General features: G+C 40.1%; 1 long non-coding RNA gene across 1 annotated transcript; it reads right to left on the bottom strand.

Annotated features, from left to right (window-relative positions):
* Window positions 1-47156: 47156 nt before the first annotated feature.
* LOC137763879 (uncharacterized) lies at window positions 47157-62122 on the bottom strand. The gene is made up of 3 exons (XR_011073857.1): window positions 62026-62122; window positions 61645-61741; window positions 47157-47861 (listed from the first exon to the last, which is right to left on the bottom strand). It is a non-coding gene; the product is annotated as an uncharacterized lncRNA (long non-coding RNA).
* Window positions 62123-72089: the final 9967 nt, after the last annotated feature.

Raw genomic sequence — 72089 nt, 5'->3', positions numbered from 1 at the left:
TGGATAATAGACTTCCCTGGTGGCGCAGTGGTTGAGAATCTGCCTGCCAATGCAGGAGACACGGGTTCGAGCCCTGGTCTGGGAAGATCCCACATGCCGCGGAGCAGCTGGGCCCGTGCGCCACAACTACTGAGCCTGCGCGTCTGGAGCCTGTGCTCCGCAACAAGAGAGGCCGCTATAGTGAGAGGCCCGCGGACCGCGATGAAGAGTGGCCCCCGCTCGCCGCAACTGGAGAGGGCCCTCGCACAGAATCAAAGACCCAACACAGCCATAAATAAGTAAATAAACTTTAAAAGCCCAATTTCACATTAAAAAAAAAAATGTGGATAACAATCCCCACAATACAAAGATTTTTGTAGATTAAGTTTTTAAATCTACCTAGAAATCGCTAGCACAATGCCAGGCATACGATAAGTACTAACTAAACAATAATTTCCTTCTTCCTTCAGATATGTCCCCAAACTAGACTGCACTTTTTTTTCTAAAATTCTTGAGGACAACTGGATTCTTGGTGTTACAGTCCTAGCCTATCAAAAAAACAAACAAACAAAAAAAAAACCAAAGCCTGAGGAGCGCAATCTGGTATAACGCCGGCAGATCTCGCAAAAAGAAAGAACTCGTGGTTTTTCTTTAGTTTCAGTTTCTATAATGAGAAAAGGCATACTTTCATAGTGTATTTGAACAAATAGAAGTGACTTACATTTTAAATAGGTAAAGCTGATTTCTTGTATGATTGTGTATCATAACTTCTGATATTTTAGACTGTTACCATTGTTTTCCACTTGGACGTCAGGATGCTAAGTTTCAGCACATAAATGTCTAGGAAAGAGGTCTTGTAAAGTGTGGAGACGTGAGGCTGCTCTGACAATCTTCTCTAGGAATCTGTATTTCTATCTTAGTTAAGTATCTAAGTATCCATTAGTAGTGAAGCAATGGTCCCATCTATAAAATCAGTCCTGAGAGAAAAAAAAGAGAAAGCACGTGACAAGGAGATGAAAAGTAAAAATGTAAAAGGCATAGAGCAGGGAAGGAACAGAGGAAATTATGTGAATGAATAAGAAATAATTATGAAGAATAATTATTGGCAAAGTAGTTAATAATATAAGATATACAAGTCAACTTACTACTTGTAATTTCTAATCTCAAAATCAGTCTGCCAGGGTGGATGAATGGATGGGTGGTAGATAGACGGAGAGATAGGCATGGATATTAAAGATATAACCATTGATGAATAGCTGTTGAAATGAATTATTAAGGGGGAACATATTCCAAATTTCTAAACGGTTATGCACTACAGTTCCCAGATGGAGGCTTTATTTTTCCATGTGTCTTTGTCATTTTCCTTCTCTGTATGACCACCTGGCACCCTTTTGTTCCCCAGCCTGGCCCCATAAGAATGCAAGTTGCTTAGCAACTGATCCATCCACTCAAGTGTCTCAAGGAAATAACCCCTGCTCCTAGGATGGTGCATGATCCAAGTTATTATAGTAAGCTCTAGTGTTTACACCTAAGCCCGAAGAGATAATCCTTGTTCACAGTGTTTCCATTGCAGTCTATGAAAACCCATGTACAAGCCAAAAAAGGTAACTGAGAGCTACATAACCTGTTTTTTCTTTCAAGAACTATTAATTTGACAATATATGAATAGGTGCTGGTGCAAGTTGGTTGAATGCTGAAATATTCCATGGTCAAACATAACCAGGAAAATGTCTGAACATTTGTAGGCAACCAACATGACAATGATTAGGTGTTTCCAATACAGTCACTAACAGAAACCATTTAATCCATAAAATGTAATTGAAATGCTGTATTTTTGTTTGGAATCTTCAGCCTTTCCAACCTAAATCTTACAAACACAAATATATATACACATGTACACTTCTAGCTGAAGTTGCTGTTTTTCATACTTTTAGAAAACGCAGTAAAGCACACAGAGGAAAGTGGTATGTTAGCATTTGTTTCAAAGGTTGGAGGGCTCACGAGCTAGAGACAGAGGTGTTCTCTTCAAGAGCTACAGGCACGGAAAACGGAAAGCATCCATTTGTTTATATGGACATATTTATTAGCCAAAAGTACATAAATCTGCACAGCGAGACACAAGAGGATGGCTTAGAATGCTTCTGTCCCATTACAAAACAAATTATGTTTTACTCTCCTGGAAGGAAAGCTCCCACACACAGCACAAGGGCCAGTCTCACCCCATTATACACATTACAATTAAAACATTGTCTATAAACTTATTCTTTCCCTTAAGACGCATGTTACTGTGTGCAGGAACTCCTTGTAAGATAATTATTCTCTTTCACCACGATTTAAGCATTAAGACTCTCATATATGGAGCTTTCTTACAGCAAAGTACATATATCCTTATTATTTATTGTTGTTTTTTTTCAAGCACAAGGGATTGAGTGAATAAAGCTCTACAAAAGCTTGTCCAAAACTAATGGATGCACAGACGTATGGGGTCACTTGGAGGCAGTCTCCAGAAGTGATGTGATGAAGTTCTATTTTGGGAGGAGTAATTGTTTTATTTTTTGTTTTATTTTTAACTAATACGCAACAATGAAGTTTCCCTTATATTCCGCAGTGAGTAATATGATCCCGGTTCACCCAGAATCTAACAACAGAATCAGGACATTTCCGAGAAACCAGAAAGATTAGCATTTCCATGTACTATTAATAGAAGTGTAAATCGATGTAAACTTTTTGAAGGAAATTTGTCAATATACATCAACTTTTTCAATATGCACATATTTTAATCTAGTCATTCTCTTTCTAGGAGTTGACACCTAGCAAAATTGGGTACTAATAAAAAGCTGCAAAGACGTCCACACAAAGTAGTTTACAATAACAAAAGGGAACAAATTATAAGTTTAACAATAGGAGATTTGTTCAGGCATTCATTCAACAATTTTTTTTGCACATACACCATACTTCTGGGGATATAACAGTAAGTTAAAAAGTTATTTGCTTCCATGGAGCTTACATACAATGAGGGAAACACAATTAAAATAATATACAATTTATTAAAAAAACAGGAGCTGTTGATGCAATTGCTGAGGGGTATAAGAGAGGATTAGAGGATGAATTCGAAGATCGTGGCCTGAGTAAATGAGTGAACAGCACTGGTGAATCTTGAAGACAGAAAATATCACTTCATCCCACCCGATGCTGTGTCCCCAGGAGACAGGGGTAATGAAAACCCCAGACAAGTTTGAGGGGGATCTAAAGAAAGAGGAAGTGTGTGCGTAACTTCAGGGAAGCTGGCGGAAACAAGCTCCATAAGAAGGGTGATGAACAAAAGTGGAAAGGAGCGCAATAGAGGTCAGCGGGTGCCCACGGAGGACAGAGGAAGGCTGTGGACAGAAGTCTGCTCCCCACTAGTGTCCTTGCACAGCTGTAAGCCCACCCCTGCCCCTATACTCCACACAGGAATAAAGATAGAAAGGACACCTGGACCGTGCTTGCCCCTGGAATGCCTGAATATCATTGAACTGACAGTTTACTAGAAATAAAACAGATCTACCATTCAGAATAAAGGCCCCAAATAGACTAGTTTAAGTTACAGAAAATTAATATTCCTCCTTTTCCCTCCTTCCTTTCTTCCTTCCTTCTTTTCTTCCTTTCTTCCTTCCTTCCTTCTTTCCTTTTTTTTTTTTTTTCTTTCTTTTCTTTCTTTTTGCATGGCTGAGTTGGAGGCTGATAAATCACTACCAAAAATATAAAATCCAAATATCCTCTAGGTGCTCTAGCTTGTGGGTCCCAGGAGGGACCTGTTTAACAATTATCCCCTAAGACAAGAGTAAACAAATGTTGGCGAGGATGTGGAGAAAAGGGAACACGTGCACTGCTGGTGGGAATGTAAACTAATACAGGCACTAAGGAGAACAGTATGAAGGTTCCTCAAGAAATTAAAACTTGAACTACCATATGATCCAGTAATCCCACTTCTGAGTATTTAACCAAAGGAAACAAGACCATTATCTCAAAGAAATATCTGTACTTCCATGTTTATAACAGCATTATTCACAATAGCCAAGGTATGGAAGCAAGCTAAATGTCCATCAACAGATGAACTGATCAAGAAAATGTGAGATATATATCTCACATTATTCAGTCATTAAGAAGAAAATTCTGTCATTTTCAACAAAATGGTTGAAACTGGAGAACATTACGTTAAGTGAAATAAACCAGACAGATAAAGACAAATACTTCATGGTATCATTTCTATGTGGAGTCTTTAAAAAAACTCATAGAAACAGAGAGTAGAAAAGTGGTTGCCAGGGACTGGGGGGTCGGGGAAATAGGGATATGTTGGTAACCTGGAATAAACTTCCAGTTTTAAGGTAAGGTCTGAGGATCTAATGTATAATATGGTGCTACAGTTGATAACACCGTGTTGTATAACTAAAATTTGTTAAGACTGTAGAACTTAAATGTCCTCACCAGCAAAAACAGGGGGTAGGTAAATATGTGAGGTGACGGATGTGTTAATTAACTCAATATGGGGGAATTCCTTCAAAATGTGTACATATATCATCACATTATACACTTTATATATCTCACAATTTTATTTGTCAAGTATACCTTAATAAAGCTGGAAGTGGGGAGAGAAAGAAAGAAAGAAAGAGAGAGAGAAAGGAAGGAAGGAAGGAAGGAAGGAAGGAAGGAAGGAAGGAAGGAAGGAAGAAAGAAAGAAAGAAAGAAAGAAAGAAAGAAAGAAAGAAAGAAAGAAAGAAAGAAAGAAAGAAAGAAAGAAAGAAAGAAAGAAAGAGGGAGGGAGGGAAGAAGGAAAGAAGGAAAGAATCCCCTAACTCTCTAACTCTTCAGGATCAATAGTTGTACTTCCAAGTGGTAAAATTTGAGCCCATGCCCATCTGAGTCTTTGGGAATTCCCAAGGAGGTGGCACCATGACACCAATGTCTATGCAGCCCTCTGCCCTGGCTGCTGCCCTCACCACACTGCACCCCTGATCCCTTGCCCTTGACCCATCCAATCCAGTCTCAGTGGGGCGGTGTCAGTGCTCAATTGTCCATGTGCTTCTGATAAGGCAATGTTGGAATAGGAGGGAACTTTCATGACTCAATACCTGAAAAAAAAATAGACTGATTCATACTAGGAAAGTGTCAACATCCTCAACACAAACTAAAAGGTGCTTCTGCTTCTAGAGGATTTTCCCTACTTCTTCAGTATACAGAATGTCTATGGTGAGAGGGATAAATTTTAGGCTGTAATAGGTTAACAGAAATTCTCCCAAAATACACCCCAGTGTTTTGGCTCCAGCTCAATCCTCACCTAGTATGAGGCAAGACCTCGCCCCAAGGTCAGATGTGTCTCCACTTATACGTTAGAAAAGTGGGATTTTGAATTTTCAGTAAATCACTAGTAGAGTTAGCGACCATGAACAAATCCCTCAGAACTCCTGTTTCTGCAGAGCCAGAAACATCTGCAAAGATGAATACCAAAATGACCCACATCTGTCTTAGCAGTCAGGCTTCCTGGTACTTCACAACAGATCCTCAGAAGTTTTTGGAAAGGAAAGGAAAATGGAGCCTGATGGAACACCATCTTGAAAACAGCCTTTGAGCAATAAAAGCCCTGGAAGTTATGCCAATAACAGGCCTAAAGACTAAACACAATTAATTACAGTTTTGAAAGTCACAGACCCCAGTTCCCTCACCCAACTGTCAAAGACTTGGCTTTCCTAACCTTCTGAAAGAAAATATGAAAAGTTCTCAAAATCTTAGTTTTTATTTCTGAGTTGATTACTCTAAAATCTCATCATCAAAAATAGAAAAGCATGAATGCTAGAATAGTATAGGTGAGTTGTACATCTTCCAATAACTCCGTTTGCATTTTCACTCACCACGTATTTACAATTCGTAATTTTGTGCCAGATGATGCCTTTAGAAGGAAACAGACGATTATATAATCACTAAACCCTTTTTCCAACCTAGTATGAGATGTTCAACCACTTTAAGTTTATTTGGGGTGGGGTGGGGATATTTTTTTGGATTGATATTTGCTTCTGTGCATAGCGTAACGTTCTTTAAGCAGAACTTTCCACACGTTTGTTTCTGAGGTCCTGAAAAAGTAGAAAATAAGATTTGAAAAAGGTATCATAGGATACAGCTATCAGGAATCCAAAAATCACTTTGTACATATGTAGCACAATTTTTATAAGTATTCAGTCATATAGTCTGGTCGATGTTATAAGATTTTGTAAACAGTACAACCATTTGAAAGTTATGTGCTGTTGTGTGGCCTTCATCACAGCTGTAATAAGTTGCATGTAGGTATTTTTTGTTTGTTTGTTGATTTGTTCTTTTCTATCTCAGCTCTAACTTTTCATTTAAAGCCAAATAAGGACATCGAATTAAAACATTAACTTAAGAGACAGATCAGGCAGGAAATTCCAAAGTTAAGTTTCTCATTGTAATTTCAACTTTCCCATGATACACATTTTCCTCACTAGTTCGCATCTTGCATGTGCAGCTTTGTATAAAGAGCCAGATTCTGACCTCAGTCACACTCGTTTTATTTTTACTGAAAATGTAAGAGGGAGCAATGAAGAATCAAAGGAGGGCCAGAGGTCAGTAGACTGGAAAGCAAATGCTGAAGAAGAAGGTTATGGGAAGCAGGCAAATATGGGAGGCTGGAAAAGGAAATACAAGGTGCAGATGGAGTTGTGTTAGTGGCCGCACAACTGCATGTCAAGATTTCTTAATATGCATGTCTTCACATACTTCTTTTCAAATATCTGTTAAACAACAATTAAAACCACATTAATTTTTTTATTTTTTTATTTATATAGAACTTGAGCGTTTGGTTCTCTTTGATTTCACCTCTTGCTTTATAAATCTTCCAACCAGTCATTAACTGCTTGTAAAGCGCTGGCACCTCATATATTGTCACTTAATTATGTTATGCTACAGTGGGCTTCCTAGGAGGCAAAAATTCTACACAAAAACACTTATAAAGAAAGCCAGGGCAGACAGCCTGACTAAGCCAGTAAGAATAAAAAATTGTTGCTGACAAGGGAATAGAATCGACAACTAAAGCTTTCTGAACCAAAGGGGAAAATGAATAGCCAAGACATCTGAATTGTTGAAGGAAAGGATGTTTCAGATCTAGGCTAGGGGGAGGAACAGATCATAAAACTGGAAATAGAAGATTAACCACTAAGCCTGCTCAGAATGAATCATAAAGAGAGAAAAGGGAGTATTAGCCCAAAGGATCTAAGCAGGAAGGGCCCAAGGCAAAGTCTCCTGGTGCATCCTGCCTTCAAATCTAAGATGTTGAAAACTGTACCCTGTTGGAAGAAGGGCTTCATTGCTGTGAGCCTGCCCAAGACACGAGGGAATAAGAAGAACTGGAGAAAAGACGGATTCAAATCACAGGGCACTATTAAATTGAAAAAACTATGATCATTTCCGTGATAATACTCAATGCTGGTGAAGATGTGGTAAAAATAGCACCCACATATTACTGGGGGCGGCATCAGTTGGGACAATTCCTTTGAAAATTAATTAAATAGCCTATATCCAGAACCATAAAACTACTATTAGCTTTAATATAGAATTTCCTTTTTTGGTCATTTATCTTAAAGAAATACCTTAGGATACAGAAATATAGAAAAAATCTCTATTCATAGAAATAGTTAAGACAATACTATATATAAAGTTTAAAATGGAAACTAATTAAGTATGCAATAATAAAAGACAACTTAAGTATAATATTGTTGTACATACACTCAATGAAATAAAAAGTGACCATAAAATCATGATTATTGAAGTATACAGAAGTATGAGGTACTTATGAAGTAAGTATGAAGTATGAAATATTCCTGCTCCCCCAAAAACAAATTGTTGAACTTTAATCAAGCTTTTAGACAAAATTTCCTATTTACAGGAAATACCCGGTTGAGAGGAACAACTTAAACTGTCCATAAGTAGGCAATCCAGAATTATCAAAGACTGACCCAGTTTCTTCAATAATTCAGTGATCCTGGGGTAAGCAGGGTAGAGGTTAATCTTCTAGAGCCTGATGTCCAACAGAACTTTCTGCAATGATGGAAATGTTCTCATACGGCAATCACTAGACATGTGTAACTACTGAGCACTTGAAATGTGGCCAGTGTGACTTACGATCTGAATGTCTTAATGTCAGTTAATTTTAATTAATTTAAATTTTGAAAGCCACTTGTGGTCAGTGGCTACCATGTTGGATGACACGGTTTTAGATTAAAAACATTTAAGAGACACACAACCATATGCAATGTATGGATTTTGTTGGATCCTGAAGGCAACAAACCAATTTAGAATGACCTATCTGAGTCTTTGGGGGAAACTTGAATATGGCCTGAATTAGATGCTAGTTTTGTTCATTTTGATAAAGGTGTTGTGGTTACGGTGACGTGGAAAATTATTTTAGGACCCGTGTTGAAATGTTTATGGATGAAATGGCAAAATATCACCATGTCTGGGATTTGCTTTAAGATGCTTCCACCAGAGAGAGAGAAAAGAGAGAGATGAAGCAATTGTGACAAAATGTGGATAATTGTTTAATCTGGGTAAGAGGTGTGCAGGGTTAATTATATTTTCCTCTTCTGTGTGTGTGTGTGTGTGTGTGTGTGTGTGTGTGTGTGTATGCTTGAAATACTTTCAAAATAACAATTTCTAAAACTCATAATTACATGGAAAATTCTTATAAATAATATTAAACGAAAAGACAGAATACAAACTCGCCCATTCAGTTGATGTTGCAAGTAATCTATTAAGATATTCAGATTTACAAATGATTTTACTTCTATTTCAGTGAAGAGGTAGAATATAGTCAACATGTTAGGAAATGCTTATAGGAATATTTAGAACATGGTTAAGCAAACATCCATTAAGTATGGCAGGAAAAAGTAGTTTGAGAGTCACTGTTACTAACACATACACATACCCATACATGCCCATACACAAAAGAGGCTGGATGGAAATTCACCATATAGTTTATTCCGTAGTGGTGGTTTTGTTCATGTGATTGAACTGAGTAAAGAACAGACAAATTTTTGTACCATGGCTCTGTTACTTTTAAAATGAGATTAAAGCCACATTTAAAATAAACTTTTTAAAAAGTAAGATCTACGGTTTACTACATGGAATTATTCTTAGTAGCCCCAAAACCTTTTTCTGCCAAGACTCAAATCCATGCCTCCACACTTCACTGTCTTTTAAGTGTTTTCAGTGGCATGTAAATAGAATAAAATAAAGACATTCACAAACATTTGCAAATGTAACGTGAAGAGAAAATTTAATGTAATGTGAAGAGAAAGGGGCAATTTATTCTACCTTAGAAGTGGAATAAATTTCTCCCTTCTTCTGACTTCAACGATAATATTTAGTATTATTTAATAATTAACTAACAGTCATTTTTAATATTTGCATTTATATAGCATATAATATATTGCACATAGTGAGATGCTGTTTTAAGCACTTTATTTATAGTAACTCTCACGACAACCCTTTCCGTAATGGGATATTACTGGCCCCATTTTGAAGCCGATGACACACATCATTAAAGACACTGGGAAGTTAAGTAGCAAGTAAGTAGTGGAACCAAGATTTAAACCCAAGAATTCTGCTCCAGAGTCCATCCTTTTAAACACTGTACCACGTGAGCTCAGGAAATAGCTCTACTGCTTTTTTTCATTTACAAGGAGAATCAAATATCTTTGTCTCTCACTGCAACCCACCCTCCCCTTTGCAGGCCAGGGAGCTAAGGACCTTCTGGCATCTTATGGAAAGAAAAGGTAGTGGAGCCAAAGAGACATTAGCTTGCTATTATCCAACTTACATCTGAATCAAATTCCCTCTCAGCGCTTGTAACTAAACTTCCCCTTGGATCGTCCTCATATTCTTACCCTCAATGAGCCCAGGCTGTCCTTGACAGCAGGTCAGTCCAGGTGATGCAACAGCGCAGACCAGCTTCTTGAATATGCTGATTGCAGTGGTTTGTTTAGAAATAAAGTACGAATTTCAAACTTGGTCATGCAATAGATATTTCGCATGTGGTGATTTTATAAGAACACCTTAATTCAACCTCACTGAGAAGAAAGGTTTTTGGCTGAGTTAGTTTTCTCAATAGCTGAAGTTCAGTCCTTGAAGGAGACCCAATTTTTTTAGGTACATCTTTTTAAAGGAAAGTAAGCAGAACACTGCCTTGTTAGACAAAGTACGTGGACTATATTACAATCTTATCTTATTACTGAGGTCACTTTATAACAATATGTGCAGAATTGCAGCATATTACCAATTCTTGGATTAGAGAGACGCACGGGGTATTTCAGCCCTACCTTGCATGGTCTTGGGCAGTTGTGTTTTTGAGTTCCCATACCTGTCTCTTGTCAGTTTTCTGGTGTCCTCAATGGAGCTTATCAGTAGACATTCTTACTGTTCTTTCTCTAGCAGTCATCCCTCACCTTCTAACTTCCAGCTTCTAATTTGCTGTGGTTCTGAAAACCTTAAAACCACTGATGCCACAAGCATGAATCTGCAAATGTACTAATGTACTAATGAATTTATGAATGTGTGTATACATATCTCTTTCTACAAAGGATTTGTGACAGCTTTTTAAAATTATGCAATGAAAAATATAATGATTTTTGAGGGAATTTGAACAAAAGGAAAATAGGAATAGGCAAATAATAAAGCCAAGAGTCAGTAACATGCACAGATTGCCTTACTGGCAATTGCTGGCACTAAGTAGCAAGTAGAGCTCTAAGCTTCCTGGAAGCAAAAGCAAGGATGGAAAGGTGATCAATTAGTTACAGGTTCACAGCCATCAGAAAGTAAAAAGAAGCCAGCTATTTAAAAGAAATACTACCACTCTTTTCTTTTTTTCCACACACACACACTGTATTTTATTTTTACAAGAGATAACTAAACTGACACCAAGCATTGTAAATGGATGACCACAACAAAAGCAACAATGATTGCAATTACCAAACATGAAACCCACTCATACTACATTCAGCCCAGTAATCCTCCACTGTAACAGCTCCTTTACTTTGCAGTGAAAATTGATTTGTATATTTTTTGCCTCTGAGTCCTTGTGGGATTTAAAAAAAAAAAAAATGCTACCACTCTTGACATGAAGACCGAAGAGAATTTTTTTCATGGTGTTCATAATAAGGATGATGTAAGATAGAATAGATAACGTCTTCAATGGTATTCTGACAGTTGCTAGTATAATACATTTCAAATAGTGTTTCTTTTAAAAAGCCCTTAATATAAGCCAAAAACAAATACCCAAGCAAAAAACCATGTCAAGTAAGAGTGAAAGCAATTGGACTAAGCAACTATGAGATTCTTAGTAAGGAACATGCACTAATTTTAATATGTGAACTTTATGATAACTATTTTCCTTGGTCAAACATTGCTGGCACCTGCTTCCTAATTGATGGCCATGTTCCAGGTACACAGGTTTATAAACATTTATACATGTTTTATGGGGAAATCTATTTCTTTTAGGTACTATCTAGTTAGAAACCATTAAATACCCCTAGGCATTAGATTTAGTGAATTCTCAATTCCAGCCTTGCTGCTATCTTCATTCTATGAAAAGGGACAAACAAGTCTTATTTGAGCCCTCTTTATAATCGTCAGCTTCCAAACCTTCAGTAAAAAGATAAGATTGCCAGATTTTTAAAGAAAATTTCTAAACGTGTAAATTAGCAAGGTGAATTGAATAGACATACTCTCACACACTAACTAAAAGATATTCTTTCACTTTGAGTCCTTCTCTGAAGTGAATTTAATCAAAGTTTATTCAGTGAATTTCAAAGCAAATCCACCAGCCCACTTTACTTTCCATTTAGGTCCCTAACAACAGGATTTGAGGACTGTTCCTTACTTAATTCTTTACTTGTGCAGTGCCTACTGTATGTAGAGAATGTTTGCAAGTTTGGATTCTGAACAACACAATGAATTCCCTATACCATACCACAACACAATTGCTCGGCTATCAAGTAAAGCTTTTTTATCCTGCTGAGTTCAAAGTTCAAAATTTATTTCTTAGCTTAATGCAAGGCTAGTGCAAGTGTGTTTAATATATTCATTCTAAATGCCATCAGAGGACGGTGGTGTCAACATTTTGGCTTTGTTTGGACAGCTTTTGTGCAAGTGCAAACACTGAGTGTATGAAATCTAATGAGATTAGGCGCTTACTGCAAAATTAAAGGCAGGCGACTAGACTTCAAAGATATTACCGCAGCGCAAATTCCTTACTATATTTCTTAGGCCATTTCAGCAAACTAAAGATTGAGAATCACCTTTACCAAAAGATTTTCTTCATAGCAACCCTTTAATAGAACATTTGATATTAAATACCTCCTAAAGAGTACATGATTTTTTTTTTAGCTTTTTTTTTTTTTAACCATCATTAAAAAGCACTACAGTTAAGGAGGATGAAATTGAATCAAGACAAGTAAGAATTAACCAAAAGCTCTTTTACAGACCCAGAACTAAACATAACTCCTTTAAAAGCTGTGGATTTTGAGTGTGGTTTTGTTATGTTTTGTGTTTGCAAAAATATAGAAAACAGCAAAAGAAATTTGACCCCATTACATGATAATGAATCTCCTCATTTTTTTTCAGCATAATTTACATTTTAAAAGGACTTACTATGTCCCAGGCACTGTTCTAAGTGACTTGTATGTATTAAATTAATTCAGCCACTACCTTATGAGACTGTTAATATTATTAGTCTCAATTTACAGATTAGAAAACTGAAGCTTACTGAAATTTAACTGTGGTTTATTATACTAAAATAATAGACCCAGGGTAGAGTAGTAGACCTATGCTGAAAAATTGAGCAAGAAAGAACCTTGTATCTAATCACAAGTATTTTTAACTTCGAACAAGAGATACAAAGGACCCTCCAAAGAAGTGACAATAAACAAACCCACATTACCCGAGAATCAGCGCTCCTGGGCATAAATCAGGTTATACAAAGGGGTATGCAAACTTCCTTATGGCACTCCAGGCATAACGTGGTTAGGAAGAAGAAAAAAACCAGAGACTAGCCATAAGCCTTCTTGCTTGCAGGGGAAACGGAGGAGAAACAGAGAGACAGATGAAAGAGAATTCTGCTGCTACCCATGTCTCCAATGTAACAAACCTGGCAACCAAGCGTCCAGAACTGCAATGGGAATAAGAGGCTGGCTGGAGGAAATGAAGGCTGGGAGAAAGCCATAACTTCAGTTTCGGGACATAACTATTAGGTTGAATCATATAAAATAGCTCTTTGACCGTTTATTAGCTACTTTGGTTGCGTGGTGCAACCAAAGGTTTTGAGATATCCAAATGGCGAGGTTTCTGATAACGGTGTATTACTCTGGATATATGTCTGTTACAGGAAGAGCTGCATATATAGATTTATGAGTCACCTAGACATGGCAGATAACTTGAAGCCGTGTCAGACGTTGTATTTCCTAGGGTAGAAAACAAAGAGGATGGCCAGGGATACTCACAGTTTGAAGAGAGAAAGAAATCAGTAACATGTGAGGATAAATAAGAAACTCTGCCATCACCAATGTTAGGCCAGAAGTGAGTAACATTTCAAAAGGTAAAACCAGAAGCAAAAACTTTGGGCACAGACAAAAGATGACCATAGTATAAGGGATTTCTGTCAAATGGCAGATTGTAAGGGCTGGGGGTATGGAGGGTGGGTAGTAGGGAAATATGTAGGTATAAAATGTATACATGCATTCCATGAGCTTACTCTTAGGAGGGAGATAAATATGCTTTTTTCTTTCTTAATGAGATGACATTATAAATAAGAAAGTGTGGAGATTACTTGGTACTTTCTTGAAGACAAAAGAGACCCAGGTATTTTTAACAGAGAGAAAAAGAAAAATACAGGTTAACAGAACAGCAGATAGTACTCAAGACAAAAGGGTGAGAATTCAGTATGTATTTACACAAGACAGGATAACCTCCACCTAATGAGAAATCACAGCCCTAGAATGGGCGGAAATACTGGTGGATGACCGACGATTCCATAGAAGGAGGGATATTTCTGCTCTTTGTGACTTTGTGGTAGAGAAGCTTTGAGAAAAAAATTTGGTAAAAGTTTTCAGTAAGAAAAATCTCCCCTTATCCCCAGGCAATCATGTTCTCAGAAATATTACAAATGTTAACGTCCAATAGGTAATCTTGCTCTGACATGCCTGTAAAAACTGCAGACTGTTTAGGTGGGGATGGAGAGGGGGGCAGTTGATGGTCTTAGCAGTCTACCTGATTGTAGTGGGATTAGGCTCTGTTAGGGGGAGACCAAGAGTTTAAGAAGTCATTGGAAGTTGTAAAGATACAGTGAAGTTGCTGGGAGACAAGCTCATAAACAACAAATAGAAATGATATGCCAATATCAGGAAGGATAGACACAGAGCAAGATAATATATCATATCACCAAACTTAACTTCTACCATTTTTTACCCCCATTCCATGTTACTTACATTCTGCCATACACATACACACATACACACACATAACACACATACGTATACACACACATATGTACACATACACACACATAACACACATACATATACACACACATATGCACACATACACACATATACACACATATATACACACACATACACACATGCATACATACACACACGTACACATAGACACAAAGACCCTTATAGGGCAGAGATTATTTCTTATTTGTATTTCTGTTTTACAAAAGACCCAGCAGTGTCTTGCACATGGTAGACATTTAACAAGCATATTAGATGAAGGGGGTGAAAGTATAACAGCTTACTAGTTTTGATAGGTAGAATTTATAACACAATGGTTTAAAAATATTTTAAATGATTAAGGAAATTGAGCCTAATAATAATAACAACTCTCATTTATAGGGTACTTACTATGGGCTAAATTTTTACATAGAATATCTGATTTAATCTCCATAAGAGGTAGAGACTACTATTATCACCATTCTACAGATTAAAAAAATGAGGTTTAAGGAGGTTAGTGTTAGTACGAGGATTCAAGCTTGTACTCTCTCGAAGCCAGTATGTATATAAAACACCTGGCCAGGTGCCAGGCTTCTGTGAGACTGTATAGGAAGTGGTCACCAAGGTACAGTGTGGGTCCCAATATGACAGCTAGCCTGCAACCGGGCATTCATAAGGACCACGTGGCTTTATCTGAGGCACTTCATTTTCCTATTCCTTTATCTATATAACAAGAAATTGGACAAAACCTTTAAAGTAACATCCAGGCCTGAAGTTCTGCGACTTTAGATCTATCCCCAATGATGAAATTAATGGTAGTTAAAATTCTTGCATCATCTTATTCAGCTAATGCCCCAAAGCACTGATAATCATATTTGTAAAACTGAAAGAGGTCTGTAAAAGTGTGAGGCTTTGGAGAACTGGTTGCTGGTCTTAGAGTTTGTTGTCAATCTCAGACAACCATTAATGTCACCAATAGAAGTAAAAGAAGCAAAATTCCTATAAAATTTTCTTTTTCTTGTTTGTCTTAACAAGCAGCCTACAAAGAAGTAGCCAGAAAGAGAGTCTATAAAGTCATTCTTACCATACTCTGAGGAGTGATGCAATCACAAAGGAAATAAAACTGGGACCCTAATAGTCAGCATGAGTGCCCTGTCCCCAAACAATCATATGAATTCAGTGATGCAACTTTATAATTTCTCTTAGGAAAAACCAGACATTTTTAAAACATGAGGGACTCAAATGACAGTGGTATTTTAAGACATAATACCAGACGCCCATTAAACTACAACTCCCAGCCCCCAGAAGGCAGAGGCAACATATCCTGTCACCTCCATGTAAAACGATCGTGTTCCTACCTGGACAGGAAAACACCTTGTTCACCTCTAGGCCCAACAAAACATCAAATATTTAATTATTTCATAGCTCTCTACTGCAGCTTCTCAGGTGATGTTCAAATGCCTCATAAGACTACAGAAGCAGCTGGGAGACATAACTGAGGAAGCAATGGCCCTCCAGCCAGGAGATGAGAATAATCAAGCTCAAGCTGCCAGGCCCTATCGGTGCACATTTAGTTACAGAATCCAAGGTCATTGAAAAAGGACTGTTGCATTTTAACTTGAAAAAAAAATGGATAAGTGGATTCTGCCCAGTTTGCCTGCAAAGAAAGCGCCTGCCCCCAAATGAAGAAGTACACCACAAAGATAAAGTTCTCTTTTCTTCCAGTGAGAACAAAGAATTGTAACTCTATCATATTTTTGGTGTATCTTTATAGCAATGCTATATTTAAGTGTAACTGGATTACACCTAAAGAGTGTTAAAGGTTGACTGTCATCAGCCAGAAAACTATTATTATTCTTGTTGTTTCTCCACCTTCGGCCTCCCCAGATAGCTTAGGCTGGCTGACATGTCCAATACTGCAACAATTTCTTTCAAGAATTCCAAAGCCTTTTTAAAACCAGAGGTTACTTTTCCTTGTCATTAGTGGAAGGGAAATCCTGTCCTTTAGTCAAAGCCACAGAAAAGTATTTGGTGGATCACCATGAAACACAAGAAAAAAAAAAAGTAATGATTTCTCATCGTCAGAAATTACTTAGCATTTTGCTTACAGCTCAACTCAGAGAGAATTCTTTGCAGAAGAGAATAGGACAAGAGGTATATTTTCTCAGATTATCAGATGGAGGGGTGGGGGGGATGCATACCACTCGTGTGCGTGTGCGTGTGTGTGTGTGTGTGTGTGATTTAAAGGAAGTCTCACTTTCACAGGAAAACCACCCGTGGTACTAAAGATGATGACTCTGACCCACCAGGTTGGCAGCTGGGCGCCGATTCCTGGGAAACCGGTCTCTGCGGTTCACCTCACTGTCTGATAATGACAGGCCCTTGCCTTACCCTCAACCCTGAGAAAGAAAAAAGTCAACACTCTAAAAATAAGAAGAAAGAAAAGGGGAGTGAAGTTCTTGCCAATGCTAGTAACCAGGAGGCCTAGAAAGAGGCCACTGGATACCCTGCTATTTATTGCCCATTTCCACCCATAGGAAGCTGAGCTGAGAGCTTGCCAAAGGGAAAGAAAAAATGAAAATGTTCTCCATCCTTCCTGTTTACGTTAATAGAACAGAGTCACGTACAGCATTCCAGCTCTATTATTTTCCCCTTCTACACAGAGCAGCTTTTTTAGGTCAAAGTTTTTAAGAAAAAAAATTTTAAATAATATCTTCAAGGTTTAAACCCCTACCTTTCCTATATCTTATACTTTCTTCTATTACTCAATTGAATTTATAGAAATAAAAGGTTGCTTTCATCACCTTATCTAAGGGGCCATGTTTTCTTATTTTAATGAATATAAGTTAAACAATTAGAAGTTCCCTGAGTCCACTGTCCCAGAGTGAACCAGCTATTTAATGAAATTGAGTTTACACTTTTAAAGAAACTTCTTCCCAAAGGAAAAATAAGGTCAAATTCCTAGGATAAGAAACCATAATAAATGTAACTTTACTGCCCAAGCCAGGGGTTTGGGGAAAGCTCAACCCAATCCCCTAAATCATTATATCTCTAAAACAAAGAAAGTAAACACTGTTATTGATGCACAATTATTTGTGTACTTCTCTGAGTAGAAATTTTACCACATGGAAGGATTCCCCTAAAAACAAAAGAATCTGACTTATTATAGACTGTAAAGCCTACAAAGAGATGGAGTGCTATCATGGGGGGCTTCCCAAAACTTTTTGTATGTACAGCGTAATTTCCCCCGGAGTCTCAGGGCTCAGCCTTCCAGCCTTTTTCTCAGGTGCTGCACAGCACCTAGATCCTTGCTTCTAGAGGCTTTCACCACCCTGTTCCCTCAGCCTGGATAGACCTTTCCTTCCCCCTTACCACTCCCTTGGCTTCTCCAACCCCTCTTGTCACTTCCTCAGGAAATTCTCCTTTGCCTCTCAGACTATATTAAATCCCAGGCTGCCCTGCCCTCACCTCCACCCCCTGCCGTTCTTTGCTCTCATGCACTCTCACTTAGGGTCCAGAGCCCTTAAAACACTTGTGTTAAATTAGTTCTTTGTGTAATCATGTATTTAATGGCTAGGTAATTTTTATGTAACGCCTGCCTCCTGCGCTTAATAAGCTCCCACGCAGCAGGGGCTGTATCTTGCTTGGTTACTGCTTGTGCATAATGGAGACACTCAGCGAAGTGTTCTGAATGAGGGGCTGAAGTTTTGCGCAAAATATTCATCACGATTCTATCAGCTCCATATCCTTTTCGATTTTCCGCAAGCCCTAGAGAATAGGGTTGGGAATACTTCATCAGAAATCATCCTGTCTGAAGCAATAACATGAAAAAAGGAAAACAGTCCATGAATCTCTGACCTGTGGTAAAAAAAGGATGGCCAATAAAATAAACCTTACTGAACAGAGGGCCACTGATTGGGATGGGTGATAAAGCTACAAACGCAAGTTGGGGGTGGGAGGGTCAGACTATGGAGAGTTAAATTCAGGCTTGAATGTAAACAAGCAAAAGTGTCTGCATAATAAAGTGACATGATAAAGTTGTGAGGTTTTTCCAGAGGTCAAATACAATATTGACTCAAGGGGTAGAGATTAAAGGCAGCAACCCGTTAGGAAACGAAAATAGTCTAAGTTTGAGGCAAATAAGAACCTCAGTTATGGTGGCTGGTGTGGAAATGGGAAATAAAGACTGGATTATGAGAGATCACGAAAGAAAGACTGATAAGACCTGGTGAGGGAAGAGGGCTCAAAATTCCTAGAGACATCAAGCCTGGGAGCAAGGGAGTGGGGATCCAGCAGACAGAGGTCTTCCCTCTGTTCTCAGGTCCCTGGGTAACCTTGAACAAATCACTTAACCTCTTCAGCCTCATCTGCTTCATCTAATTAATGAAAAGATCGGACTAGATGATCAGCAACATTTCACATTCTCTGAAACCAGCTCTTCACGGAAACCAGGGGGACAGCAAGGGTCCTGGGCTGGGAAACAAAAGATTTGTGTTTCACGTTAGCTATGTTGAGCTCAAGGTAAAGTGAGACAGCCAGAAAAAAGATCTCCATCAGGCAGCTGGGAATACAGGACAGATGAGCCCGGAAGGAAAGCAGGCTGGAGACACCGATTTAAGAGTCAGGCGCCTCAAGTTTTAGTTGAGGTGATGGCAGTGAAGAAAGCCGCAGAGGAAGATTTTGAAGAGACAGGAGAAAGTGCCCAGCTCAGATCCTCTCTAGTCCTAGGAACCCCAAATCTCAGGTCACTTGTGGCCATGAGTCTCTCCCGAGGGTTAAAGGGTTCATTTCTGCTCCAGGAATGGAAAGATCAGGACAGGTCTTCTGATCCCACTGTGCACTTGGACCTGCTTTAATTCAGACTGGTAGTCAACTGTAACCCCTAAGCAAGGTGTGGGGGAAGAGTTAAGAGAGTGCATACCCTATTGGTCCTGTAGCAAGTGGAGAACCCCTGAAGTCGTGTTGCCAATGCAAAAGGGCTCTGTGGCCTTCAGTGCTCTCCACTAAAAAGCCAGTTAGCTATTGTGCCTTCCCGCTCCTGATGCCCCTGCCTGGGACCACTTCAGAGTGACCCAGCGGCATACCCGACCATGGGGGGACAGCGGTACGCACACAGCATTCACGCAATGCCGAAGTGGCAGTTCTGGGAAGAGAATCCTGGTCCTCTGCCTTTCAATCCAATTCTCTTTTCCAGTAATCATCCCGCCTATTAAAAGCATATGTGCTACACCTTTAAAATTCCCATTGCCCTTAGCTGTGAATAGTGTTTCATTGTCCTCTGCCATCCTACCAGAGAGGGAGCATTGTGCACTTTGACAAAACTTGCACCCTTGAGCAGCTGAGGGCTCAGTTTCCTCCACTGATCCGCAGGCAGGCGATCATTGCCAAGGGCATGCTTGTATATTGGTTCTCCTTGAATTGCATATAGGAATATTGTTGCTATGTGGCCTGAGCCAAACAGTCCAAGTCACCTGACATCCTCCATCCAACATTTAGGAGTCATCAAACTTAATTTCCCCTTTGTGCAATAAAACACCAAGAGGAAGTTTTAATAGATTGTATTATGTAACGGTTCTATAAAAATAGCAGGCCAGCACTGGAGCACTTCCTTCCTGGGGCCCAGTAACCTATGCTGAAAGGATACACACTGGTTGCCCAGGCAACCATGAGAGATGACACTAGGGAAAAAAACAGCAACAAAAGGACCATTTTTTGGCTCAGTCAAATGAGGTCTGGCTTCAAGCTTGTGATACAGTGAATACAGGCAGCCCAGCACAGAGAGAAGAAACCAGTTAACAATTCTACTCAGGCACCAGTAGCCTTGCAAAGCGGCCCCTGCTTTTATTTTTTCTTTTTTTTTTTTCCCCTCTTGTTTCTTTAAAGAGGAAAAAAAAAAAAAAAAAAGCCTTCCCCTAGTAATTTTATTTTTAACTTAAAAAAGCAAAATCTTTGAGTGGAGTCAAATTGCAGCAATCAGTAAACAATGATTATCCTATTTTTTCTTTCTCTTCCCAGGGGCTCAAAAAATAATTTCAGTGACATGCAATTGTCTTTTCTCCTAGATTCTTGGGGATTTGATCATGCAGGAAACAACTAGTTTAGTGGCAGTAACCCTTATAAACAACCTCTAAATAAAAAAATAAATCAAGGACACTCAAGGAATAATGCATGATAAAAGTGAGAACCGTTTCTGGGATCCCTCTTCACAGCAGACATCAAAGGACTGTTTTAACAGACTATAATCTCCTCTCTCCTGCTGTACTGAATTAGAACCCCTACATTTTATTAGCATCATTATCATCATCATCATTATTGCCTCGAAAAATGGACTGCCGTTTTAATTTCAGAAAATTGATTTTCCCAATATAATGAGAATAGCGGCAGAAGGTTGGTAAACCCCTGACATGCACCTAAACGTTCTTCCTCTTACACGGAGGAAATGGACCCTGAGGGATTTACAAACATGATTTGGAGCCTCTGGAAAATAAAACCAAGGATGAATCAAATGGGATTAAGTTCAGATTTCTAATACAAAGCAACATCAATAGTTCTTTCAAAATGATTCTTGAAATCAGTGCTCATAAATATGTAATGCACTTTTTATCCAAAAGACCTGTTTAAATCCTCATATAGTAAATGATTTATTTCAAGATTAGGCACTCAGCACAAAGCAGGCACCCTCTGATCAAGTGGGAATAAAAATCTGTGAAAGCAAGTGGTAAAGCATTATGTAAATGTAAACGGCTGTGATGATGATTATCCTGTGAACTGGTATGTTTGAAGGAAGAAAACCAAAAAAAAAAAAAAAACCCCAGCTATGTATTCTTCAGAAAAATATCCACTATCTGTCCTTTCTTTTCAGGCTCTGTTCCTACCTCTTGCTGCCTTTCATCCGTTAATGCAAATCCTTGCAGCACCTTTTAATCATCTGCCCATTGGCAATTAACTAATTTTAAGACTGTCTTTACAAGCCAAAGGGAAATGGAGATTTAGAAATTATTCACTTATTTTTATCAATGTATGCTGCCAAACTGGAGATTTTTGTCTCCGAAGGGTAGGATTTGAGGCAAAATTCCAATCCTTCCCCATAAAGTTGGTTGAATCATCTCTATTTACTACATCTGGGCTCTCCTCAGGATGGATTTAGAGACAGATTAATCTTTAAACATCAGATGCTGTTGAAACACAAAACAGCCTTTATTAACAAAGTTGCAAACTTCAGGCTTAAGTCTTTTAAGACCCGAGACCCTGTATCTTTGGAGAAAACATATGCAGAATGCATGTGCCTTAAGTTACTTAGCCTTATTTTCCTTTTGTGCTAAGGGTTTTGAAATCAACAGGATTAAGTTGCAGATAGTTGGGTTTTATCCAGATCTTTATTTTTGACTCTAAAAAAGGATTGAAGAAGGCTTTGATGAAATGGACATAGGGTTAAGCATTCAATAGGGGCTCAACTCCAGGGGAGAAGCCTGACTTCGAGGAAGCAGAACAGTATATGTTGCTTGATTTTCTGGTCCGTGATTTCAATTCACTGATGCTTAAGCACATGGCACAAAATAAAGTGTACAGGAGTTATAAATCTTGGTATATGCCATTAAATCCATAAATCCTTTTCAGTTATTGAAGAAATACTAAATAACATGAAGCTAGGATAAATATTTCCCAAGCTTCAGGTTTTCAATTTAGCGTCTCCTCTGAATGCTTCCTGAATGGACTACGTCAATATGAATAATGATGTTAATCATACGGCCATTCCTTTCAGAGATTACAGAATCTACAGTACTCTACGTATATTTATCTAGGAGGAAAAGTACATCATAAAGTATGAGATAAAGCACTAGTGTTCACTGAAGCTTGCTATACGCAAGGTTGTTCTACCTTGAAGGAGTTTACAGTGTAGATTTGGGTTTAGCACATAAACTTATACAAAGATAACTTTCACTACTAGGCATTCGGTAAGCCCTAAAGAAGTACTACAGCTAACAAATGCCAGAGGAGCTTTTCGGGGAGCAGAGATCTCTGTGGGCTGGACGGACCAGGGAAGGCTGAGAAAAAGATAGAATTTAAGCAAATAAAGAGTAGTGAGAATGGGAAAGGACAATATACTAACAAAGGGGCCCAGATACTAACACTCAGGGCATAGTCCCAGGACTATGGGGAGAGAGAAGGTGTGGAGGTGAAAATACAGGCCTGGAAGGAGAGAAAGGCAGGAAATAGCATTAGTTGAGTTTATAGGAATTAAAACGTAGACCATTCACCATGTAATACTGAGCTCCAAGGAAACTTAGAAATCATTTTCATGTAATTTGGGGCAAGAGTCTTAACCTCTGCTTGCCTCAATTTCCTTGTCTATAAGACGGAGTTAATAACAACAGTAATAATGACACTATCTTATAATGCCTTAAACAAATATTGGTTGTCATCTTACCCAGGCCCCTCAGCTTACATTTTCATTTCATTTAATATACCATTTCTGTGTTGATTTAATCAGCCTCAACGTGCGAGGTCTACGCAGTGAGGCTAGTACCCCCGAATCCAGCCCACAACGTGTCCTCTTTAAGAGGAACTGAAGGCAGTAAATTCTCCCCACTGGCCTGGAGGAGGGAAGAGGCCCTGAGAGAACAGGGAGCCAGTTTCCCAAAAAGATCACACCATTTACCCACTGACGTTCTGATCCAAGGGTGGCCATGGGAGAAGAGCATCATGGCGTCAGATCAGAGGGAATGCCCGCCAGCACCTCTTCTCCCCGCGGCCAGCCAGCTCTCTGACTTACAGTTTGAGGTTGCTGATCAAATAGACCAAAGGCAGTGGATGCCTGGAACACGGACTCCCGCGTCTCGGGCTCCTCCAATGGCTCTGACAGCAGTAAAGTTACTCATTTTCCAACCTTGGCACCCTGTCAAGGGCCCCAGCAAGAGAGGAGACGGCCCTTTGCCCATTTCTTTCAGAGCATCTTGATTTTTTAGTAATGCCTCTCTCATCCCTGGAGCACTTCAAGCCACAGACTCATGGAACCGCTTCCTTGCGACCCACTTCATTTTGTTTACTTAAAGATTGTTTTCGTGACTTTTAAAAAGCCGTGCTTGCATCTGGGATTTGTAATTCTAAGTCAGAGAAAGACAGTTGTTATGTATTGTTTAAAATTTGTTTAATAAAAAGGAATTTCTTTGAAAACATCAGGCCAAGCTTATGATGTAAATTTACTGTCTGTAAATTTACAGTGTAGTGACAGAAACTATAACACAGTATGTTAATTGATCAGTGTTGTCAGAAACATTCACTACAGCAATGAAAGAGTATATGGTGTTTTGTTTGAAAGATATTAACTCAAGATGAGAAATAAGATGTTTTTCTTTGGGGTAATTTTCCCTTTTATGGTGTTTTTTTTCTTTTTGTCCATCTATATTTGCTAACTTTTCCATAACAAATAGAAATGTCTTACATAATTAGAAAAGAAAACGCAAATAAGATGTTGATAATATGACTTCAGACTATCCAGCAGGTGATCTTCAACTGAAAATTTCAACTGAAAATTAGAAATTAATCCTGGCCTTTGGCAACGGTTCTTTAGAAAAGGAAGGTGAAGTTTTAAAGGAGCACTTCTCTTGATGCACCAAGTCCGCAGTCTAGATTTCCATGTGGCTCAAGCAAAAAGATAGCAGGAGACAGTAAGGTCTTTCAGAGACCTCACCCTGGTTTTGCATTACGTAAATGCTACCTAAGACTTTCCTTTTTTTAAAATTTATTTGCTTGTGCCGGGTCTTAGTTGCAGCATGCAGGCCCTTTAGTTGTGGCATGCGAACTCAGTTGCAGCATGCACTTGGGATCTAGTTCCCTGACCAGGGATCGAACCTGGGCCACCTGCATTGGGAACGTGGAGTCTTAACCACTGCGCCACCAGGGAAGTCGTTCTACCTAAGACTTTTCGTCATACAAAAGCAAATCCTGGGACTTAAAACCTAAACTGCTCCTTACCATTGGGGAAAAACCACTTGTAGTCCTCTATTCAGTGAAACATGTACTGAGGATCTATGCTGATCACTGTAGGGAAAGGAGGGCAGAAAACACGGCCCTCATTCTGAAACCAAGGAGCCTACGTCATAGAAGGGCGGATAAAACATGAGCTGTACCATGAGAAAATGGCCCCATGACACAAGGTAAGACCATGATTAGTGCCATTCCCAGATGACTCTGGGCCTCGTTCTTCTGAGCACTTGGTGGGATTGTTCTTCCCTGCCCCTTTGAAGTTAGCTGGGGCATGAGATTTGCTCTGGCTATTGAAATGCATATCACTTCTGAGCAGCAGCTCTAAGAACTAATGCACAGCTCACTCCATCCCCTTCCTCTTGCCACATTGACTGTGCTATTCCAGTTAGTGACGGTTCCAGCAATATGAACATTCAAGGTCCCTGAATACCAACACTGTAGAGCAGAGTCCCTGCCAGCCTGAGATGGACACGGAGCGTGAGCAAGAAATAAAATTTTGTGGTTTTAAAACACTAAGATTGGGCTTCCCTGGTGGCGCAGTGGTTGAGAATCTGCCTGCCAATGCAGGGGACATGGGTTCTAGCCCTGGTCCGGGAAGATCCCACATTCCGCGGAGCATCGAAGCCCATGCGCCACAACTACTGAGCCTGCGTTCTACAGCCTATGCTCTAGAGCCCGTGAGCCACAACTACTGAGCCCGCGTGCCACAACTACTGAAGCCCGCATGCCTAGAGCCTGGCTCCGCAACAAGAGAAGCCACCGCAATGAGAAACCTGTGCACCACAACGAAGAGTAACCCCCACTCACCGCAACTAGAGAAAGCCCGCACGTAGCAACAAAGACGCAACGCAGCCAAAAATAAATAAATTTAAAAAAAACAGACAAAAGACACTAAGATTTGGGTTTGTTTTTTCCGGTAAAATAACCTCACTCATCCTGGTTAATGCACAGTTAATTGTCACACAATTCTGTTAGTTACTCTTATTATCTCCATGTTACAACTTTAGGAACTGAGCCATAAAGAAAAGAAGCTTCCCCATGGGAGGTTAAATGGGGATAGGTCCAAACCATAACCCATTTTATATTTAAGGAAACTGAGTCTTATATATTAAATGGCCTGCCAAAGGTCACACAATAAGTAAAAGGGTCATAGTCAAACCGGTTCTCTTCTCAATGCCTTGCAGTAAGGGGTTATGGCCAAATGATTGGTTTAACAAGAGGTGGCCTAAGTAAGAAAGACCTCTAGACCTCAGAAATAGGGTAGCTTTAGAAAAGAACTAGGATCTGAACTGGAGTCAGAATGGTCAAGTTTATCAAGCAGTGAACAGGCAGGAGAAACAGCATGACGCCCAGGTAGAGATGTAGGGAGACCACTTGGCAACACTGCATCCAGGTCCCGATAGAGGGGTGGTGGTAGAGCATTCTGAAAAGGCAGTCTGGAGACAGATTATATAAATCCTTCAGTGCCATCCTTAGGAGTTTTGACCTATTTGCTGGCAACCGGGAGACACTGGATGACTTAAGGGAAGTGGTGGTTCAGTATATTAATTTACCAGTTAACCATTCAAGCGATACCTTTGAAGGGCCTGAATAGCATTTTAGCTTTTGCAACAGAGAGGAGAAGATCAATCTAATATATTTCATGAAGGAGGAATCCCAGGACCAGGCTAGTTGATTGATTAGAGGAGAGGCAGTTGGGAATGAGTATGTAAATATCTGTGTTGAGTGGAATGCCGCTTTATAATTGCACCCATAGGGAATTCGCTTAAATATCTAAGGCTATAGATTTACCAAATTCATCTATTTCACTAGCAGCTCAGACCTAGGAATTCTAGAAAAACAGACTGTAGGCATGGGTTTTCACGAAAGATTGGCTTGCCACTTACTACTTGTGTGACCTGGGAAACTTCGTTAAAGTTTTACAAATCTCAGCTACTGCATCTTTAAAATAGACCTAGTAAGACCACCTCAAGGGATTAAATACACAAGTACATATAAGGACCCTGCAAGGTTCCTGGTTCATAGCAGGCAACCAATAAACATCAGTTTCTTTCATTAGCATTCCAAATGAGACGGAGGTCCATACTATTATCCAACATTGTTTAATACTCCCTAAGAACCCACAATGTGGATTTTATAAATCTTGACTCAGCTAAACTACTTTGCAAAATTCTACTCATTTTCCTTAACCTATTTTTTTTCCTCAAATCTCTTACTATTAACTTAGTATGACTATTTATACTTTAAAAATTGAAAAGTTTAGACATCATGGTAAAGTTGCTCCTTGACAACTTGGTGACATAGAAAGAACTGAATTAAGAACTACAGCAGGTCATGAAGCCTTTCCCCGGTTTAGAGGATATTCCACAACAGACATTGACCATCACGAGCAGAAATGAGGATATAGGAGAAGAGGCTAGAGGTCCTACAGCTTTCTTCAGCTACTCATTCAAGACTCACAATACTTCATTGTGAAAGATGAATCTCTCTCTAATATTTATGATAACCTATTACTGCCACCTCTTTCCCCAACCCTGATGCACATTAAGTTGGGCAGAGAAATGTTTAAAAGAGTGGTGGTCACACCATATCAAATGCGACTAATACTCTGATCCACTGCCATGTTATCACCCACAAAACCTCTTTCCAAGGAAGTGGTGTCTGGGGAAGACAGCCTTTCAACAGGAGAGACATACCATCCTGGAACATACTAAAACTCCGGTGCTGGAGAGTGAGTTCAGGCTTACATGTACTGAATATTAAGTAAATATACATTGTAAATATCTTGTTTTCCTATGCAGTTTATTATTTCTCATAATAACATCAATAAATAGCTGCTATCCATGTTTTAGACACTATTTTTAGCACTTACAAAGTAAACATACTTTAAAATTCTTTGGTATTGAAGGAAGGATTTCCAGAAATTATGCTGACACTAGCACTGTCTGTTGCTCTGTTGTATCAAGTATAACTTTCTCAAAGCCTTGAGCAGTTCTCAGTTTCTAGGGCTACAGCATAAAAGAGCGCCAAGAAATATTACAAGCTTAATTCATTTCTGAGCGATCAGTTGACATGAAGGTAAGTAATTTTGCTAACACAATAATTTATAATAATTAAATAATTTTATAACACAAATTCCCCAGCCAAATAAAATAAAATAAATAAATACCTCAAATACATTCCCATGCCTGAAGTTAAAAAGGCAACCAACAGCTATGGTGCATGCACCCAGAGATTCACTCACTGTGTGCATCCTACATCTTAGAGCTGAGCTGCAATCTTGGTGCTGAGCTGCAATCTCATCTTTCCTCAGCACAACAACGTTTTCTTCCCTAGACCCCGACGTGTTCAAGAATAAAGAATCAGGTCACCATTTCCTCTGAATACCAAAATTTCACAGCCTAGCCACTCTTGTTCACTGTGGTTCAAAGCACAGTTAGAAATATGCAGCAAATTTTATCAGCATTTCACTCAGACATTAGTCTCCTCACTAATTAAAAGAATGAAACTGTCTTAACCTGGAATTCACATGACAGGAAAAACGAAACAGCTCTGAATAGCCAAGCAAGTTATCCAATAGCCTTATTTAAAAACAACAGCAACAACAGCAATAGTCAGGGAATCTAGTTAATGCGGGTAAGAGCATATTCTTTAAATTGTAAGATTCTTTTGCATAAACCAATTGAAGTTTAATGAGGTTTCCCTGTAGTTCATTTTCAGTGAGTTTATTATAAAAGAACATCTGCAATATTCCTACTTTTAAAGAATCCAATTGTTCTTATCTCTATCATGTTAGTTGTTTGTTATCATAAGTTTACCACTTTTTTATTAAAGATAATTGCAATAGAATTAGTTATTGAGAAAGGGAATAGGAAAAAATTAAATCCCAGGAGGAAAAAAGATTCCATCTGACTAACAGCATTATTATTAATAAAGCATGCAACAAGGAAACCAGAAAATACCTTGTTAATTAGAACTGCTCTCGAGTAAGAATTTTCCAAAGGATGTCATAGGCCTCAGTCATGACTGGTTCTTAAATTATATATGTTTACATGCACTGTGGTATTTTTTTAAAGTTTACCAATAACCCAAAAAGCTCTGGGCGCATATACAAAAAATAATTTTTAAAATACCACAATTAAATTAGATTCTGTGGTTAAAAAAAGAAAATCTAAACCTTAAACTACCCCATAAAAGAGGAGGAAAGAAAAAATAACCCCACTGGATAGTCATAGAATGCCAAACCAAAACTATATACTTTTGTCCCATGCCCCAAATGTCAAAAAACTTGGGATAAAAACAACCACAACCAACCCTCATGCCACCTTCTACACACAGCCACACTGCTGGCACACAAGCCCTGCATGTGATGTTCCAGTGATAACCATATGCATACATCTGGTCAACTGCTTTCCAAGCATAGGAATGACCTATAGACTTGATTCCATCTTTTCTGAGGAGAGAGGCAACATCCAGCTCCGAAACCACACCCTAGCCACTTCCTAGCCTCAAACCCGCTGGCCAGCAAAACCTTTGGGAAATGGGCCAAATGGCTATGGAAACCGTACAGCTTCAATTTTCTTCTCTTCTGGTGCAGTCATTTACCAGAACTGTCACCAAGTAGCAAAATGCGCTGGTTTGAGTCTCAGCTTTCTTTGCTTTCCCTCTCCCACCCTCTGGTAGAGACGCTAAACAGCAATAAAATCTCCGAGAGGCTGCGAGCCAGATAACAACACTGTCCCTTAGATAATCAAGAGGTAACTGGGGCTTCCGGAAACAGCGAAGAACATAAAACACACAGGATCCTACAAGAACAGGCTACAGCTACAGCAGGATGTGAAACATCTTAGGGAGGAGATCACACTGCGGTACTGGATATCGAAGGAATAAAATACGTGCATTCTAAATGCCTACAGTCCTTTCAAACATCAGGTCACGGTGTGACACGTCATCAGAGTACCCTGGGGCTGAGGATACATGAAAGCAGAGGGCGGGAGAAGCAGAGTGAAGAAATCTGGTAGTGGACGGCCTTCTTACACCTACCTTTCCAAAGTATAAGAAGAAAATTGCTACATGATTTGTACTTGATTCGTATCGTAAAAAATACAATCCTGTAAATAAAGCTCTGGCACAACCTCTGGCTTGGGTAGGTGGTCAACAAATGATATCAACTTGATTTATTCATTTCACAACTCTGACTGAGCACCTACTACCTAGCTGGCAGTCTGTTGATCACCATGATTACAGAGACTAAAAAACCTATTTCTTACCTTCAGGGATCTCCTCAGCTCTGTGATGTTAAAGGTCTTCCAGGGCTTCCCTGGTGGCGCAGTGGTTGAGAGTCTGCCTGCTAATGCAGGGGACACGGGTTCGAGCCCTGGTCTGGGAGGATCCCACATGCCGCGGAGCAACTAGGCCCGTGAGCCACAATTGCTGAGCCTGCGCGTCTGGAGCCTGTGCCCCACAACAAGAGAGGCCGTGATAATGAGAGGCCCGCGCACCGCCATGAAGAGTGGCCCCCGCTTGCCGCAACTAGAGAAAGCCCTCGCACAGCAACGAAGACCCAACACAACCATAAATAAATAAATAAATAAATAACAAAAGTGATTGTTTAAAAAAAAATAAAATAAAATAAAGGTCTTCCAGAGCAAAACGAGAAGTTGGAGAAGGGCTGTAGAATATGTAACTATTCTACCAACAGAGAGCTCACCATCCCACAACTTGACTCCTCAACAATTCCGAAGAGAGTATGAAAATGGCCAAACTCCAAGATTCCGTGAAATTCAGTATGAAGATGCTACTAAACAGAACAAAGGAGTAACCATCCCAGCGCCGTCTGACGGTGGCACATCTCAGCGTGCAAAAGCCATGTCTGTGTTGATTAACACTCCTGATAGTGGACGACAAATATTTCCTTTCGTACTTCATGGTGCTATACAACCTCAGAAGCAGGAGGGACCTAGAAATATTAAGTTCTCATTTTAGAAATGAGACTCAAAGAAGTAAACACCCAACCTCAAGTACATATTAAGCAAGTGCAAACTAAGGAGAGCAAGGGAGGGAGATAGGAAGGGAAACAAATAGTATTTGCTGAGGGCTGACTGTTTTGCCAGACCTTGTTATATTATAAATATACACTGCTCACAACCAAATACCGCAAAGTAGGTAGGTATTAGTATCTCTACTTTACAGATGAGGAAACTGAAGCTCAGATAGGTTAAGAAACATGCCCAAAGCCACACAGCCAACAAACAGGAAAGCGTGTTCATTCAAAAACTCATGGCGCTGTCACAGGCCCCCTTGATCAAGGCTGCTCTTTTTACAACTGCCTCTTTGGAGTAGAAATCAGCTGATCATCCTTGGTAAACTCCCAGCTGCAGCTGACCCTGAATCTTGAGGACTGGTGTGATGTAAAAAAAAGGAAAAACCATTCACTAAAGTTTAGTGATCTTTCCTCATCTAGAAAGCTTGATGTAACTGTCTCCCCTATAGGCTATCCTTCACAAGGTTTTCTATCTAGGTCTAATTTTCATCTTCACAGTCAACCTTGATATTCACCACGTGTAAGTATTTAGTTTCTAAGCCACAAAATTATCAACCTCTAGCACATTACTGTTCTTCAGCTGCCAGAAATCTCTTCAGAGGCCTTATCAGAAATGGTGGTAATCCTTCAAAATGCCACCTGGCGTCTTTTTCAAACTGTTCTGCAACATTGTATCAAGCTACAAACATCCTCCACGAAGACCTCCAGGAGGTAAGGTCAATACTTTACTGAAAGTCTTCACTACACATGTGGAACTAGCTACAGATGAGGGGCTGTAATATATTTAAGAGGTCACTGTAAATGCAGAAAGGAAATAGCTGCATATTCTACTCCCAAGACAAAGTCTGTTTATAGGGAGTATTGATTAAAAATATTAAAACAACTTGGGTATCACAGAGTACCTTCCTTTCAGTGATAACAGTCACCAATAAAATTGGCGGTTAAAAGCGATCTTAAAATACGTCCCATGTTTAGATTTGAAAACACTTTAAGCAGAGCAGGAAATGTTGAATCGTTCTGAGGGGCGTTGAAAAGAAAAACCAGTAAGAGGGTCGCATAGAGAGATTTCTTACCTTAACTGCCATAAATGAGACTGCATCTCAAAATCTTTTTTTTTTTTAATTTACCAAATTGCAGGGAGAATGGAGAAACTAGGACTCTGTTGTCCAGATTCTTAAATAACCTGTGCTGCAGTCATCAGTGAATTGTTTAAGCCTCCACTTCCTTTGGTCTGTGTGTTGTTGGGTTAGGAGGGGAAGGAAAAGAGAAAGGGAGCACATCGAAAACAGATGTGGAAATAAATATTTATCAACACAAAGTCTTGGCAAACCTTGATCTTTATGTTGCGCTTGAACTGTATCTTCCAAGTTCCCTAGTTCCCCCAATCCCCAAAGCATTCATAGCCAGAAGGGAAGGTCAAAACCTTTTATAGGCTTTCCACAGTGTGAGGGAAGCTTCTTTGGCGAATTCTGGATGCCTCTCCCTTAATCTAATATTAATAAATATTTTTGACCCAAGGAATTCCTGCCAGAGAATGGGAGGAATAAAAGGTTCATTTAGCTGGGTTGTCCTGTCCTTGGACTTCCAGGCAGAATAAACAGCACCTTGTGACAAAGGCGGACCACACGCTGGCGGAGCTCCAGGCAGACACTGGGGGATGCAGTCTGTTTATCAGGCTGCACATTGTCTTAACCAGGATGTGGTCGGCCTTTGTAACAAGAAGTATGCAAATGAGTTTCCCAGGGCCTCAGCACCCTACCCCCCCCCAACCCCCCCCCACCCCCCATCCACTTGTTCCTTCAGGAGACACAAGCCAACGGTGGCCGTCCTGAGAACAGAAGACAGAGCCACAGAAAGACAGGGGAAGAGGAAGCGGCCAGAATTAACCAGATTAGCCCAACGGCACTTTTCAAGAAACACACCGCAAAGAATGCAACTCCAAACCACCCTGCTTCCAAAAAAACAAAAACAAATTTTAAAACAGGATTGCGTGTTTTTTAAGGTTCAGGAACTAAAAGAATTCTGAAGCTGGCTAATTTATTCCCGGGGCAGGGGAATGCAATGAGACTTTAAAATGCTCCATTTTCTCGCAGGAAAATTGCATCACCAGACTCTTCGCAAAGCAGCTGCCAAGGGCATCCCTCTCACCTTCAGTGGCCTCGTATATAAAATGGTGCTGAGAAGAGTACCTGTGATACTTGGTTGCTGAGAGGATTAAAGGAGGTAATTAAAGGGAAACAACTTTTAGCACAATGCCCAGCACCTAATCTGGGCTCAGAAAATGTTGCCAGGTTTTATATTAGGCACATTGTTGAGCCGTGTATCATAAAAGCACAAAGAGTGAGAGAAAAGTACCAAAGGAGAACAGGGGTGGTGAAGGCAATTCTGGAAAGGGAAACAGTACTCCACCTTCTGGTTTAGAGAGTTTAATGAGTTACTAGTGGGGATAGACTTTGGATTCAGACAGGCCTGCTTTTACATACCCTTGGGAAAATTCCCTAACCCTATCTGAGTCTCAGTTTCTTGACCTGTAGTACAAGCACAACACTCCCTTCATGGGGTTAAACACATGAAAGTGCCTAGCACTGCACCAGGCCAATAGGAGCCACTCCACTGTGGTAATTATTTGCTTGTTTTAGTGACACAACCCTATGGTTGGGTTCAGATTCACACTCTGTAGCTGTGTGATATTCAGCAAATGGTTTAACCTCTCTGGGCCTCAACTTCCTCATCAGTAAGCCAGGGATAATAATAAATACCTACCTCACCAGGTTTGCAGTGAGGATTCAATAAACTGCAAGGCCCTTAGACTAGCTCCTGGCACGAAATGAAGGCTGGCCATTCTTGGTGGTAATCGTAGGCTAATTTATTACTTGACATGTACAGTTAATCTCATTTTACTGCTAAATTCAGTGAGGCATGGGATGGCTACTTGGCATACCTGTGATCAAGCTGTCATTTCTGGCCATTAGAATTGCACCAGGTATCTTGGCAAACTTTCACGTAATCCTAAACACTGACATTAATTATGCCTCATTATTTCAAAATGATTTCTTCAAAGCAGGCAAATAATGGTTTTCTCCTGATGGTTGGCCTCACCGTCTGTAAGTCCCCTAAAATCCCCTTTCATCTTCTAAAACATCTCTCTCTTAGCCAGGGTAAAGGAATAGGAAACCAATATCAAAATCATTTTGGAAAAAGAATCCAGTCTTACAGACTTCTGTTTTGCAGTACGTTTTATATTGGAAAGTGTTTCATCTTGCTACCTCCCCGTTTCTACAGTAACGATGCCGGGTACCTTTGTAAGCAAATGTAGATGACCCAACAAACATACTAATGAAGGTATTTCAGAATTTTCTAATGCATTTTAATGAAATAAGATGTCCCACGTATATGCTTTCCTAGCCCCCCTTTGATGCCTGGAATATAAACCTTATCAGGCTTTATTGTGATTTTTCTTTCACTTGCCTATCCTCCCAATCTCTCCTCTTGAATACTGAGTATTCAAGAGGAGTGTCTCTGCCTTATTCGGATCTTTTAATTCCTGAGACTACATAGCAGCGTAGCGTCTTTGCCGAGGTTCAAATCGCAACTTTATCATTTAATAGCCATGTGACCTTGGATAAGTCACTGAAATTCTCTCTGCCTCAGTTCTTTCAACTATAAAGAGAGGATAACAACAGTACCTCATGAGATTATAAGGATGATTAAAGACCTAATACTTGGAAAGGGCTCAGAACAGGACTAGACTGAAGGATCATAATAGATACTATATTATTTTGCTGATATTATTATTATTATTATTACTAGTGATAACTGACAGACATATTCCTACTCTCATGCAGCTCACATCTCACTGCTTGAGACCAATAAAGAGATATATCAAAAGAGTAATCAGGTAGTAAATGTACGGTGACGCACATTAAAAGGGGAGTGTGATAAAATATCTTTGGAAGACTACTTAGATTGGATGGTCAGAAGACACTCTAACGACGTGACAACTGAAAGCAAGACCAAGAAGGAGCCAGCCGTAAGAAGTCATGGAGGAAGAGCATTCCACAGATGGGGAAAACTAGCCCCAGAGCCACAGGCAGGAAGGAGCTTGTCTGGTTCCAGAGCAGAAGAATGTCAGTGTGGTTTGGCTGGAGTGCAATCAGCAAGGAGGAAAGGGGCAGGAGATGATCACAGAGGTAGGTGTTGGCTAGAGACCAGAGCCCGTGTAGACTCAGGGAGAGAACTGGAATTTTATTTCAAGTGTGAAGCGATGTCTTTGTTGAGTCTTGCAGACTCACATGATCTCATTCATATTTTTCAATAATCACTCTGGCTGCTATGTAGATTAGAATCAGGAAGATAAATTTGGAGGCTCTTGCTTCAGACCCAAACAAAACAAACCAAAAAGAAGATAGCTTATATTAGGATGGTAGTGGTGGAGACAGCGCAGATGGAGTTGGGATAGCTTTGGAAGATAAAATCAACAGGATGTGCTGATAGTTCAGCAACACAGGTCATTGAGGTGAAGATACTTATTAAAGGAAAAAGGTGTTCAGGTTACACTATACTTTTTTTTAAAAACCCTGCTTTAGATTTCTCTCTGACTTAAAGCACAGAGCAACTCAGAAGAGTCAAAATTTCTAAAATGGACATAAAAAGGGATAAGGCTATAAAAGCGTTCTAATAAGTACGAGGAAAGCTGTAAACACCAGGGCTAGCAGCCCTCTCCCCCCGCCATGACCTACAGAAGGCTGCAGGCCTCTAGGAAAACCCTCCTCACTGCCTAGTGCCATGCCAACATGACATGGGAAAATTGGCAACATGACTGATTGAGCGGGGGATGAGGGGCGGGGCTGGGCCCAGCAACCTAGGATGGTGGTGACTCCTCGAAGTCTGCATATAGCTTGCAAGGACCAAGATGTTCCTATGTCCCCCAGTAGGGGACCCAGAAGAGCTAGACAGGCCAGTGGAGCAACAGAGATGGAACAACAGAGATGCAGCATCAGAAAAAGTAGAGGCCACGGAATATGAAATTTCTCAACCCTGTGCCAGCACACCCAAAAGCCCAGAGAGGACCAGTCCTACCTCATCAGACCCTTGCAACACAGACTGATAAGGATCCAGAGAATGGTGACAGATCCTGCCACGTTCCATAAAACAGCCTCTTACACCAAGATGCCGCATTGAGGAGATGCAGGGAGAGGAGAGGGGCATCCAAAAAACCTGAGCATTTACCCAAAAGAGCATGAGTAACCAAGGGGGCTGGGATACCGTTAATTAACAAAGTTCTGGTTTCCCTCCTTTCTAGCAGGGTAAATGGCCTATGAAGAAAATTAGCTCAGATGGGGAAAATAAAGGAGCTATAGTTTTCTTTGCTCGTCTAATTTATAATTATTGCATTTGTAATACAAACATAAATGTTGGTCACAGTATCAAAACTAGGTAAGATTAAACTCAATCAAACATGTTAAGCAAAACAAAGAGAAAACTTTATGATAAAGAATACAATTGACAATGAGAGTATAGTTTAGATGCACAAAATAGTTATTTTAAATTCATAATACATAGACCATGAGAAATGCAAAGAAAAATAGACCAAAATATAAGATTAGGGGACTTTAAATCACAATTTTAGTCCACGGAAACTCAATTAGACAAAAAAAATAATTAAGCATGTTGGATGTCAATTAGATAACTGATGAACATGAACATAATAGATATATAGAAATTACTAACCTAATTTTTTAAAAATACATCTGCTTTACAAGAATTTATGGGACATTTATAAAATTCTGACCATAAATCAAACCAAAAAGAAATAGAAATAGCACAGAATACATAATCTGACTGTGACCTCCAGTGATATTAAACTATAAATAAAGAGGAGGAAGAGGAGAAAAAGGACAGGAAGAAGAAAAAAATTAATCTCATGAAAATTAAGAAATTTACTTTGACTCAACACTTGGGTCAAAGAAAAAAACAAAACTAAAATTTTGAAATATCTACAAAATAATAATGAAATACATTACACACTAAAAAATATGTAACAACCTAAAACTCTTAGGGTTTAAACCACAATCATAAACACATTGTTAAATAAGAAAGAATGAAAATAAATTGAGCGTTCAAGTCAATACACTAGAAAAAGAACAACAAAATAAAATTGAGGAAGTGTAAAAAGGATGAAAAGAGTGAATTAGGGAAATTAAATTGGTTAATTTTACAATACTAAAAAAATAAGAGTATTAGTGATAAATAAATCTAATAACTGATTCCTTGAAACAATTAATGAAATAACAAAACATTAGCTGGCCTAACCCAGAAAAAAAGAAAGTTAACAAAATGAGAAAGAAGAAGAAATAGCCACAAATATGGAGAAATTTAAAACAATCATAAGAGACACTCAGACGAACGAATATGTATTTATTCATACTTTTGGAGTTGGTCTAAGACACTTCTCATATACTGCATTTCTTTTTGGTGTTCCTATTATCCATGTCAAAAAATGTCATAGCAAAGCAAAAGAATTTTTACATTATCAAATCAAGAAAAACTTCAAGGTTGTTTAAATAAAACTTCTGTGGATTTTTGGTTTCTGCTGTTGTCAGTGGCAATTTTTTTTTTTTTCTCAGAGCATCTCTCCCTGACTGGACTGATTACTTCATGGTCATAACAATCATTGGGTTACATTTCTTAAGTGATTTTATCCTAAATATAGAATTCTCTGATGGGGCTAACTCTTAGCATCAGCAGGAAATGATATGCGAAGTATATTCTCAGCCTCCAACCATCCCCAAAACTACCGGTCAAATAAATTCCACCAATTTACTCTAATTAAAGCTAAAAAGTGTCGTGTGTGCTTTAAAGGTCAGTCAATTTTGAGGTAATTATACCTGAAGGCAGGAATCCATCAGGGTCTCTTTTTTTAGAATTAAATTCAGATGGGAAGTAAAGGAGTCAAGGGATGTTTGCACATAATTAGTTCCATTCCTATCTTCCTCGGCTGTTTATTGACAGTACAAGAATTGGTGCATTTTTGGAAAGATATATAAAGGGTTTTTTTCTCATCTCCATTCCATTTCCTTCAACTGGGTCAATTTCATCGTGAATTTATATGAAACTGAGATTTCAATTTGAGGGGAAAAATGCAACCTAAAATATGGGAATAAACCCTTACATTTGTAGAATGCATTACAGTTCTCAAAATGCTTTCAGAGTCACCACCTCATTCCATTCTCACAATAGTTCTTAAGGTAACATCATCTTTATTTCAGATAAAGAAATTAAAGAGGATCAGAATATGCCACCCCAAAACAGCCCACTTCGGCATAAGGATTATTTTGTGCTGAACACAATTAAGAAACAACAGACAAGGAGGAACCTCTCTGCCCTCCCCCTTATTTCCTAAAAGCAGAGCAGCAATTTGCCTTTGTGAAGTTGTTTAAGGTAACATCATCTTTATTTCAGATAAAGAAATTAAAGAGGATCAGAATATGCCACCCCAAAACAGCCCACTTCGGCATAAGGATTATTTTGTGCTGAACACAATTAAGAAACAACAGACAAGGAGGAACCTCTCTGCCCTCCCCCTTATTTCCTAAAAGCAGAGCAGCAATTTGCCTTTGTGAAGTTGTCCTACTTCCCCTCTCCCGTACCAGGAAGAGGAGAATGACTCAATCACTGAAGATAGCACCCTTGAGTCTGCATAACAAGCCTTATTAAAATAACCCTTATCTTCCATTAGTTTCCCCCATATATTTACCTTCTTACAATTTACCACCCCCTAGAAGCCCAAATCCCTTTTCCTTTGTCTTATTACTTCTCCACAATTTACTGCCCTTTGTTAAATGATGTTTAAGCTCTCAAGCCTAACCACTTCTACGGGTTTTCACTTCTTTTCCGTGAAGCTCCCATGTGCATGCAAAATAGACCATTTCTCCTGTTAACCTGTCTGCTGTCAGTTTAATTCACAGGCCCCAGTCACTAAACTTAAAAGGGTGGAGGGAAGAATTTTTTCCTCTTCTACAAGATCAAAAAACTTGCCACAAGACTGTACCTCAAGAAAACTTACTGTGTGCACAGTTACCTCCTCCTCACACACCTATAGCAGACATTACTAACTCATCAAGCTGCTCTTTCCCGCTGAGGCCAACATTCCCAGAATCCTCAACAGTTTCCATGAAACCCCTTTGCTATGCCTGCAGTACGACTTCCTAATAATGTTCACAGTGTATTGAACACGACAAGTTTTCTTCCTTGCTCCAGGGAGAGCCCTCTTTGACTACAGAAAAGCATCTCTGAATCTCCTTCCTTGAGAATCTTTATCCATATCACTTTGTTCTAAAGAATTTTCTGAAATTAAGAAGAAGTCATATTTCCTACAAACTTGGTGAGACTCCTAGAGTCTCTCACCCAGAATCTGTAATGCACCCTTTTCCACAGAATTGGCATGAGGCCAATTCTTGGGCTCTTTCTCTTTGAAGAAACGTCCTTTTGCCTGGTTGACCATTCTCAGTGTTAGCCAGGGGCCGTTCTCTTGACTTCTGGGGAAAGCTAATGTGGTCTGGCAAACACTCTTCACAGAGGGATTCTCCCTTGAGAACTTATCAATTTACACATGTCCCGAGGTTTGCCAGTACAACAATCTCAATTTCTTCCTCTCAGTTGTCACACCAATTTCCTCAGCACAGAAAAGCTTAAGAACTGAGGGGAAAAAAAGTGAATCAGACCTCAAAACTACTGACAGAGTCTCTTACTGTAAAATTGTTTTCTCTTTAGATGAGGTACATCAAAATGTCAAATAAAATTCATATAACCTTTCCAATCATTTCTACTTTTTGATATGTTCTGATCGGCCATCAGAAAAGAACTTTTATCCAATGAGTGCAGATAAAGTCAGCTGTTCTCATTACTGAAGTTTCTTCGGCATCAAGATTACACGGACTATAAACAAAATTTGAGAAAATGAAGCAGTTTATTATTTCTTTATTTTTTAATTGATCAGCATGTTCCAGAGATTATACATTGAATTTGTTGCAGATTCCAGAAAAGGACTGTATTTTCAGTGTTACTGAACTGGAGTGAGAAAATGATATAGTAAAAGAGAGAACAAATCACCACTCTCCTTCTTTTTAGAAGTATCTGTCTGGGGCTTAGGACTCTCTCTACACCGTGATATAAGCAAGTTTGTGATGAAACATTAATGGCCAATAATACCCTCTACCACATAAAATACATGTATTTGAATATGTCCGAAGGAAAAAAAAAATACGAGTTTTCAAACACTAAAGAAAAAAGATAATGTTGCACAATAGGTTCTTTCACCACCCCTAGAATCTTACCCTATGTGTAGGTCTATCACTCCTAAAATTAGAGCCTCAGTAGCAGCCAAAGTGTTGAAAATAATCACATCCATGAACCACAGTTTTGTTTAGACTTCTATTATGAAGGACAACTGGAGTCAAAAACAAAGATAAAAATAAGCAGTTATACTAGGACTACAGGTCCACCCATCTCCTGAATGGCCTGAAACAATGAGTTTTATTTCATCTGTGATCACCAGGAAAACTGGATGTTCAGGCTTGAAAGTAGAAACAGGGAAAATGGATCCAATAAAATTAATCTTACCTTATCTTGGGTTGGGTCAATCCTGCGATGCTAGAGAAGAAAGTTAATATACATACCCTTGTTTTTACAAACATTTGCTCATTTCAACACCAACCATAAGAAAGAGTCGTGGCTTAGCTTAGAATGCTTGTCACCTGACATCTCGAAATTTTTAAAACATTCTGTAGGACCAGCTGGATGTCTCCAAAAGAGACCTTGAATATTCAGAAGTACTCAGGAGTTTGATTTTAATTTCATAACTTGGAGGGGGATATAGAGTAATACAAAAGGGAAAGGTACACAATAATTTAAAAGGTATCAATCCCTGCAGATACTTTAAAAATTTTAGGTACAACTAAAGGTACACCTGCAGAATCAAAAGAGAATCTGTTTTGATCTTCATTACTATACATTAGTTTTCTCCTTTAAAAACTGGTCTTTTTCTTTTTTTTTTCTTTAAATTTTATTTATTTATTTATTTTTGGCTGTGTTGGGTCTTCGTTTCTGTGCGAGGGCTTTCTCTAGTTGCGGCGAGCGGGGGCCACTCTTCATCGCGGTGCGCGGGCCTCTCACTATCGCGGCCTCTCTTGTTGCGGAGCACAGGCTCCAGGCGCGCAGGCTCAGTAGTTGTGGCTCACGGGCCCAGTTGCTCCGCGGCATGTGGGATCTTCCCAGACCAGGGCTCGGACCCGTGTCTCCTGCATTGGCAGGCAGATTCTCAACCACTGCGCCACCAGGGAAGCCCCAAAACTGGTCTTTGTCTGATGGGTGAGTTGATACCGAGTTGTGGGCCACAGGTGCTTAGCCTTCCTTCTCAACTTCAACACTGACCCTAACTCTACCATGAATTGCATAATAGAGGTGCAAATGTTTGTTATTGATAACGATGTGGGTGATCCCAATAATTTAGATCAGGGTTCAGGAAACTATGGCTCCAAATCTAGCCCATGGCCTATTTTTCTAAATAAAATTTTATTGAAACACAGCACACCTATTCACTCACATATCATTTACGGCTACTTTCATGCTACAAAGGCAGAGCTGAGTAGTTGGGACAGAAGTCTCATGACCCACAAGGCATAACATACTTTCTATCTGGCCCTTTAGCAGAAAAAGTCCTACAACTCTCGACCTAAAAGATCCCTTAGGAGTCATTAAATAAGTGGTAACTGTCACAAAGTGTTTCCATATATGACAAGTCACAACATAAAAATGTTCTTTAGAATTTGGTGTCTTGTAAGTCCGTCAGTCTCATCTTCAACCTCCCCCTGTGTCCAAGGCCCTGATCTCCTTGTTTGCCTCTCTTCCATATCTGGGGTTATTCACAGAAGAACAGGACATAGGGCGCCATAGATTTTTCTTCCTTAGTAACCACAATATAATGAATATTGAGGGAGAGGCAATGCTAAAAAGGTTCCTAAAATGCATTAGAAGTAAACAGCAGGGATTATGAGTAAACTTTTATTCTCATTTTAGATGGGATACTTGACATAACCCATTAAGCATTCCTCTATGACATACATAAAGGCTGTTACTTTGAAAACTGAACTAGTAAAATCCAGGAAGAAATATGATATACAGTTCAGCCTATGATCAGAAAGGCTTGCACTTCTGCCTTAACTAACCTGTCCCAGTCAAATGAATGATAGCTGATAGCAGAACCAGAATAACACAAAACAAACAAAAATATATTGCTTAGAATATCAAAGTCAGATGCAACACAAAGCCAAGGATAATGTACATTCTCTCACAAGAAATCTTATCCCTGAGGTGTAGTAACTTTCCACGTGATATTCTGGAATTTAAAAAAAATCTAAATATTGATTTTACGGGGTGAATAGAAGGTTTTCTTCTTTCCTCTGCAGTTGTTCCATTTGACATTCAAAAAACTCTCGTCCTTCTCTCAGAAGAGTTGGGAAATATCAGAATTTTGAACCGGAAGAATCTTCGTCCCACCCTCTGAATTTGTCTGATGAGATTAAGGCCCAAACCACACAACTAGCTAGCCACGGAAAGTGAACTAAAATTCAGATCTCCTGTCTTTAGTCAAAAACTCTTTTCTCTACATCACACTGGTTAATTTATCTTCGCCTCTTGGATGGGGCAGTAGATAAGTTACTTGGTGAAGAAAGTCTAAGAGGAAGTGTTACACAACGCTTCCTCTGCGGTGACGTAAGTTAAATTCTGGGCCCCCAAGCAAAACTTTTAGAAAAGGTCCCATCACTCTTGATTAACTGCAAAATAAGTGAAGAGTAAACAGCTGTGTAATGCAAAGTCCTCCCCACACGGCTGACCTCACTAAGATGCAGGCATCGTTCAGGCAGTAGTTACCACCATCTGCCTTTGGAAAAACTTTTAGTTCTTTTTTTGGTTTCTGTCACGGCCCCTCCTGTTCCCTAGAGAGCACGGTAAAGACTAGATGCCTTCTGTATAATGACTGTGGTCAACTATAAATATAAGGAAAATGAATATGCACCATCTTGACGTCAAGCTAATTTTAGCTTAACAGTTTCATTTTAAGTATGCCCAACCTAGACTGGGCACATCATGGCTCAGCCAAAGAAGTTTTAAAAATGGAAATGACAAAACCACAGCGTGGAACCAAAATTGTTCAGATGGTAGTAACAGTGATTGAGACGCTCTTGGAGATGTTGCCAAGAGAAGGCCTCTCAGTGCGGTGGGCTCTTAAACCACACGGATAAATAGATTCGGTCATCGCCGTGAGGTGAACAATAGATCCTGTGTTGTGGCTTTGGCTTTGTTGTAATGAATGTAAATAGCTTCTCACCATTCAGATGTGTTCTAGAGCACATGCCGTGGGCAGGTGTGATCAAGGTTTCTTACCACGTTGTACGTACTGTCTTCTCAATATTTCACCTTAGCTTTAAGCGTCGGCAGTGTCTGACTACTGTTTTCAATCCACAGAACAGCTACGGAATACGTCTGAAGATTCCAGCCTGTTATTTTTCTTCAAATCTGGGTTTCAATCTTGGTTAATGTTTACCCAGAAATATGTAATTGCGGACTTCCTCCTCATAAACCCTTCCAGAGCGCTGGCTGCCCGCGTGCATACTATTATTATCTCTTTGCCTGGGGGCTAACGTAGGGTGTGTCCACATAGTCGCCGGATGGATAACCTGCTCTCTGCCAGGAAGCCTGTATGGTTAGCAGCTGCAGCTAAGAGAAAACACAGCTTGCATGTTTCCAATAGTATTTGTTTTTCTTCTCCTTTGGATAAACAAAATGTAACTGGTTTCTTTATTAAAAACTCACACTTGCCTTTCCCGATATTTTTTGGATCGCTCCTCAGTTACTCTGTTTCCATCAGTCACTGTGATTTGGATGTACCTGACCTGCTCCCTCTCCCTCATTCAACCGATCTTCCTGGGGAACTTTTTTTTCCCCATCCATCACATGTAGCTTCCTCTGCAAGGCCCTCCCCGCTTACAAACTCCCATCCTCGAAGATGAGCACACACACAGACACTATTAGAGTTTACTGCAATCTTCTGTGTGCTACCCGAGCACTCTTACACCTCTACTTAAAAAATCCTGCTCTAACTTGTATTTAACGGTGTCCATCCAATCTCCTTCTTCAGCCAGACGGATCTTACTGATCTCTTCATTCTCGGTGTTCAGCAGTTATCTCGGTCCTAGGATGAACCTATATAATTTTTCAGTTTTGAATTTAGGTACAATTGACATATGTAAACTTCACCCTTTTTAGTATATGGTTCTATCAGCTTTGGTAAATGCATACAGTCATGTCACCACCACAATCAAGGTATAGAGAAGCTCCATTGCCCCTAAAACTTTCCTGTTCCCCATGTAGTCAACTCCTCCCCTCATTCCCAGCCCCTGGAAACCACTTTTCTGTTTCTATACAGTTTCTGCACGCCCACAAATGAAACCACACGGTTGCAGCCTTTTGAGTACGGCTTCTCTCAGTGTAATGCATTTGAGATTCTTCCACATTATTACTGTGGCAATTCATTCCTCTTGATTGCTGAGGAGTATTCCATTGATGAATATACCACAGTTTTTTTACCCATTCACCAGCTGAGGGACATTGGGTTGCTTCTAGTTTGGGGCAGTTGTAAATACAGCAGCTACAAGCATTCACATTACGGTTTTTGTGTGAACATAGTTTTTATTTCATCTGGATAAATAATTAGAAATAGGATTGCTGGGTTGTATGGGAAGTGTCTGTTTTACTTTATAAGAAACTGCCTGGCTATTTGTCAAAGTGACTATTTCATTTCACAATCTCACCAGCTATATATGAATTCTAGTTTCTCCACATCCTCACCAACACTTGATATTGTCTGTTTCTTTCTATTTTCGCCATCTTAACAGGTGTGTGGTGGCATCTCATCGTAGTTTTAATTTGCATTCCCCTAGAGACTAATAATGTTGAACATCTTCTAATGTGTTTATGTGATATCCATACATCTTTGGTGAAATGTCTATTGAAATACTGTTCATTTTTGGAGGGTTGTTTGTTTTCTTATTATTGAGTTTTGAGAATTATTTTTATCGTCTGGATATTAGTCTTTTATCAGATATGTGAATTGCAAATATTTTCCCCCGAACTGTTTAATAAATATTTTTAAATAAATTGAAATCTCATATGGAAAAAATAGTTCTTTTGAAAAGGGCTAATGAGATTTAAAGCTACAAAAGATGCAGCTTTGTACCTTTACCTCCTCAGGTGAGTCAACAAGATGCTTAGAATATTGTAATAGAAAAGCTGGTAGTGGCAAATCTAAATTAATAAGTCTGCTTGGAAATTATTTAAGTGCAGCATACAGGGAGATTTTATCTAAGGGTTATGGACATCCCCCAAATCACTAAAAAAATGATTTATCATTTAAGGACTTTTTTTCTTTGAAAGAAAGTCATAATAGAAAATATACATTATGCACATTTTTCTGAGTAATTAGGTATTAGTTTTTTAAATAATTTCTATCACAGAAACCAATTCTTAGAATAGGTATATACCTCTACCAAGACAAGTCTGATGGGTAAGCCACTCAGTATTGAAAGCTTGCTCCTTACTCCCATTGAAATCAGTCTGCTGAAAAGTATATTAAAGGATTGTGCAGTCAACTTTTGTGCATAGACACATATAGGGTATTCTTGACTTTGAGGGCCATGGATTTAATGTTCCTAAGAGGATCTTCAGTCCTATAATAAAATATTCCACTGTCAATCCTTGCTTGAAGGGAAAATTTTACAGGAAGGGGAGGAAGTTTTATTACTATTTCTGGAAATGAGGTATTCTAACATCGAGTGAATACCTACTGGATGAAAGGACCCACATATGCCATGAAATGTTGCATTTTTCAGGCATATTTATTCCCAACCAATCAGTAAGCATACACTATTTGTTCCATATTATGGACATCACAGAAGAACTACTAGATATAGTTGCTACCTTCAGTGGGAATTCCTCCTAGTTAAGGAGACAAGAAAATAACACAAAATATTAGCAACAACACCAAACAGTGTTGATTATTAGGTAAAGACCAAAGATAAAGAGAACAAGGGGAGTAAGCTGAGTGGAAGGAGAGGAAGCTATCCATACAGACTAGATATTTCTCTACTAACGATTCAAAAGGGCCACCAAATACTATTCTACTTGCAACAGTTCATTGGGACAATGAGGTTCAGGTCTAATGATACGAAGTCAACTCTTAAATATTAGGTTTTCACCACTCATTCTGGCTGAAACTAATGTAGAGGTTCAGAAGAGGAATAAAACCAAAAACTAGAGGCATCAGAGAAAATTTCATAGAGGAAATGGGATAAAAGCTGAACCCTGAAGCATGGATAGATTCTGCTTAACAGAAGAGAAACAGGAGAGCAGTATGAAGGAACCAAAAGAACCAAAAGGGCAGCTGTGGAATTTGTCATTCTTGGGTCTCCCAGCATCTAATGTCCCTGATCATCAATAGAAGGTAAAAGTGCCAGGTATTTGCTTTCTGAGTCTCCCCGACTAGCACATCATGGCATAGGCTCTGCCAATTGAATCACCTGCCCCAGACTTGGAATCACCATCTAGTGCTGTGTCGGGAAGAAGTAGGTAGCATGCAGCATGCACGTGGACCATGTGTGGCTGGATCCTCATCCCAGAGGCAGCCAGAGCAGGGGCTCAAACAACAGGACCCATATCAGTGAGGCCAGAGGTGTGGTTAGCAGCAAAGAAGTGTCTTCATTGGGTCCAGCCCACAGTATGATTTGGGGCATTGTTCCTGGATACGTGGCCTCCAAGCCTAGGATTTTTCTGGAAGTCTGTGAGCCATTTAGTATCTTTTCAAGAATTTTCTTTTCTACTTCATTCAGCTAAAATCACTTTTTGATACTTAGAGTAGTAATGGGCATTATATTCTAAGAAGCTCTTTATCAATTTTCATGTCCCCATGTAAAGCATCCATTAGGAGTCCACCTTCATTTTTCTTAGCAGGCAGCGTAGCACAGGAGTCAAAGGCATGTCTCTGGAGTCTTGTGGCCCTGGGCCCAAACTCCAGCAACATGTGAAAACAAGTCTGTGGGAAATTCTGGGCCCCTCAGCAAGCTGTATGACCACATCATATACTTTCACACCTTCCTCACTCGTTCCCAATAAATATGTGTTTGTTGAATATGCATTCAAGGGTCCAAGATCCTTTCCATTCATAACTTTCATTAGAACCAATATAGATTTTCTGACCATGCATAACAGAATTAAAAGATAATAAGATCAAACTCAGTGACCCTTGGTATAACCCACCCTCCTAAGCTCATTAAAACATGGCCCAGGTTTAGCCCGCATTAGCACATTGCATTTCTTCTAGTGGTATTTAACTTCTTGTTTGCTATTTAACTTCTCACCAATTGCCTCACAAATAAGCTTGTTTCCTGGAGGACAAAGACTGTATCTTTGGATTTTACCGCTATACCCAACACAGGGCTGGGCATGCAGAAGTTACTCAATACCTATTTCCTGAATGAAATAAAATCTGTGGAAGCACCTCGGAACAACCATTTTATTGTTTCTCACAATTTTGTGGGTCTGTGATTTGGGCAGGGCTCAGCTGGGTGATTCTTCTGTTGCATGTGTATCGATGTAGGTAATTCTTTGGTATCCAAATAGCAGCTGGGCTTGCCTGAAAGGTCCACAACAGCTTAACTTCCATGTCTTGCATCTTGGCAGGGGCAGCTGGATGGCTGAACTCAGCAGTAACTGTCAACCAGAACACTTAGGAGAAGCCTCTCCAGGATGACAGCTGCAGAGTGGTCACCTCTTGCTTGGCAGTTCAGGGTTCCAGAGCAAGTGTTGCAGTCAACAAAGCCAAAACTGCCTGTTCTTACGTCACCTAGCCTTGGAAGTCTCACAGCGTCACTTCTTTCACACTCTGTTTTTCAAAGCAGTCTTAAGTCCGTCCAGATCCAAAGAGAGGGGACAAGACCCCTCCTCTCAGTGAATTTGCAGCCATGTTTTAAAACTGTCACAGTCCTCCCTCTGGCCACAAATGCCAACATACCTCCCACATTAAAAGCAGACTCAGCTCCCTCCCAAAACCCTCCATTATGGCACCAGATGCTGGCCTAGGCTCAGGATAGAAGTCCAGGATCTCATCATCAAAATCAAGTACTTATCAGGAGTTTCCTATAGGCGCCTCATTGATAAATCTTAAATCTTGTTTCTATGAACTCAGTTGAAAGTCAGGAATTAATCTGAAAAGTAAACTGAGAATTATATTTTGCGTAAAAAGATGGAAGAGACTAGAAAGAAGCATTTCAAGGAATGCTTTCAATTTACTTCAAATAATATATCAAATATTACCAACAATAAACCTCAAGGAGCTAAGGTCTCCCCTGGGCCTGGCCATAAATGAGGCACTTAGAAAAGCACAGTGAATGTGGAGCCACTAGGGGATCATTTAATGTTCCATTTAAGGCACATTCCTAAGCATCTTTCTTATTCCCAGGAACGTTGCTCATCAACTAACATTTATTCAGCGCTTAAAGGTTCTGACCTGTCGTTGGAAGTGCTATGAGGGTTCATTCAAATATGTTTAATCCAAACATGTCTACATTCTCTCCTTCACTCAGTGCCAAGGACCATGAACAAGTGACTCATGATGCAATTCTCACACTGCCCATAGAAGCTGAAGCAGAAAACAAAGAGGTCTGGGGGATTTTTAACATTATTTTGATTAAAATGATGAACAGCCCACATTCGAAAACAAATTCATTAAATTGCAAATTAACGGGTCCTCAAGGACTGCTGAGGCAGGAGAAAAAAATGGCGGGAAATGGACCTGGGCCCCAGAAGCATGGATTTAGTGTCTGATTTCTGCCACCTTTATACTCTGAGCAAGGCATCTATCCTCTTTATGCCTCAGTTTCTATAAAACGAAGACCCTAGAAGAAAAAACGAAGACCCTAGGAGTTACTTCACCAAACTCTTCTAAAGATGAAATGAGGTAAAAAAGGGAATAAATGTTAAAAACTGTGAAGTGCTGAAATAAAGTGTCATCGGGGTTTTTTTTTTAATTGGAGTATAGTTGATTAACAATGTTGTATTCGTTTCAGGTGCACAGCAAAGTGATTCAGTTATACATATACATGTATCTATTCTTTTTCAAATTCTTTCCCCAATTAAGTTATTACAGAATAGTGAGCAGAGTTCCCTGTGCTATACAGTAGGTCCTTGCTGGTTATCTATGTTACATATAGCAGCGTGTACATTAGGTTTTGATTGACTTTAATAGTCAACTTTCAGTTAAATCTCCACACAGGTATGTAAATTTGAGGTGGCAACCTCTCCTCCCAGTGACCTAATACACATGCATATTTATTGAACACATTTATTCCTCATTTAACCTTGGACTTAATGTCAGTCCTCCATTATTTCTATTAAAAGGCACCCAGTTAGATCCATTTGGTGACGTATGTCACACTGTGTTACAAGTGCATTAAGTGTAATGTGGCAGAATGAGGGCAACCTGTCTCCGTGTGCTTCCTGTCATCAGTTCCCCCCAATTCAAACCTTATCACCTCTCCTCGAGATCACTGGCCTCCTCAGGAGTTTTCCAACATGTGTTTCATCAGATTAAAACTGATCCACATTGCCAAAAATTAAGTACCTATTCCTTATTCTGGCACTCAAAGCCTTCCAAATACGTCCCCCCAAATACCTTTCCAGTATTCTTTCTCAGAAACCCCCTAGAGATCACCTATACTCTAGTTAAACAAATCACCTGGCTTTTCCTAGGACATGCTCTGCCTCATTTTCTTGCCTGCGCTATTTGCTCCACTTGAAAACCTCTGCACCCATCCCCTGTTAAAATCTGACCAATACTTTAAGGCAACTTACAGACTTGGGAAAAATAAAATGAAGCCACATCAATAATGATAATACTCATACAGAAAGTCACAGGAACTAATCTGGTGTGCCAGGCGAGACCACAACTTACAGATAGCTCTAGAACTGGGAAGATAATGTCAGTCTGTTACAGCTGAAGTTTGCATGGTTCCTGCCATAAGAATTTTGGAAAAGTTCCTCACCCCTGGGACTTTACTGTACTGAACAAGTAGACGGTACCCAAAAATCTGTCAACTCTGACAATAACTGGCTGTCTTTTATGTACAGTTCTCATCACATAAGCCCAACCTAAATGGTGCCAAAACAATCCATCATTTTGTTTTATTTGGTATTTTAATGCAAAACAGGTCTCCCAAAAATCTATCCAAAAGTTGTATTTTCCAGACCTTTGACAAAGAAACTTCTTGGTTGTTTTGTTTTGTTTTGTTTTTATTTCTTCTGAAACCTTGGTAAAGCAACTGCAAGCACATATTATCTTGCGTTTTTTATCTTCACAGAGGCTTTAAAATTTTTTTTAACTTCTTAGCTTTATAAAGTTTGAGCAAAGGATCCATAGGCAAGTAAAAGTGAACTTAGATCAGATTTTCAACCACCTATTACTCAAAGAGAAATTGCCATCTACTGCCCAAGACAGATTTATTTCAAAAAGGTTTCATTGGCTCTAACCATTTAAGAGTATGCTAACAATTGGAGAAAATGTTTGCAAAACACACATCTGATAAAGGGAGAGTATACAGAACATACTTTTAAAAAAAAAACCTCTTAAAACTCAAACATATAAGAAACAAACAAATAAATAATAAAAATATGCTAGCACTGAGTGGTGAACTCAATGCATAAAGTACTACAAGCCCATAAAAGTAACCCTCAAACAAAGGCTACATGACAAAAGGCCATCCTCTGATGTAAACTAACCAGAATCCACAGAAGATGGTTGGAATTAGTGATCCACTGCTGAGCCACTCAACTGCTGAGGAGGCACAGGGAGTCCTAGCAAGGACTACTATAATTTTTAAGCCTGTAATACTTGCCAGCAATGACAGTATAACAATCACAGCCCTTCTCAGAAAAATAAATGAGCTTTTTTTTCCCTCTCATGGTAGCTTTTATATTACAACACAAAATATTGACAGGCACTGACTCACAAGATGACTTCCCCAAGGCAACCCAACCTACAATGTGCTTTGGAGATAATTTGCCACCAACAAAGGGATCTCACGCTGCATCATCGAGGAAAGGCCCCCCTAATATGGAATCAATTACCCAGTGCGTCCTGAGGGCCTATTATGTGTGATGCCTTACAAAGAAGATTAAGACAAGACAGGCAAAGAGGTCAACCTTTATTCAGCACGTGGTACTAGGTATTCAGCCCAAAGTGCTTTCATAGCTACATCACTCAATCCCCATGAAACCCTGGAGTTAGGTATTATTACTCATATTTTTACAGGTTAAAGAATTGAGGCTCAGAGTAATTAAACAACTCTCCCAGGTCACAGACACATAAGTTGTGGTCGAAAGTATCCACAGTTTGAACCCAGGCCTCTCTTCCTTAAGACGCATGCCTTTTCCAGTGCACACCTGCTTTCCTGAAGCACAACTCTTGCGCTCAAGGAATTTACCTTCTGGTAAATCTGAAACCTTTGAGACTCACAACATGTAAAGTGTGTTGGAATGAAACAGTTTGGTGGTCAAATGATATAAGCAGAGGAGTACCTTAAATATAAAAGGGGGAGAAAATAAAGAAATTTAGTGGTGTTTTGCTGACACTGTGGGTGACAGAAATGGTCTTCTCAAACTCGCTCTAATTAAAATAGATTGTCTACTTGACAAGTATTTCTATTTAGTGGAGAAAACTGATTCCAGAGAATAGCGTAGCTGGAAGAAAATATACTTTTAAAACCATCCAACAAAACTTCAACTATATTTACCATATTTCTAAGTCAGATTCTCAAACAGGAATGCATTGGTCAGCTGACCCAAACATCCAATTCATCAAGAAGTTAGATTTTGCATTATAAATTCATAAACTGACCTTTTAAAAAGTAACACCTAGTCTCAAAAATTATATAAGTAAGACTCATATGCCCCTGCCCTATTATCTCTGGAAAAAATAATAAAGTCAAATACCCAAATCTGCTCAGTAGTGACCCCCACCAAGGCTCAGGAGTCTAAGCTCCACCAGGCAGAGTACCAGCCTCAATTTTCTTGCTTCCTTCAGCACTGTCCAGGTGCTCTGTGGAATCTAAATCTTCTCCTGGTTGCAGGGAAACATTCATGCACAAAGGGACAAAATCACCTCCCAATTAACATCCTAAGAAACTTAAGGAATGGGTATGCCATACAACACTCTCAGCGAGGGAACAGACACTTAGAAGATCATATACAGGGTTGTGATTTAAATCAGGATATTATAATTTTCTTTTCCAGTAGAGTGCATTTCCTCACCCATTTGTAACAATTTTTACTTGACTGTACTCCCTCTTAATTTCACACTCATAAGAGCTTGGATCCATTAATGCCAAGGATGGCTGCTGAACATAGCTTTAAATTAGAGAGGCTGAACAGTATGAAATAGCCAATAACCATTTTTACATACAAAAAAAAAAAAAAGCAGTCTCATATGTACAAACTAATAGAGTGAAAAATCCCAAGGGTTTCCGGTGTGCTAAAGTGTCTTTAAGTAGAACCTTTTCTTTCTCTGGAGGATTTCAATGTTTCCCTGAAAGGCATCTCTAGGTTTCTTCCAACCCTCATAGCTGTATGTCAAAAGTCAATCCTCTAACTGCCTTGGGAAGTTTTGTTTCAGAGAAACTATACAGCAGAAAAATCCACGCTTCTTTCAGAGGATAATTCCGAAACCATGGGAAATAATCCGATAAAAATATAGGACCTTTTAACTTGTGAAGGCAATAGAAACGCTTTCCAAAGTGTAAACAGTTTAAGACTCTATAATACCTGGTTCTTCCACCTCAGCAAAGGAGTTTGTTCCATCTCTGCTGAAGAAAATCTCCATCAAGACATTACAGGTGATTTAGCTTGCAAACTAGTTTAGTCCTGTATGAGCTCCACCAAATTGTATTTATGGACTTTCATAAAGTGAGAGCATCAAAGACGCTTCACCTAGGTCCCCAGGCTGGGCTGGCACAGGGGCCAATGAAAGCAAATGCCTTAATTTAAGATCCCTACATTCACAGCTGTGCTGCCCTCCACCTCTCCCAGCCCCACCTCGCTGGGAAGTGTAAATGGAAGGATTGGGTTTTATCCCCCAGGAGGCCCAGTACAGAAACACAGCATGAAATTAAAGCATACAGGGTAATATGCTTATTCTCTGGGAGGGGTAAATGTTTACACTACACTTGCTCCTTGCAGATCCTGCACTTCCTCTCACCTGCCCTCCTCAGGCCAGCATCCAACAGTGTTGCCTAAGAAGGTCACCTAGGCCTTCTCTTGCAACAGCACAGAAATAACTCATCTTGACAAGGATATGGACGTGGGGCTGCAGGCGTATGTAGACATAAGAACGCGTGTGCATAATCCTTTTTCTCTAGGCTATGCCTGTTCTGGCCAGGATTGCGAAGGTTTGGTTACTATTTATAGAAGAGGCAACAGCAGAGAGGGTAAGAGGTCTGGCTCTCCCCAAAGGAAGCAATGATCATCAGTGACCGCTAAGATCACAAATGAGAGACAACACTTACTAGGCACATCTTCTGAATTATTCTTGCTAAAAAAATATAATATCTAACCTGAGTGAGGTCAACCTCTAAATCTAACTACCAGTTCACAGAAAATGGAGAGGGACAGAGGAACAAAAAGTAAAGCCACAGGTCCGACGTAAGCAGGAGGGTAGATGTGATGGTGGCAGCACGTGGAGTGCTCTTTAACCACTAGACAAACTAGATGCCCAGCATGTGGATCCTTCTACAGTGTCTTGCCGTGTGGACATTCCTTCACTGTGTCTAGAGGGATCCCACACTTGGGCAGATTTTATTTTATTTATTTATTTTTTTAAACATCTTTATTAGAGTATAATTGCTTTACAATGGTGTGTTAGCTTCTGCTGTATCACAAAGTGAATCAGCTATACATATACACATATCCCCATATCCCCTCCCTCTTGCATCTCCCTCCCACCCTCCCTATCCCACCCCTCTAGGTGGTCACAAAGCACCGAGTTGATCTCCCTGTGCTATGCGGCTGCTTCCCACTAGCTATCTGTCTTACATTTGGTAGTGTACACGTCAATCCTACTCTCTCACTTCATCCCAGCTTACCCTTCCCCCTCCCCGTGTCCTCAAGTCCATTCTCTACGTCTGCGTCTTTATTCCTGTCCTGCCCCTCGGTTCTTCGGAACCTTTTTTTTTTTTAGATTCCATATATATGTGTTAGCATACGGTATTTGTTTTTCTCTTTCTGACTTACTTCACTCTGTATGACAGTCTCTAGGTCCATCCACCTCACTACAAATAACCCAATTTCGTTTCTCTTTATGGCTGAGTAATATTCCATTGTACATGTGTGTTGGGCAGATTTTAAATCACCCCTTTATTTCTTCCTCTCATTGAGCAAACACCTCTTTTTGTGCTGAGAATGCTATAGTCCACGTGGTTAGCCTGCCAACTACTCGGCCCGGATTCTCTTCCCTCCAGGGTTCTAGGTTGGAGTCACCAACAGAGACTTCGGGCAAGATCTGAGAGGCACAAGTGAAGTCTTCAGTAGGATGTGGTGACAGAAGAACAAGTCTCAGCGGTCCTCGCTCCCCTCTTCTTCACATTTAGCTCTTTTTCCCAGTTGTGAGCCCTGCCGACCACCAGTGTCCCACTACCAATGACGTGGTCACAGACCCTCTGCAGCTACCCAGAAGCAGCAGCTTCCCAAGGAAGCTTTCCACCAGTTCCCCCTTCACAGTCCCACTTCAGCAGCCACATGGCTTGTCTCCTCAGATCTCTCCACAAGCTCTGACTTGCCCCCTAGGCCAGTGCTTCACTCATTTCTTAAGGAAGTGACTCCTCTGATCTTCCAGCTCCCCTTTCTGGACCTCCCCTTCCCCTGACCCTCCCACAATATGTAAGGTTTAATTCCTATAATAAATACCTCAGCCCACACTCAGAGGGCACTGCTTCCCCGGGGAACCCTGTATGACACACATCTATCATCTCCAGGAGCTGGATCGGCTTACCAGAGCCTCCCAAGATAGACAGTTCTACTCCTCCTTCAGGAGAGCCTGTGGGGGTCTGGAGGGTCCCGGTGACTTCTCACCATCGACCTCACTCCTTCCGGTGATCACACCCAGCACCTCAGTGTTTCTGCTGGGATGCGGTTTCACCCCTCTTACATCAGGTCACTCTCTCTCCCAAGACCACCCATGGCATTTAATCGGTTTCTTTTATTTAATTGGAGCTCACTTACTCTAGCTTTTAGAATCATTTTTCCAAGTGCTTTGTTCCACACATTCAGTGTTTCTTCTAAATAGTCACATTTGACCAGTATGTGTTTACATCTTTATCTAATCCCTTGATCCATGGGAAAGGGCCAAGGACAAATTGCTACCGTTACAGAGTCCTCTCAAGGAGTCTCTTTTGGATATGAGTGTCATGTCCAGGTTTCCACGGGACCCCAGGTAAATCAACATCTAATCTAGGAGACTTGGTCAAATTAGGTAGTGTAAAAGTTAAACAAATAAAGAGATGTACCACCAGTGGCTTTAAATCTGAGAAAATAGTGAATCACTGAAAATAGGAACAGACAATAGGGCAGGTGTTTTAACACTGTATGCAAGATATACAAGATGATACATTTAATTTTAGATGCCTTAGGTTGGAGGTCTGTGGAGAAATACCTGAACTCAAATGGACACTTGCATAGGAGTGGTACTGTATTTGAATACACAAGGGTAGATTCATTCTTTAAAAGATAATAAATAAGTAAAGACGGAAAAAAGGGGGAGGCCAAAAACAGTACATTAGTAATGTCTGTGTCATACGCACATGTGGTCTCCTGAAAGTTAGTAGCTGCTCCTAGCACATTACCATTTACATATGTAAATATGTAGATATATGTAAAGTTAATTTACATATTTACACCAATTTGGATCTCCAGGACTAGGAACCACATGGAGAGTTAAGAAACCACATGATTCTCCTATCATCACCTCCTTAAGCCCAGTATTGTTGAACAAGGAAGATCCTCTTAACTTATATATACGTGATGACCAGGAGAGTGACCCAAATTGTAGAACACATTTTATCTAAGTTTGCCCCTTTGCTGGAATGGGACTTTTTCCCCCCATTTAAATATCTTTAGACTTTGATCCACATATGGACAGAACTGTGAGACTGCCCATCACTCAGGGACTGGCTGAATAAACTCTGCAGCTCTCAAGGGGATGAGAAGTGTCTACATATCTGCTAAGTAGTGACTGTCAAGATACATGGCATAAAAATGTGAAAAACCAAGGTAGAGGAAAATATGTATCTCAAGCTAACATTTATCTAAGAAAGTGGAGATGGAGGAGATACCTGTCAACTACAAATTGGCACTTGCCATCTACCTCTACAAGGATTAAATCATGTGCTGCTACAGCTGCTGATTTTCAACACCCCCTGAAAGGAGTTCAGGGTGGAGAGCAGAAATGAGGCACTCTGTGCTCCGGGAAAACTGGCAGAACAGGTCTTCAGATAGTTAGATATTTTCAGGAGAGGATTTTATGAGCCCAATTCTTGTATCTCCTCATATCTAGAAAAGCACTAAAATCCTTCATGGTGATGTCTGCTCCTCATGGCTAGCAGTAATCTTCACGACACTAGCAGAAACCTCTGCAAAAAATATGTGCTTGATTGCATGCACTCTCCATTCACCAAAATCACCTTCCCCCCGCCTCTTTGGAGCAGTTTCTCAGAGCTATCTGAGATGCTGTCTCCCAGGCTATAGTCCTCATTTTGCCCCAAATAAAACTTAATTCACAGCTCTCACGTTGTGCATTTTTTTTAAGTCAGCAACCAATAGCTACACATACTTGCTCCTATAAAAAAAAAAAAAAAGAATGATAAACAATGAAGTTTAAAAAATTACTTATGGTGGAGGGGGAGACAAAAATGGAAGCCAGACTTCTCTGAATAGATTTTGTTTTACATGACTTTAAAACAAAATTAAGTGAAATTTAACGTAACTACACTACGACTCTAAAGTAGAATGAAACAAATAAATTTAACCACCAAGCACATTTTTAGATTGTACAGAGAACAATTCATTTCAAGTGACTTTAAAAGACAATAATTTGACTGCACATCCCTAGTGGTATATACTCTAAAGATGAAAAGAATTACACAATAAATTCAAACTGGTTTTGATAATCATATTTTAATACTATTTTATATTGTTATTCTGAAATATTAATTATATATAGTTATATATAAATTTATAAAGAAAGAGAAAACAAATAATTAATTATTGGTGAGAACTCACTATTTAGTTTCTCTTTATAAAGAAGGAAAGGAAGAAAGGTGCAAGGGGGAGAGAAGAAGGAAGCAAGGAAGGAAGGAAGGAAGGAAGGAAGGAAGGGAAGGAGGGAGGAAAGAGGAAGGAAAGGAAACAATGACCAACCTAGTAGCAATAAGCACCCCCCATACCCAGGTTGTGGTCTCTAAATAATACTGTTTCCCATGAAGGAATGCCAGCTCCTTGGAAAAATGCTTAATTCCAGGGTTAGGGCAAGAAATACACAAGATAAGCCTAGAACATCTTGTCATACCAGAAAATAAGGGGGCTGCTGAATATGACTGAAGGACTCATAAACCAAACTTGAAGAGGCTCCCACTGACCCAAACAGGACAATTTGAGCATTGATAAGAAAAATCCATCAAAGAAGTACCAAATATGTTTACTAAAGCCATTAATATGTTTAAACATCCGTAAGTTCAATATGATACTTTAAACACATTAAGTGATCAACTTTGGCTGATGTTAAAAAACCAACTCACTGAAACTAGTAAAGAGAGAGAGAGAGAGAAATAGAGAGAGGTGTTTGTGACTCTAGCATCTATCTGGGCTTTCCTGTGCATACTATACATCAGGATAATCAAACTGTTGGTATTGGGAAAGTATTACAGTAAATAAATGAAGAAGAAATGAAAGAATATCACAGATCTAGACAATCATCTTCCAAGCTGTTAATGTCACAAAAATAGAGACAATGTGCATCTTATGAAAGAGTGTGGTTTTTTTAAGCCATTATTTTTTTAGCAGTACTTACTAAAATATTTATGGATGATATGTTAGGATGTCTGTGTTTTCTTGAAAATAATCCAGAAAGGGGGCTGGGATACCACTAAGGAGGTTGAGATACAGATAGAACAAAACTGGCCAATGGTTGTCACAGCTGGGAGATGGTAAATGGAAGTTCATTGCACTGTCCTCTCTACTTTTGCATATGTTTGAAATTTTCCATAATCAATTTTTTTAAACTGATGAGGCTTTGAAGCCAAACTGCCTGGGTTTGAATCCCAATTCAGCTACTTAATAGAGATGTAATCTTGGGAAAATTACAGCAAGTTGTGTAACTTCTCTGTAACTCACCTTCCCCATCTGTAAAAAGGGATGATACAAATGGCCTGTTATGAGGATCAAATGATATAATACATATAAAGTATCTAGAATAATTTCTGATATACAGTAAACACTTAAATGTTAGCTATTGTCATTTTTAGGATCCACAAAATTGGATGAAGTCTTGGCTTAGAGTTTCTGGGCTGTTAAATGGTTAAGATTGGCTCATGAGAAATTGTTATTCCTTCTTCTTACTGAGGAGCATAACAGGCATCCAACAATCCCCTTTCCTCCGCACAACAGCTGAATAGACTACAAAGATTGACCAATCTTTCAGTTTTCACCATTCTGATGCACTACCTGCTGCTCCCAAAGAAGGAGAGGCTTCAGGTCAATGCCGCCACGTGCTTCTCTCCACTCCCCAAGGGACTGCTCTTTCTCTCCCAGCACCATGTCCATGGCCAGCCCACAGTCCCTCCCTGAGACCTCTAGTGGTGGTGCAGTTTAGCAGAAAACCAGTAGACTGCAGTCAAAAGCCCTGGATCTTCATCTTGTCTCTGTCCCTGAATAGCTGTGCAACCTTGGATAATGGCTTGATCTTCCCAGAATCTGGGTAACAAGACGTTGCCAACATTTTTGGAACTCTTGTCTTGAAACTCCCTTTGGAGACTCTTAGAAAATTCTTGTGAGCCCCCTTCGATGACAGCAAACCTTCAGCCTCTGAGGGTAAAATCATAATCATACACAGCCAAGATGATGTGAATGAAGTACATAATAAAGCTGTCTTTGGTTTAAAACCTGATGTAACTATTAATAAGGGAGATCAAATTTCCTTTTAGGAAGCATGTACTGACTTTTAAAAACAGTCCTGAAGAAGAGCAGTGACCAAATTCCCAGATTAAACATAAATAGCTTCTTCAGAAGATGTCTGCCTTACAAAACTTTCCTTGCGCTATGTTTGCTAATTTTTCTTTAAGCCAACTTTATTACTTTTAAATCTCACCTTAAAAAGAATCATAGTCATGCCGCCTACAAAGTACTTGAGTGTGTGGGCTTTGTCCTTTGTATAGATGTATTCACATAGGTAAATTTACAAGTCAAAAAATCATAAAATTATTCATATTTCAATTTAACAGCTTAAAGAAATTCGGTACCAGTGGGAGCTTGATTGATTGTGTTTCATCCTCTGTAAAATGGGGCTCAAAGTAATATGCCTACCTCATAGGGTTGTTTTAAGGATTAAATGAGTAAATACATGAAAAGTATTTAGACAAACTAGCTCATAATAAAAGCCATATACGTGTTAGTTACTATTATCCTTATTAATATTTCACTGTTTCCAGTTCTCAAAAATGAAATGTCTCTCATTCAGTTTCATTTTTCATTCATCCTGTTTATGACAAATGTATTGATAGATTCATATCTGAGTGCACACACATTTCTGAGGATTTGTAAGGCTCTTAAAATTTTTTCCTATATTTAGGCAGGCATTCTTATCTTGATAGATAAGCTTATATGCAAATACATGGGTTTCTACATAAGGGCTCCAACACAGACACTGATTATGGGATGACTACATACTTCTGGTTTTCAGAAAATACCTATACATACCTATCAATCAGCAAATATTTACTGCATGCCAACTCTACCCAAGTTAACATGGTAGGAAGTATGGAAATACAAGGAAGAAAAAGGCACAAGCCTCTTCCTGGGGAGGAGAGTATCCCAGTTGAAGAAGGAGAAACATTTGCATATGAATCTGGATGCACCAGTTATGGTTACAGGTCACCTGTGAGTGCTAAGTGACTGGGGCAAAGGTAATGATGTTCTTCCACCTGCAGTGGAAGAACAGGGGCGGGGAAAAGGCAGAGAAGGCTCTAGCGACCAGGATAGTTCAAAATCCTTTCGGAGAAGATGGACCTGAGCCGAGATTTTAGCAATGAGTAAGATGCAGAAAAGGGAAAAGGAGGGGGAGGTGTATGAACAAAGGGAAGGAGAGATTCTGAGTGGACACTGGGACGACCGCACAGACTCAAGCAGGGAGCTGGGGTAAAGAAATCGTGGCAGAGAGAGTTAGCACAGGTATCCAGACTCTTTGACACCAGCCTAAAGAATTTCAACTTTGTAAGTCAGAAAGAGAAAAACAAATACCGTATGCTAATACATATATATGGAATCTAAAAAAAAAAAAAAAAAAAATGGTTCTGAAGAACCTAGGGGCAGGACAGGAATAAAGACACAGACGTAGAGAATGGACTTGAGGACACGGGGAGGGGGAAGGGTAAGCTGGGACGAAGTGAAAGAGTGGCATGGACATATATACACCACCAAATGTAAAATAGGTAGCTAGTGGGAAGCAGCCACATAGCACAGGGAGATCAGCTCGGTGCTTTGTGACCCCCTAGAGGGGTGGGATAGGGAGGGTGGGAGGGAGACACAAGAGGGAGGAGATATGGGGATATATGTATACGTATAGCTGATTCACTTTGTTATACAGCAGAAACTAACACAGTACTGTAAAGCAATTATACTCCAATAAAGATGTTAAAAAAACTAAAAAAAGAATTTCAACTTTATCTCATGAGTGGTACAAAGGTAATAAGGGTTTTGAACAAAGCTTTGACATGAGTAAAGTAGTATTTTAAGAAAATTTCTAGATTTGGGGTCCAAAGAGCCTCCTATGGCTGAATGATTTGCAGATATGGGCATCTGTGATTCCTTTCTCTCCCATATTCAAGAATTCTGTGGCCCATTTGCCTGTGTTTACAACACTGTCGATTCATATAATCCCTCAGAGTTGAGTTCCCCTTTCCAAAACAGGACAAGACTGAGGTAGCAAGCATGTGATTTGCCAAAAACTAAATCCATCTCGTACTCAGACTGCATGGCCACGTGATCCTTCTAAATTGGGTACTGACACCTCCTCAGGCTCTGAAACTGTTAGAGGAGAGACACATGCATTCAAATGCCGTCTCTCTACCCTTAGTACATTGCTATGGAAATAGAGAAGCATTGCTTTTTTCTTTTTTCCTGATAGTAAAAATATTTTCTTGTTTTTCCTGATTATATAAATAATACATGCTTACTATCAAAAACTAAAATACATCAAAGAATAAGGAAGAAATCACCTGGAGTCCCAATCCTTCTGAGACAACAATCATTAATATTAAGAGACTCACTTTTTAAGCACCTCAACGTGTACAAATACCTAAACCCACATATTTTGTAATTTAATCATGGTTTTCAGTAATGTGCTGGTAATGTAAATATCTTACTATTTAGTCATTTTGTTGCCTCTCAACTTTCCCTTCTTCTCTTTCCCACCCCTCAGTCCTGCCCTTCCTATATCCAGCTTTATATACTTAGTATGTATCTTCCATAATTTTATGCTCTTATAAACATACTACATATACATATATAGGATATTTACATTTCATTGTTAAATTTATAAAAGTAGCAGCCATCAAATACTTTCTCTGCACATATTTTGCCCACTAAACAGTGCATTATGACAATTCCTCTGTTAAGTGATATTTAAATCATTCTTTTAAATATGTCATGAGATAATAATATTTATTGAGTACTTACTACGTGCCAGGGACTGTTTCCATATTATGTTGCCAATTTTACTTAATTCTCACAAAAACCTTCTGAGATTGGTATCACTGTTGTCCTCATTTTATGGCTGAGAAAACAGAGACATAGAAGCTTAGCACCATTCCTGAGGCCATTCATCATACATGTAAGAGGAATATAGGGATTAAAGCCCAGGCAGCCTGACACGAGAGCCATGCCGTTTACCCCTACACCGTGTGGCTGAGCCAGGCATGGTGGGTCTCCCAACCAGCCCATCTCTAATGGGCATTCTCTTGATTCCAGTTTTCTGCCACTACAATAATACTTCAATAAATATCCTGATCTATAGGTGTTTTATTTCTTTTATCCAACAAATATTTATTGAGGACCTACTCTGTGCCAGAAACTATTCCAGATGCTAGAGTTCCAGGGTAAGGGAAACAGATGCAGTCCTAGTTTTCATAGAGCTCACATTCCTGTAGGAGAAGACAATAAATGAATAAATGAACAAACGAGTGAACAAACGAACAAGAAAAATAGGAGATAATGCCATTGAGTCATATGTAGAGAATTAAAATAGGGTAATGTGATAGAGAGCCACTTGGTGATAACTACAGATATTTCTTATATGACATAGATCCCCAAATGGGAGATTGCTGGGTTGAAAGATATGGTTTTTTTAACTTTAATAATTATTGCTACTTTGCTTCCTAAAAGACTTATTTCCAATAAATCTCATTCCTAATAACAGAAATACAGATTTAAAAAATAAACTTTTCTTGACTTCCTTTTTGACTCACTAAGGAAAGTTTTTAAAGATTTTTCTTTCTCTGCTAACTATGCTGACCTATTTCAAATTCAACATATATAAATGTACATCAGCTACAAGGTAATCATCAAAAATTAACTTTATATTACTTTACGTACTTCTTAAAACTTGTGTACTTTTTTTCACATCTTTATTGGAGTACAATTGCTTCACAATGTCATATCAGTTTCTGCTGTACAACAAAGTGAATCAGCCATATGTATACATATAACCCCATATCTCCTCCCTCTTGAGCCTCCCTCCTACCCTACTTATCCCATCCCTCTAGGTCATCACAAAGCTGTGTACTTTTATATCACTTTGTGTATACTTTGTGTACGTGTGTATGGCTATTCCTATGAAATCAAGAATATGGGTCTCAAAGAACACTCTCGAAGGAAACACGTGGATTTGTTAGTGAGCTGGGGGTGGAAAACCGTCTTGCTCCTATTCTTAATTCAGATAGTGAAAGCAAACATTTTTAAAAGCTAGTTGAACACAACTGAGCTTTATAAAATAGCAAGGAAGCAAGTCTTGTAGATTGAAAAGAGACTCCTATAAAAAAAATCTTGATAAACATTAAAAAGCAACCTTGAGGGGCTGAGGTATTTCAGGAGTAGCAATCAAAAGAATACCACTGAATCTGCCATCCATAGCCTAGGGAGCTAGACTTTCCCACCACATCCCTTTCCTTATTTATAGGCCTGTCTGGTTATCACAAGTTCTCAGGGACTGTCATTATTTAAAGGACTTATAAATATGCAACAGGTATTTCATGGGAGAAAATGCAACTGAATAACTTCCAATCACCCTGAGATGCAGGAAGGAGGAGAGCCTGTCATACTGGCTCTCACCAGTTCCATGACCCTTCAGCCATGCCAGGGAAAAGTCAGCAGCACCCGGACACCTCCTTTCTGCAAAATGCCCTGCCACATCAGAGTGTGGGCACGGCAGCTTCCATACCTAAACCCGGCCCCTCCATTTTAAAGGGCTACACGCTCTTATTTGTGCAGGAAAGCAGGGTTTTAATTTAACCGTGTTCCACAAGCGAAAGAAGTGGAAAGAATTCTACGCCTAATGGTTGTGTTTTTTTTTCCTCCCTTGAAATTTGATCATATTCCTAACTTTAGTCATACTGCCTGGTTTCCTTTCCTTAATGGAGTGAAATTTATGTCTGTGATTAGAGAATTGGCTTGGGAAAACCATTTGAGTTTTTAAAGTTACATGTTTTAACAATAATAGATATGGGAACCCTGGAAGAAAACCAGTATGTTTTGGATGTTAATTCAGACATCATAATGACTTGCTATTTCAATCCACAGTTAGTAGGTAATGGTGGTATTAGACATATTCAAGGGGGGGAAAAATTGAGTTGAAAGTTTTCAGAAGGATAGCATAGTGATAAATTTAAAATTATAGCCTAGATGTATAGCTTTTGGGCTAAAATGTCTGGAATTATTTTGAAAATAAAGAATAAGGCGACATGCATTAAAAGAGTAGCTTTTCGGGAAGTGCATTTACTACAAGCGTGACATGAATTCTAACTTTCATAGACACAGGAAAAAAGAAATCAGATGTTCTTTGCTTTATGCAATAGATATGCTCCTTAATTCAACCATATTTTTCAGTGTATCAGGGAAACTCACTAGAAATGAAACGATGTGGTCAGACCTTTAGGGGAAGAGGGGCAAGGCCACGAAATGCCCTTTGCCCAACACAAACAGGCTAAATCCCTCCTGGCTGGAGGCTGCTGGGGGTGTCTAGGAGCTCTGTCCTCAGAGCTGCACAAATCTGCATGTAAATGTCTCTACCTTCTTGCTGTGTGACTTAGAGCAAGTTCCTTAATACCCCTGAGCCTCATCTACAAAATGGGGTGTTAGCAGTACATCAACTTCAGAGGACATTGTGAGAATTAAATGAGATAATGTACTAATGTACATAAAACAGAGAAGACATTAATTACATTTCAGTTCCTTCTTCCTTCCCACCCAGTTTTTATGTTGGCTCTGCGATAATTGAGTTGGAAGAAAGGACTCCCAAAGGAAAAAAAGAGGTGGATGTAGGGGTGAAAAGGAAGATCTGCCTGGGAGTAGCCTGTACTTCACTTGGAAAAACAATCTCAATTAAAGAACCAAAGAAACACCACCCGTATCTGAAGCATAACCTGTAGACAACCCTCTCTTGCAGCACAGAATGCTTTTTCTATATGAATAATTGCCTCCTAATGCTTTTAATTTCTAAGTCTTTCTAATCAAGGAATACTTAGTCATTTATATAGCTGCGATATTATAAATACATAATTTATGTCACCCACTTCAATACTGTTCATTTAAATGCTACGGGCCTAGGACAGTGCTTGTCCCAAAACAAGTATTAAAATATTTATTAATTCTAACAGCATGATAGCCTAAAAACATTTTCCAAAATATCATAAGCATAGCAAAAATGAAAAGCCAAATCTATGTTCGCAAGCAGTTATTTAACATACAAAGTCTAAATGCTTAAATATCACTACAGCATATAGCATTCTCCATAACATGTAGGAAAGTACATTTGAGAAGTCTAAGTGACTCTTGAGGCTTCTTAAGAGGTTAATGACGTTAAAAATACAGGATTAAAAATTGTACAGAAGTATTTTCTGGCTAAGAACTTTCATTTTTGTAGACCCTCACTTGCCATTTCCATCCGTCTCTCGGGTGACTTTGGGTGAAGGTCCATGTTTCACAAGGAACCAAATGTTGCTCACTTGCCAAGAGTTGCGGGCTGCGTCAGTCGGGACGCGTGAAGAACCACAGAATCACCCTGAGGTGCTGGGCACTTTATTCGCTGCAGAAGCCACTTGTTCCCACACACGGGATGAAATTTCAGAGCTTTGGGCCTGACGGAGATTATACACCATCATGGGCTTTTAGGATACCTCGTGAGTAGGTGAAACTGCCAATATTATCTCCCTAAATGCCAAAGGCCAGCACTACAGATAGAGGAATCAGGATGCAGTTAATCACATCTAGCACAGACAGGAACTGAGAGCAAGTAAGACACGTTTTAAATCAACTTTAAAGCTAGTGTCTTTCGCAGGCATCTCTCTTTTGAATGCAGATGGGTAATAGTCAGATACCTGTGGGCAATCCATGCCCTGCCTTAAAGAGAGCCGTCTGATGATAAAGCTGTCTTGACTTCATTCAAGAATCTAAATTACCCAATCTCCTTACATGGTGTGAGAAGTCATTTGGCAAGGAGAATTTTTAAGTTCATTTCTTTCTTTGTTCTCCATGCCCCTGAGATCTACCTACAGAGCCTGGTTTTCTAGACAATTTGCCACAAGTTGTTTTTTTGTTTGCTTGTTTGTTTTAATTGTAGCTAAAGACTACTGAAATATTTGAGACTCTTTTTATTCCACATTGTAAAAACAAATAATCATTCATGTAAGTTAAAAAATCAATTCAGTAAAGAGGGGGAAAATTATACAAACTTGTGATTTGCGTAACACAAGTCCACACAACTAGACTGTCTCCCATCTTCTTTTAAACTTTTAACTAGTTCTTTTGGCATCATATTTAGATGGTTTTACATAGCACCAATCCTCTTATTAAAATATTTAAGTAAGATTTCATACTAACATGGCTTTATCCTAACATTTCTTAAACGAATACAGAAAAAAATCCATTCTAGTCAATTCTCGGCTCCCCATTTCCACCAACATCCACTCCATCACCACTGCCAGCCCCAAATTGCTTTATTGCAGTGGAATTATGTTATAATGTTAAATTGCTATAATTCAAGTTTCCAGACTAGAGGAAAAGCTGCCATAGAGATAGTCTTTCTGAGGCAAATTAGCAAATAAAAAGAAGTGTGTTGGAGGAGAACTCAGGGAACTGGGGAAGGAACTCTGTGGAGGAAAGAAAGAAGGGACTCCCACAGGCTGTTTCCAGGCCCTTTTACCCACCTCTCACCCCCCATCCCTCTGTGTCTTCCTGGGGTTTTGTTGTTGTGGATTTAAGCGTGTTTGAAGTAGTGGAAGGACGATTGAAAGGTGATGGCCACTTGGTGCTGGGGCTAAAGAATCTTGAAGAGTTCAACTCGGGCTCCCACTACTGCCCACTCCCTCTCTCTCCTCTGCTCCTAACGCCCTCCATGCTCAGCTGGGTCCTTTCCAAGTAAAGAGTGGCTGAAGCAGGGACCAGAGCAAACATTTCTGGAAGATAATTCCTTGTTGTAGAAAATGAGTTGTAATCAAATCAATAAAGCATCATTCCTATGAGCCTCTACCTGACATAGAAATTACATTGTTCTACCGAACACTCCTTTGAAATGAGATTCCACTGCTCCCCACACCCCTTCATTGAATAAAGATTCATTCAGAATTATTACGTGTCAGGTCCTCTGCCAGACACAGGGGGGAGACACAAAGATGAAATGACAAAAAGATGAGCCCTGCCCTCAACGTGCTGGGAAGGGGGTGGTGGAGGGAAGGAGTATAAACTCTAACTTCTCTTTGTAGCTCTTTTTCCCCTTTAATCAAGCACACATGTTTAACGCAGGGGAACTGAATGTGGTGAGGAGGGAAGGATTATAAAAATGTTCACTTTCATCCTACAGATATGAGAAAATAAGAACATATTACCATTACTCGACAACTTTATGGCTCCGAATAACGCCAGCACGCAGTAAATCAAGGCAGCCTTGCACGGGCTGCACCGAATCGGCACCTCACGTTTGCTCGGGGAGGGAGCCCCGGTGATGCCAGCCCAGTGCCAGGCTGCCCAGGGCCCCAGACGGGAGGAGAAAGGGCCAAGGAAGAGAGGAGCCCCATCTGCTCTCAGAACCAACAAAAGCCCACCAACCCCCAGGCCCTCCGCAAACCTTCCTTCTCTTCTTAAGAAATGACAGAAATCAGGAAATATTACTTCGGCCTGCAGGCTTCTGTCCTGGCCTATCAAACCCACAGAGAGGTCCCAGCAAATTACTGGAAACTGCACTTTGAACTTAGCCCCTGGCAAGGAGCCCAGTCAAACACAAATGTAAAAAGTTCCTCTCCTGCGAGGGGCCCCTGCACCAGGGTGTCCCTATAGACACTCGGAGAGCTGATTGCAACAGGTTGGAATGAGGCCCTGAGTCAGGAAAACAAGCCCTGACCAGTATGATTTCCTACTGCCTGTGTTGTTTCTCAAAAAAGTTTTTTTTGGCTTGTTCTCCCTCATTTTGTTGGACTGGGTTACAGGCTCAGGTCCCATCGAGGAAAAGACTGGCACCATTTTCACAAAAATGCTTGATCGTGTTTGGTTCCCAAACTGCTCCACCAGCCCCGCTGGTAAGTCGGGTAATGTCAGGGGACAGCAGGGGTCGGGGGACCGGTCAGGCCAGTTGCTAAGCAAATTCTCTGAGCTCCTAGGGCCTCCAGAAGTAATTAGCTGGTAAACCCTGCGGATATTTCCACCTCCCACAGGGAGACAATCTTCCTCTGACCACTAGACTTCACTCCACGGTGTTAAAAGACACCAACAACAGGGGCTGTCAGAGCGTAAGCACCTTCCGCGGTGCCAGGTCCCCTGGTGGCTTCTCCTTCTTCAGAGGAAACGACTAAAACATTGGTCTCTTTCTAGCTCTGTTCTATTTCTAAGAAAACTCAATTTGCACACACAAATAAACTGACTCATTATAAAACTAAGAGGTCAACGAGAGACAGATAACACTGAAGGTTAGACAGCTGGAGAAACAAGCCTCTATTCCAGCTGCAGTGGGAGCTCCTTGGAGGAAGCAGTAAATCCCCGGGGGAGCCATCAGCAACCTGTGAAGTGGAGAGGCTGCGTTCCTCGTCCACTTTCTGTCAGATCAAACATTCCTTTCCCCCGTACTGAAACGGATGCAAATCACCGCCAGGCCGGCCAGCAGTGACCTAACTCTCCTGATGTGCAGTTATTCTAACTGCTTTCTCATAATGGGGCTTTTCCCTATGATACTTGTCTTGTTTCACATGCAGAGGATGAAGAGTGCAGTGATCTACTCTTCTGATAATTTTATAAAGAAAATTCCCCAAAATGTGTTTTTGAAAGCCCTGTGTTCTCTCTACAGATCTCGCAGGGATTGGTAGAACTGCTTGTTCCATCTCTAAGCCCACAGCTTCCCCCTTCCCTGCCTCCCTGACCTCTCCCTGACCTCTGACTGACCCAGTTCTACAATAACCAACAGTCAATGAACACCACACAATACCCCCCCAAAATGCTATCGGTAAAGTCTCCTTTATAGGGCACTCCTGGCTGGCCCTGGCATATGCCAGGGTGCTTCCCAGAGCTTTTGCACTGTGATTGTTAAAGCTGAACGCTACCATTTGCTCCCCCCTCTCCTATCTCCCAGTGGTTCTAGGAGAAGTAATTCAAGAAGAACAATACACCCAGACCCCACATAAAGTCTATCAAGGTGGTTCGTTCAGGTGAATTGTCCTCTCATCCATGCATTCAATACGCATTTATAATGATTCACCCTAACAAAGCCAATCTTACCACGTAGATCGCTCTCAGGCGCTGTGTCCTCAATCTACAAAATGACCTGGGAGAAAAGTACCTAACACTCCGGGAGGTTGTCCCAGTAGATGGCCAGTGTGAGTGGTCACATGCAGCATAGGGGAGAGTCCCAGTGAATAGCTGGAAATAGAAGATCTGACGTGGGATAAGAGGTCACACCCACCGGGAAGGGAGCCTCTGGTGCCTCCCAGGAAAGTGAAGCCGGCCAGTGTATGAACCACCCCCCGTGCGAAAAGGGCAAGAACAAACAGCAGTGTCAGGGACTGAGTCTGGTGGGTATCAGGCGTTAGAGCAGCGTGTCTTGAACTCAGGTGTCACGAGAAGCCCCAGGAATGCTTGATCAACGGGCAGACTCCTGAGCCGCCCCCAGCTTACTCTCAGGGGTTCTGATCCGCTTGGTCTGGTCAGGCCCCAGGGGATTCTGATGCTGGACATTCATAAACCACAGTCTGAAAAACACTAACTTAGAGAATGAAAGGAAGAAGAGAATCAGGAAGGGTGAAAACAGAGAGGCGTGGAAGGCAGCAAGAGACAGTCTAGAAAATGGAAGAACCAAGATGGTGTAGCAGTAGTTCAGAATCTAAAAAGAAGAGAGTTTGCTAAGAAGCTGGGGCGGGGGGACTGGTGGGAGGGATAAAGGGGAGGCCAAGGACATTTAGATCCCTAGCAAGGCCTGAGTCTCTATTAGACCAAGTCTCCATAAGACAAAGATAGGAAGTAGATTATTTTGGTTTATTCTGTTAAATGCTCAAAAATACAATAAACAAACAAGCATTCTTAAATTCGTATTATGCCAATATGATGTTCAAGTGAAAATACTCTAAAACTCAAATTAACTTTTTCAGAAAAGCAGCTTTATTCAAGCAACGTGGATAGTTGGCTGCCTGGAGGTATACAACTAAATCATCAGGATCTGCACAGAACGAAAACCACTCTAGGTATACTAATAACAACAGGTGATGCATTTGTAACCATCCACTTCTTCAATTCATTAGTTACATTAAGGACCCAAACACATGTTCTAAGCCAAGGAGACACAGAAAGCTGGAAGAACTGAGGTTGCAAAGAAGGCCTCCATCTCCATTCAGAAATCCAAGGAACCAATGAATTTCAGTTGTGTCAAATCACACGGGAAGACTAGAGCCATGTGGCTGATGACTTAGTGAGGGGAAAATTCAGAGCGCTTCCCCACCAGACAATGTCCCGGGGCCAAAAAGCCTTCCCACCCTCCCCACCTCAATCTCCATTCATTGGACCACAACCGCCTTTTGATGACAATAGAAAAAATAATTGTTAATTACCCTATAAAGAAGGCAATACAAAGATCCACAGAATGTAAAGCAAAGGGATGAAAAACAGGAGAGAAAAGATTTCCAGGAGATCCACCGTGTGACTAATAGGAATTCCAGAAAGAGAGAACACAGAATGTAGCGTGAAGAAATTATCAAAGAAATAATACGAGAAAATGTCCCATACCTGAAGGACACAAGTGAGGGCCCATTAAGGGAGCATCACACTGAATAATAGAAGATTTACAGCAGAGCACGTCAGTGTCAAGTGGAGAAGATCCTAAAAGCTTCCATAAAGGAAAAAACGGTCACAAATAAAGGACCGGTGGTCAGAATTGCTGTCACACTCCTCAGCAGCAATACCTTCACCCAGAAGACAAGAGAACAATGCCTTCAAAATTCTGAAGGGAAGGGTTATCCAAAATCTAGGTTTATATAATCAAGCATACTAGTAACTAACACTCTATATGACACGGAGGCTGGGTGGACTTCTCTCTCTTGTCTCACTGAGCATGGCTTTTTTAAGGCCCCCGCTAGGGATTATCTGGCCCAGGTTTTCTCTCTTAAGGAGCTGCTTTTACCCAGGCAAGATGCACTAAGAGCTCTCCCCATCATACCCCATGCTCAGTGGATTTAAACTCTGCTGCCTGACCTCACAACCCTTTGCCGTAATCTTTAGTTTCCTGACCACCTTTACCAGTAACCTTGCTATCTGTCCCCACTCCCCATGCAATTTGGGCCCTCACCTCCACTTTTTTTTTTCTTTTTTTGGCCACACCATGTGGCTTGTGGGATCTTAGTTCCCTGGCCAGGGATTGAACCTGGGCCCTCAGCAGTGAGAGCACAGAGTCCTAACCACTGGACTGCCAGGAGATTCCCTCCACATTTTCAAGGTAAGCTTTTCTCCAGGACCCAGAGGTGCTGCACATGGCTCTTTACGTACACTCCTCCTCAATGCAAGGGCAGCCCCACTTAGCCTGTGCCACCCTAACAGTGGGCCTAAAACAGGAAAGGTCAACTGGGGCCCGATGGAGACTCAGAGCAAAAGGGAAATAAGGGCACCTGCTACTAAGACATGCCCCGGGACGACAATGGAAGAGTGTTGTGTTTTGTCCGTATTTGAGCTCTCCAGTGTGGAAGAACACACAGGGATTCCGGGAAGAAGCTCTTTTAAGAAACAGTCATTTTCCCAGAACACCATCCTTGTCATAACTCTCAGGATCCTTAAGCCTAACGGTGGAAAAGAATCTCTGTGGAGCTCGGGTTCAGCAGAGAAGAGGTAACCCCGTTGCCTTACTCCATCTTGATGAACAGAATGTCCCTAAATAACAACACGCGCCCCCAAAAGCATCTGAGACTTTAGGACATCCTAGATATCAGGATTTTAAAACTTAGGTGAACTTCCTTTCTACTTGGAAATGTACAATACAAATTCCCCCAAAGCTCCGGTCCTGGTGTACCACCAGCACCATGCTCAACCTGTCCAAAACCTAATTCATGACTTCCTTCCCAAAAACTCCTCCTCCGACTTCCTTATTTTAGTTACTGGCATCACCAGCATCCCTTTCACATGGTTCTAAAATTGAGTGTGTTCTTTGCATCCCTCCACGTGCTCACGCACAGCTGATGAAATCCCGTCAAACCCGGAGAGTCCTGTTGGCCCTCCTCCGCATGAGCTCCCCCTCATTCCCCGTCCCACCTTCCCAGGGTCACTCCAGTTTCAGGTTCTCATTCCCTCCACCTAGTCCATAGCTTCCCAGCTACTGCCACTAAATAAATGAATCCAGGGCAGAACTCTGATCATCTTCTGTAGCAGAGACCACACAAAACTGCCTTCCA

The sequence above is a fragment of the Eschrichtius robustus genome, chromosome 4 (genome assembly GCF_028021215.1).
Source record: "Eschrichtius robustus isolate mEscRob2 chromosome 4, mEscRob2.pri, whole genome shotgun sequence".
Lineage (NCBI taxonomy): Eukaryota > Metazoa > Chordata > Mammalia > Artiodactyla > Eschrichtiidae > Eschrichtius > Eschrichtius robustus.
Note: the sequence above shows the minus strand (reverse complement) of the source record. Positions and strands in the feature narration are given on the sequence as shown.